Genomic DNA, 72,089 nt, shown 5'->3' on the forward strand with positions numbered 1-72,089 from the left:
AATTTTAACTCCTAACGAATGAAAATAATTTAATAAGAGAAAGAAGACACTGTTCATAGTGGGAAAGAGTAACAAATAAGACTGTATAAAGTAATCTTGTCCACTAGATACCTTTTATCTAATAAGGATGTTTTAGTTACATTTTGGAAATTAGTTCTAATCTTTTAGAAATGGAAGCTGATACTTTTTTACAAGTAAAAAATATATATAAATATATATCTTGGAATTTCTACTACAAAATGATCTAATTGTGTGTGAAAGTGGATGAGGTAGAGATGAAACTAGATTGTCCATGGAGCAATAATTCTTGGGATAATGATAGACATAGGTTCATTATGCTCTTTTTGCAAGTTTTCACCTAAGTGCTTAAAAATTTTCACAAGGCAATACTTAAATCAACAAAGTAGGAAAAATCATTTGCTACACATGTAGTTGTCGATGAACTCATACCCTAACTTGGTAAAGAATCCCTATAAGCTAGTGTTGTGGGAGGAGGTAACAGAATAATTAGCTAAGAGACTTGAACAGATACCAGACAAAAAAAAAAAAAAAAAAAGACATTCAGATATCCAATAATTATAGGGAAGGGAATCTATATCAGTCATCATTGAAGTAGGACAGTTCAAAGGAAGTATAAATTTAAATTGCAGTGATATACCACTGCACACCCACCAGAATGCTAAAATTAAAACAAATCAAAAAAAAAAGGACTGATCATACAAAGTGCTGGCAAGGATATGGCACAAACAGAACTCTTCGATATTAAAGGTTAAAGTATAAATTATTACCAATATGTCTTTGAGGTCTCAGTCAAGATTACCAAGCCCACAAACAAGAAAGATGCCATAGACTGGATCACAGATCTTATTAGACAGAAAGCCAGAATGCCAAACACATTTGCTGTGTAATTCCCCTCTCCCCTGTCGAGGAACTCTCCTTGCATCATCAAGAAATAGGGCTCATAATGGCCATTTAAAAATTACCTACCTTCAAAATAATACCATTGGGAAAATTTTAAATGTTAGCAAATTCAAGAAACATAATTATTTCAATTTAGCTTCTAACAGCCCTGAAAAAAATGGAAAATGTGGAAGGATCTGAAGGTTTGACAAAATTTAACTTGACTGTAAATATCCCCGGAGAGCTGAACAAGAGGAAAGCCCACAGCACAGCCTCTTCTGAAGGAGCTCTTTGGCATGGGTAACCTGAGAGCTGACTTTGAATGAAACAGGGAGTTGGTGGTGCCAGTTCTTCAACAGTTAAAATGTGGGCTGATAAAGAAAGTGAGTTCAGAAGGGATTCAAGAATTGCAGAATTAGTCAGTAATGAGGCAGAAAAAACATATTGTCTCAAATGTGCCAAAGACAGAAACATGTGGCTCAGAGGAAACTTCAAAAATAGCATAAAATCAGACAAGAAAAGTTACCTAGGCTTTGCCAGACATTGGTACACAGATATCACTGCTATTCTATCATCTTTAGAGAACAAAGACCACCAGATGCTAAAAATACAAGAAACAGAACTCAATCATCAGAAGTCAGATGAAAGCAAAGAAGACCTAGCGATCTGGTATAACCTCTCTAAGTTTACTCCTGAATCTACACTGAAAACTTTTAGACAGATGGAAAAAATAATGGAAAGACCAAGAAAATTAAGTGCTGCAAAGAAGAAAGGAAACTACCCAAACTTTGAACAGAGAAGATGGAAAAGCCCTGAGAATAAATGAACCCAAACTTGACTTCTTTGTGAAAGATGATGAAAGACGTAACCGGATGATCCTGGATCTTGCTGTCTATAGGGATAGGTAATTGATATCAACGTGCAGTCAATTTATAGGGGAATAATAGCCAAAGGAAAGTCATTTCAGCTTGTACTTCCTATAGAAGTCAAACCTTAAAGTAGCTGGGCTAGAAAATCTTAGACAAGAGGGTGTTTAGTGATTTACATGCCCAAAATAGAAGTAATTTCAGGTGGCAGAAAAGCATCCAGGTCTGTGAAAAATACTTTGGACATCAGCAGAGAACAAGCAAAAGAAGCAAACAAACAGAAACTAGAAGTAGATTCCAATACACAGTCACTGTGTAGCTAATGTAATTCAAAAGTAAAAATATGCACCTGGAAGTGTTGCATCTGAACAAAAAGTATACCAATTGAAAAAGATCCACAGCTGGCAGATAAACCTAGAATACCTCCATTGATTTGAAACATCAGACCGTGACCCTGAGAGTTGTACTCAATGAGTACTCAACCCATTGAGTTGTACTCAATGCAAAGTGTGTATACATAACGTTTATGGAGTAAACACAGTTATTTATGAATATTATTACGCTAATGTTTTCACTTTGCTACTTTAGGTCATACTACTTAGACTAGTTTAAAGTTAAAAGGAGTACCTAAATATTCTATAGCTGATTATTTGCCTACGTATGGGCTAGTGAAATTACTCAAAAAATTACTACCAATACTTTGTAGGACATTTTGAAATCATCTACTATATTCGAACCTAGCATATCCCCCAAAATAGACTTTTTGTGTGTGCTTGAGAGAAAAGGATAACAGAAAAGTTAATTGTGGAAGAATTGTACACCAATATAGTGTTTCTGTAGGATAAATAAGGAAAAATGTGAACATAAATATAAATGACATACATAAATAAATACACATAATGTAAAATCTATCATCTATCTATCTAAGAATCCTTCTATAAATCCTTCTCTATGTAATCCTTCACTTAAAACTGGTAAGTTAATCTACAGTGTTAACATTTAGGACATTCAGTACCTATAGGAAGAAGGAGAAGTAGTGAATGATGTAAGGCCAGGACATCAGGTGCATCTGGGATGCTAGCTGTGTTTTATTTATTACCCTCTTTTAAGGTTTTACAAGTGTCCGTGTTTTGATAATTTATGAGTGTTTACAGTTAACTTTTGTGTTCTTTTTATGGGTAGCATACTTTCATATATGCTTGGGAAAAGGAAGTTAGCTTAAAAAGAACTATTTGGCAATGAATTGGGTTAAGTTCAGTGTGTATGAAATGTTAAGAAGAACAAATAAGTGGTGATAGATATTTAAATTGTCACTATTGGAGAATGACAGCAGAAATCTTTAAATGCCAATTTGCCTGGATTCTAATGGACTCTTGGAGTTCTTTTAGTTTGGGGCTTTAATAATTCTTTCATAAGTTTAGAGCCAAAGCTTTTCTTAATATCTAAGAGGTTATTCTACTTAAAACATAAAGCAGCTCTGTAATGTGTTTCCTTAGCAATTTATGCTAAGACAATGCAAACATACTCTTTAGATAGGAATTATTCTCATGTTTATCTCTTGTATATCTCAAAAAATTCTTTGACCTTATTAATGTCTTTTCTGAAGATCCAAAATCCCTAATCTAAACCAATTGATTATTTTACTTTAATGAATATCCATCATTTATTTTTATTTGTAGCACTTACCACTTGATACTCTTTTTAAAAATCTAATCATTGACTCCAATATTTGAGCTCCCACTTGTTATTAGGTAAGCCTGATTTGTCTGTGTCAACATAGTACCCCATATTCATAAGAAAAAAACAAAAAACCTTATTTTTTAAAAGATTCAATGTTGAATGGTGTCTGGATTGGAATCAGGTTGATAATATCTTATATCTCTGAAGTTATTGTCTTTGATAATAAAGATTTTAAAATCCCTACCACTAACTTAAAAACCAAAGCAAAAAATGCCTCCATTTTACTGTGACTGACAATTCTGCTTTAATATTTTTATAGCAACAAGGATGCTATTTTTCTTTTTTTAATATACTTCTTTTTTTTAAGATTTTATTTTATTTATTTATTTATTTATTTATTCATTTTTAATTTTTTATTTTTTATAAACATATATTTTTATCCCCAGGGGTACAGATTTTATTTATTTATTTGACAGAGATCACAAGTAGGCAGAGAGGCAGGCAGAGAGAGGGGGGAAGCAGGCTCCCTGCCGAGCAGAGAGCCCGATGAGGGGCTAGATCCCAGGACCCTGGGATCATGACCTGAGCCAAAGGCAGAGGCTTTAACCCACTGAGCCACCCAGCATCCCCTTTAATACACTTCTTTTTTAAAATTTTATTTCAGTGTTCCAGAATTCATTGTTTATGCACCACACCCAGTGCTCCATGCAATAGGTGCCCTCCTTAACACCTACCACTGGGTTCACCCAACCCCCACCCCCATTCCCTCCAAAACCCTCAGTTTGTTTCTCAGAGTCCAGATTCTCTCACAGTTTGTCTCCCCTTCTGATTTCCCCCAACTCAACTTCTCCTGAACAAAGTTGGAGACACTACTTGTGAATCACATGTACTGGAGTCACTGGTGCAGCCCTTTACTTCTAGAAAGGAATGGAGTTACCATCATCATCATCATCATCATTTCTTTTCATTAAAAAAACTACATCCCTGAAGTGCCATTTTTAAAGAAGGAGGAAAGCTAGCTTAGAATCTATCAGCTCAATATTTAATGCTTATTTAGAAAAAAAAAGTACAAAACAATTAATTATACTACTACTAAACACTTTAAAAGTGCTTTGAAACTGAAAACCATAAAGGATTTTAATAAAGGCTGTCACATGGATTATACATATATATAGTACATATGTGTATATACACACACGCATGTGCGCACGCACGCACACACACACACACACATTATGTATCATCAGGAATTCCATATACATTATGGCAAGTACTCCTCATTTCAGCACAGCAAAGTGCTGTGTTTCTGGAGATAAAAATATATGACCCAGATGGGTAGTGTGTGTCCAAGATTCTCCGAGGAGATGCCAGTGCAGGTGGGTACCTAGTCTGTGCCTGAAACTGTACTGTGGGGTTTCATAAACTACTTTATCTAATTGTGTATTTTTAGACTCCCACACATACATACACAGATACACACCTACAAGTCCATTATTATTTCAGTTTTTTCTGATGAGAAACAAAGACTTTCAAAAGTTACATTGCTTAAAAACTTAGAGTGAATTTTTAAGGCTATAGATTTATAAGGCAGATCTGAGTTTGCATTCCTTTTTCCATCACCAGGTACTTAAACTCATTTAAGTCTATTACTTTACAATATGGCAATATATTTAATCAGTAGCACTTTTGTGATTATTAAATAAAATAATATATTTTTTAAAAGGCAAACTTCAAAGAGAACAAACAGGGTTACTGGATGGATGGGTGGTGGGATGGGTTAAATAGGTAATGGGGGTTAAGGAGGGCACTTGTGATGAGCACTGGTTGTTGTATACAAGTGATGAATGACTAAATTCTACACCTGAAACTAATATTACATTGTACATTAGCGAACTGGAATTTAAATAAAAACTTGGGGGGAAAAGGACACATTAAACATAAAACCCCCCACATGTAGCTTTAAAAACGTTATAAGTTGTAAATGATGTCCTTCTAAAGGAGAACAAATGAGAATATTGCATAATCAGAACTGCAGGTCATCAAAAACTTTAACAACTCTTACAAGGGCCAAAATTTTCTTTAGGAAAAAAATAAATACCCTTTAAAATAAATAAGCACTTACTGTATCTCTGCACGGATATGTGCATAGTGTGCTTTTTTAGTATTTTTCTGGTAAAATCATTTTTTTTCAAATTGTGACAGTCATTGTTGACAACATGAATGAATAAAAATAGGTTAGCCCTTATTGCTTTCCTTTTAATGGAATTTAAATAGAGTTTAATAAGGCTTAAAGTATCACTCAATTATAGCATATGTTCCCTTGTCTTCTGAATAAAAAATTTAAAATGTAACTCCATAGCTATTTGTGTACTTTGGCTAGAGCAATAAGTAAAAAAGAACATTTTTTTTTATAGGAACTAAGTAAAATAATAGCAAGTACTTAAAATATTCATATCTCAAAGGCTCCTCCGTACTTGTGTTTTATTCTGATTGGAAGCACAAGGATTATTATTCTTTAAAGAATGGCATTATTAAACACTCTGTCATGTGTTCTTTTTTCTTCCTCCATGTTCATCTGACTTGTTTCTTAAATTCCACATATGAGTAAAATCATATGGTATTTGTCTTTCTTTGACTGACTTCTCTCACCCTAATACTCTCTAGCTCCATCCACTTCATTGCAAATGGCAACATTTCACTCTTATTGTTGGCTGATTAATATTCCACAAATTACTCAAATATACACACAACACATCTTCTTTATCCATTCATCTGTTGATGGGCATTTGGGCTCTTTCCGTAATTTGGCTATTGTTGATAAAGCTGCTATAAACATTAGGGTGTATGTATCCCTTCAAATCACTATTTTTGTATCCTTTGGGTAAATACCTAATAGTACAGTTGCTGGATCATAGGGTAGTTCTATTTTTAACTCTTTGAGGAACCTCCATACTGTTTTCCAGAGTGGATGCATCAGTTTACATTTCCACCAACAGTGTAAGAGGCTTCCCCTTTCTCTGCCTCTTTGCCAACACCTGTTGTTTCCTGTGTTGTTAATTTTAGCCATTCTGACTGGTGTGAGCAGATATCTCATCGTAGTTTCAATTTGCATTTCCTTGCTGGTGAGAGATGTTGAACATCTTTTTATGTGTCTGTTGGCCATTTGTATATCTTCTTTGGAAAAATGTCCACTCATAAAGCTACTTGCTTTTTGACATAGACTGTTTAAGTACTGTATCTCTATCCACTCTTCCCCAGTCCCCTCATCTGGTCCACCTAATAAAACAAATGTTTCTCACCATAATGGATAACTGGCCACCAGAGTTTGGGTCAATATGGAAGAGGATTATTGTACCATGAATAGTTCTTGCCTATGTATTCTTGAGATCACTAAATAGTTCCATGAAATTAAGAGCTTTTGGTCACTAATAGACTTCCAAATAAGAGAGAATTTTCTTGCCCGAACTGCCTTGAACTGGGACATTTGTCTTTTCCTGCCTTTGGACTCAAATTAAAACATAAGTTTTTATTGGATCTTTAGCCTGACTGCTTTTGGATTTGAACTTAATATCATTAGATCTCCTGGTTCTCAGGCTTTTGAACTCAGACTGGGTTTACATCATTGGTTTTCCTGGATGTCTACCTGGCTCACTATGGATCTTGGGACTTCTCACTGTCCATAATCATTTGAGATGAAATGTATACACACAACACACATTATATAAAGATATATAATAATGTGTGTGTATATATATATATAATGTGTATAAATATACATATGTATGTATATATACATATATGTATAGTATATGTATATTATATACATATGTATATGTATATTATATATACATATATAATGTGTATATGTATACATATATAATGTGTATATATAATGTTTGTTGTGTGTATACATTTCATCTCAAATGATTATGATATTATATATATGTATACATACATATTACAAGAATATCACAATATACATATATCATAATAATATAATATACATATATATGTATATATAATATATATGTATACATACATATATACACAAACATACATACATATATACACACACACATCATATTTATACACACATACATACATACATACATATACACATATATGCATAGTCTTTTATTGGTGCTGTTTCTCTCAGGAACCTTAACCAATACTGTGGCCATGTCAAAATTTATTTCATTCCTCCAGTTCTGTGAATCTTCAAAATGCATTGGCTTAGTTATAAAACTCTTATGGCACTTTGTTAAATATATTCTCTCCATATATATTCTTTCTATATATTTTTAACATAGATGTACATATTCTCTAGATAAATTGTATGATATGCTGATGTGTATATATGGGTAGGTATAAATACATATATTTATAAATTGGCAAAACAGCCTGGTATAAAGTAGGTAGGCAATAAATATTTTTGAATATTGTTAAGTAAATTGTACACATAAACATTTCTCTGATACTAAAATTGTCCTTGATTACATCTTCTATATAAAAAAAAATTAGTAAAGAAAGGAAATTTGGCTTCCTTTGAAAGTGATCTCAGCCAATTCCCAGAGAATAGCTAGAAGGGTTCTACTTCATTTTAGAGATAAGGAAAAAGATGATGCTTGGGTAACTTGCCCAAGGTCACAAGCCTATTGTGGAGTAGAGTTGAGATCAGTATCCAGATGGTCTAAGGTAGCTCCATGCTCCCTTTGATTACACCATGCTGCCTCTCAATTCTACAAGTTCAGGATCTCAGAGGGTTTCTATTTGCTCATTTGTTTTGTTTCTTTTTTCAGTCACTATCATAGGATTTGGGGCCATGGCAACAGCTGCTACACTGACGCTCCTTGCTTGCCAGTTCTCTGGGATGGCTGGCCATGTAAATGATGGTTGATTATCCTTTTGGCACAATTTTGTGCTTCTAACATCTCTGCCATATGGTCGTGTTTTCCCATTGGAAAATCTGACTAGTTTGTAAACTTTTTTCCTCAAGAGCAGAGACCATGACTCCTACTTCTTTGAAGATTTATTTTGGGCTGGGTATAGTACACACAAGAGCAAGAGCTTGATAAACAAAATGGGGATTTGGCCCTTCCCCTTCTCTTTCTATCTAGCTAGGACATAGGATTCTTCTATTAGTTTCCTGTTGCTGCTGTACCACAAACTTAATAACTTAAAGCAGTGCAAACATATTATCTGACCGCTCTGTAGGTCTGTAGGTCAGAAGTCTGAAATGGATCATCCCAGGCTTAACCGAAGGGACCAGCATGACTACATTCCTCTCTGGAGGCTCTAGAGGAGAATCCTATTCTTTCTTTACCAGCTTCTAGAGGCTGCCCGTCATCTTTTGTTCTTCCATCTTCAAGCCAGCAATGGCATATTGAATCCTTATATATCACATCATTCTGATGCTCTGTTTCCATCAGCTGTCTTCCATTCTCACTCAAACTCTTCTGCCTCTCTTACTTACAAAGAACCCTTGTAATTACATTGGTTGACCTATATAACTCAGGATACCCTCCTTATTTTAACCTCAGCTGGATAACAACCTTAACTCCACATGTAACCTTAACTCACCTTATCCATGTAGCAAACCATATTCACAAGTGCTGGGGATTAGTGTGTGGACATCTCTGAAGGTCTGTTCCACCTACCACAGCTCCTTTTTATCACTTGGCCATTATTTCCTTACATGTGTCTTCATTATCCAATTTGTGAACTTTTTGAACATAATGTTCTAGCCTACCCATATTTATATACATCAGTCCTAAAATGGTTCCTACAGTGCAGAAGAGGTCAAATACATATTTGATGAAAATGTGGAAGCATGAAGAAATATGCTACTTAAAAATGTCCTACCTAGAAACAGAAATATACAACTACGTGAGTACACCTGAACATTGCTTTATTCGTTCAACAAACATTTTGGGTTGTTGCCATATTCTGAGAGCTATTCTAGGCACTCTGAGTAGAAGCAACAAAAATTCTTGAATTTAGATTCTAGCAGTTGGTGAAAGTCAACAGATAATTGACTTATATAATAAATAAATAGAAGATAAATAAATATATATATATAAAATATAAATAAATAAATATAAATAAAGAAAGAAATAGAAGATGATAGTACATTTATGCCATGTAAAAAGGTGATGGATGATGTTGGAGTATGAGAAAAATGAATGTATATGTCCACACAAAAACTTATATATTAATGTTCATTACGTCATTGTTTGTGATAGCTAACAAGTAGAAACAACCCAAATTCCATCAATTGGTGAATGAATTAAAAAAAATGTATAGGGACTCCTGGGTGGCTCAGTTGGCTATGCATCTGACTCTTGATTTGGACTGAGGTCATGATCTCAGGGTGGTGAGATCCAGCCCCATGTCAGGCTCTGCACTGAGTGTGGAGCCTACTTGAGATTCTCTTTCTCCCTCTCCCACTGCCCCTCCCCCCACTCTCTCTCACCCACATGCAAAAGGATACAAAATTTAAACAATTTTTTTTAATATAGTGTATAGGGCTGGACTTGGGAATAGGAGATGACTGGAAGTGGACCCAAGACTTCTTTTTGGGTTATGATAATGTTTTAAAATTAAATTGTGGTTATGCACACATCTGTAAATATAGTAAAAATTCTGAATTATAAACTGTAGTGGAAAGATTTTATGGTTTTTCATTACATCTCCATAAACCTGTTAATTAAAACAATAAAAAAGAAGTGGAAAGGTAATGGTGATCTGGAGGGTCACCTGGGTGCAGCTATAATTTTCATTAAGGTGTTCAGCATGATTGGGTCTCGCTAAGAAGGAGATATTTGGTCAAAGACTATATGGAAGTGATCAAAGTGCAGACGTGTGGGGGACATGGGTTCAAGCCTGAAACAAAACCTTGTAAACCAGTGAAATATCTCTGATGCAGGAGGATAGATGGTATGTTACATAGATAGCAATGGAGCACTTGTGAGAGAAGGTGAATGAGTTGAGCTGGTGAAAAGAAGTTAGAGAGATAAAGGGTAGCACACAGAATGGACAAGGCTTTCGAGGCCACTGTACAGAATCTGATTTCACCTTGAGTGAAATGAGAGAAAATGGAAGATTTTGAGCATAAGAGTGAGATATTCACTTATAGTTTTAAATGATCCTCATGGCTATTTTGTAGGTAATTAGTACAGGAGGACAAGAGTAGACACAGTTGAAGCAGATTGCTCAGGAAGGAGGCTCCTATAGTGATCTTATTAAGAGAAACTATGGGCCATTTGTATGTCTTGATTGGAGTAGTGTCTGTTCATATCTTCTGCCCATTTTTTGATATGTTTGCCTGTTTCGTGTGTGTCATTTGCAAATATCTTCTCCCATTCCGTGGGTTGCCTCTTTGTTTTCTTGACTGTTTCCTTTGCTGAGCAGAAGCTTTTGATTTTGATGAAGTCCCAGAAGTTTATTTTCGCTTTTGTTTCCTTTGCCTTTGGAGACATATCTTGAAAGAAGTTGCTGTGGCTGATATCGAAGAGATTACTGCCTATGTTCTCCTCTAGGATTCTGATGGATTCCTGTCTCACGTTGAGGTCTTTTATCCATTTTGAGTTTATCTTTGTGTACGATGTAAGAGAATGGTCGAGTTTCATTCTTCGACTTATAGCTGTCCAGTTTTCCCAGCACCATTTATTGAAGAGACTGTCTTTTTTTCCACTGTAAATTTTTTCCTGTTTTGTCGAAGATTAATTGACCATAGAGTTGAGGGTCCATATCTGGGCTCTCTACTCTGTTCCACTGGTCTATGTGTCTGTTTTTATGCCAGTACCATGCTGTCTTGGTGATCACAGCTTTGTAATAAAGTTTGAAATCAGGTATCAGACACATGACAAAATGTTCATCATCACTAGCCATCAGGGAGATTCAAATTAAAACCACATTGAGATATCACCTTACACCAGTTAGAATGGCAAAAATTAACAAAACAGGAAACAACATGTGTTGGAGAGGATGTGGAGAAAGGGGAACCCTCTTACACTGTTGGTGGGAATGCAAGTTGGTGCAGCCTCTTTGGAGAACAGTGTGGAGATTCCTCAAGAAATTAAAAATAGAACTTCCCTATGACCCTGCCATTGCACTCCTGGGTATTTACCCCAAAGATACAGATGTGGTGAAAAGAAGGGCCATCTGTACCCCAATGTTTATAGCAGCAATGGCCACGGTCGCCAAACTATGGAAAGAACCAAGATGCCCTTCAACGGATGAATGGATAAGGAAGATGTGGTCCATATACACTATGGAGTATTATGCCTTCATCAGAAAGGACGAATACCCCACTTTTGTAGCAACATGGACAGGACTGGAAGAGATTATGTTGAGTGAAATAAGTCAAGCAGAGAGAGTCAATCATTATATGGTTTCACTTCTTTGTGGAGCATAACAAGTAGCATGGAGGACAAGGGGTGTTAGAGAGGAGAATGCAGTTGGGAGAAATTGGAAGGGGAGGTGAACAATGAGAGACTATGGACTCCGAAAAACAAAACAATCTGAGGGGTTTGAAGTGGCGGGGGCGTGGGAGGTTGGGGTACTGGGTGGTGGGTATTATGGAGGGCACGGATTGCATGGAGCACTGGGTGTGGTGAAAAAATAATGAATACTGTTATTCTGAAAATAAATAAATTAATTTATAAAAAAAAAAGAGAGAGAGAAACTATGGGCAAGAACCAGAGAATTAGGAGTACATGTGGTCACATGTGTTCTGAATTTGTGTGCGTGTGTGTGTGTGTGTGTGTGTGTATTGTCATGATAAGGAAGAGTTTCCCCTTAGTTTTATAAAAATAACACAATACAATTTTTTAGTCTAAAAAGCTGGAAAAAATTTTTCCAGTCTGCTGTAGACTTTCAGACACCCTAGTTATCTGTCACCGGGCAATTTCCTTACCTTGACTTGTTCTGCTTCTATAAAGCAGTAGAGGTGTGCCCTTACAGAATCTTTATGCTGATAAAGAAATAAAATGGATCTGAAGACATAAAATTTTACCAACCTCCATAAAATGTAATTTAGTTTAGCTAGTAGATCAAACAATGAATTAGGTTATTAGGACTATATTAAGAAAAAAAAATAAATCAAAGACTTCTAAATCTAAAATAGTAATTATCTAAACTCTAGTGGGAGAAAATAAACTAATGTTTGGCTTCCTCTTTTAATTTTAAATGTTTTACTTATTTATTTGATAGAGAGCACAAACAGGGAGAGCAGCAGGCAGAAGGAGAGGGAGAAGGAGGCTCCCACTGAACAGAGCCTGTTGTAAGGCTCAATCCCGGGACCCTGGGATCATGACCTAAGCCAAAGGCAGATGCTAACCAACTGAGCCACCCAGGTGCCCTGTTGGTTTCCAATTAAAATAATTGTTCAAATTTATATCTTAAAATTATTTACAATTTCCAAAATGTCATTTATTTCATTAATTTATATGGAGAAAATTTAGAGAAAGATTAGTAGATATCTAATATCTGAGATATCTAAGATATCTCAGAAAAATTCTAAATTACTTGTTGGAATTTTTTGAAAAATTTATTTTCAAGCATTATACATAAATATTATTTTTAACAAAAAGTACATTATAGGGAGCATATGGAAAAAATTCTTTGAATCAGCCTGCTAATGTTCTGAAAAAATGACTTTTTACATTACTTGTGAGTTTTATATGTATGTATACACATGAGAATACATCAAAATGGAAGTATTTGATCTTTTAAATTATTGTATATGAGTTGCTAGCACATACATCGTCTTCCATTTCAGACCTAACAGTAGAGAATAACAACAACAACAACAACAAAAATCAGAGAAAAAAATGGGAATATATCAGTAATCTAGCATATTAGTATTATGTTTGATCCCAATTATTAACTTTCCTCAGCCATATAATATTTTCTATGATCTATGAGTAGCACATACTGAAAGAAAATTTGTCCAAATTGGGGCTCCTGGGTGGCTCAGAGGGTTATGCCTCTGCCTTTGGCTTAGGTCATGGTCTCGGGGTCCTGGGATTGAGCCCTGCATCAGGCTCTCTGCTCAGTGGGAAGCCTGCTTCTCCCTCTCTCTCTGTTTGCTGCTCTGCCTACTTATGATCTCTCTCTCTCTCTGTCAAATAAACAAAGAAATCTTTAATAAAAAAGAAGAAAGAAAATTTGGGGCGCCTGGGTGGCTCAGAGGGTTAAAGCCTCTGCCTTTGGCTCAGGTCATGATCCCAGGGTCCTGGGATCGAGGCCCACATCAGGCTCTCTGCTCAGCAGGGAGCCTGCTTCCTCCTCTCTCTCTGCCTGCCTCTCTGCCTACTTGTGATCTCTGTCTGTCAAATAAATAAATAAAATATTAAAAAAAAAAGAAGAAAGAAAATTTGTCCAAATAAAATATTGAAAATATCATAGCCTTTCAAAAAAATTTTAAAAGGCTCTTGTTTACCTTGATCACATTTGTAAATTTATTTTCAGATCCTACAGTGTTGTTTTAATTCAAGGATAGAGGTTTTGTGATGATGTTTTAAATTTAGAGTCAAATTTAATCCAACAGACTAGAATGAAACTTGCTATTTGGTAGTTTGTAAATATTTAAGTATGAACAATAGCTCAGGATCATTTTCAGTTACACTGGAGTTTTGTAACATTATATTTGGATTTAATAACGATATAGTAACCCTACATGGAAGTGACTTTTTTTTTTTTATTTCCAGCATAACAATATTCATTATTTTTGCACCTTTTGAGTTGAATTTATTTATAAAGCCTACTAGGCTATATTAAATTACATTATAAAAAGGGTTAATGAATTCATTCATCATTAAGAAGGAGTATTTTTTCCTTATTTCTCTTTCCTCCTATAATGTGACTGGACATGCAGTATTGATGGTCTAATCAACTAGGTGAACAATATAATAGAACATAATTCACTGTGTGAATATAAAGTTGGAAAACTATTTAGAAAGAAAAATCCATTATTCTGTCCCACATTGTGGAAGAAACTTAGTTTATGGTAGTGTATCATTTTAGTTTTCTGTTAAGTTGCCGCTATACAGTTAGGCAAAGAAATGGAAAAGTCTGATGGCAATATTCCTCAAATAAGTCATCAAACAGATGTAATCAAGAACAGATGCCAGCTTAACTGTCTGATGTCATAACAAACAAACAAACAAAAACCAGGAATCTGGATCATTGTCATAGAAAGCCAATTCATATAGAAGTGTTCTACTGTGCACCCAGAACAAAGTAAAATATATTGCCTAACTTCAAATCATTTTTATTGACCAGGTGTGTAGGGAGCTGCAATAAATGTGCCCAAAATTCAATGTTTTAACACAGAACAATCAAACAATATGGTGATGTGGTATGCCCATTCCACTGGATCTCCTGGGTGGTTCCATTAGTGATTCAAGAGCCCTGCATCTTCCTAGCTCCTGGCTCCATCATCTCCTTTGTTTTTGGAGTCCTCTGCTGGATTTTCTGCATTCAGACAGCCAGTGGGAACAAGGCAGCATAAAGGAGCTGAGGAACTTTTAGATGCATGATCTAGAAGTGAAATATATATCACTTCGGCTCACATTCCACTGATGACAGCTCAGTCACCAGGACGCTTGTAACTGGAAGAAAGGGTAGGAAATTAGGTCTAGCTCTGTATCCAGTGTCAAAGATGTGGTGAGCTTATTGGTGCCTCTGCCACAAGGTTTAATTCTCTATGGTGAAAAGAAGAGGCAATAAACAAGGTATGAATTCAGGAATACAGATCTGGATTTACAGTGGGGTTACCTCCCCAATAATCTCATCATAAATTGAAAGTATTATAAGTCAGAATATCTTAAGTAAATATTATAAGTCAAAAATGAATTCAATATACCTAACCTACCAAACATTATAGCTTGGGCTTGCCCTCCATAAATGTGTACGGAACACATACTTTAGCCCCCAGTTGGGCAAAACCACCTAACACAGTCTATTTTATAATCAACTGTCAAGTATCTCATGTGATTTATTGAACACTGCTAAAAATAAAAAGCAGAATAGTTGTAACTGTATTGTTGTTTACCCTGGTGATCTCATAGCTGGTTACAAGCTGAGGCCTGCTGCCACTCCCAGCATCAGGAGAGAGGATCATACGTTGTATCACTAGCCTGGGAAAATATCAAAAATTCAAAGTTAGAAGTATGATTTCTAGTGAATGCATGTCCCTTTTGCACCATCTTAAAGTCAAAAATCTTAATTTGAACTGTCATGAGTCAGGGAACTTCTGTAAAAAAGATTACAATGTTGGGTGCCTCAGTGACTCAGTGAGTTAAGCCTCTGCCCTCACTCAGGTCATGATCCCAGGGTCCTGGGATTGAGCCGTGCATTGCATCGCATCGGGCTCTCTGCTCAGCTTCCCCCTCTCTCTCTACCTGCGTCTCTCCCTACTTGTGATCTCTCTCTGTGTGTTAAATAAATAAATTAAATCTTTTTAAAAAATCTTTATTAAAAAAAAGATTACAATGTTTATGAAAACTACTACCTTAATAAATCATGCCCAAGTCCACAGTGTTGTCAATATGTATAAATATATATATTTTTCTACAGGATAATTAGAATCCATGTTTTAACAAAGGTCCACATTGATTCATAGGCAAATTAAACTTTGAGAGGCACTGCTCTATAAAATATGTCTCACTTGAAAAATTTACAATATACCATAGTATTAAAAAAAAACAAGTTTGAGAATTTGCGCTGCAAAGAAACTTGCTAACTTTTATTATTATTGTTAATAATCTGAATATTCCAATTGAACTTGGTTGTGATCACTTCTTAACAAAACACTCATTAATATCCCATAGGAAGCTAGTTTTCTATGAAACTCAGGTAGGGACATGGATTTAGATGCACAAAATGGGGGTGCCTGGTTGGATCAGTGGATTTACCCTCTCTCTTCTGCTCAGGTCATGATCTCCAGGTCCTCATGTCAAGCCCCACATCAGGCTCCCCTGCCTGACTCTCTGCCTACTTCTGATCTCTCTCTGTGAAATAAATAAATAATGTCTTAAAAAAAAAAATGTCCAAAATGGGGAAGTACTAAACTCAGAAGTTTAGGTGTTAATTTTTACCTGGTGTCTCTACCATAAGCCCCCTCTGATTTGGAAGATTCATTCCTATATTCCCAGTTAGGTAGCCTGATTCTGACGTGAAGAATTTTAGTTTTTCATTCATTCATTTATTCATTCATTCATTCTGCATACTATTTTTCAGACATTTACCAAGGTCTGTGAAACCAAGAATGATCCAAGATTTCAGCAGAGGAGGAGGACAAATAAAGTAGAATGTAGACATAAAAAAATTTACAAGGGGTAGATACATCCATTTGAATAGACTATAAGTGAATTTGCCTTAAAATGAACCCTAGTGTGTTGCAAACTCTGCAAACTCTATCAAAACATTGTAATGTTAGTATTAGCCTATTGAACACTGAGGTCCTCACTGATACACTACAGTAGGTCTGAGTTCTATTTTATTTAAAACATATCACTTTCTCCTTTGTTACAGAAGGCTGATAAAAAAAGAGAGATTAGGGGCCCCTGGATGGCTCAGTGGGTAAAGTGTCTGCCTTTGGCTCAGGTCATGATCCCAGTGTCCTGGGATGGACACTTGCATTTGGCTCCCTGCTCAATGGGGAGTCTGCTTCTCCATCTCCCTCTGCCCACCCCCATGCTCTTTCTCTGTCAAATAAATAAATACAAAATAATAAGATTTTTTACAAAGAGAGAGAATTAGCCTGCACTGATAGTTTTCCTTATATTTCTTCCACTAAAATTTTTTATCATTATTTCTCTCCTCTCCTACCCTTTGCCTATACAGTAGCTTCCCATTCCTTTTTAAATTTCTATTTATTTTTTAATTAACATATGTATTATTTGTTTCAGGGGTATATGTCTGTGATACATCAGTCTTACACAATTCATAACACTCACCATAACACATCCCCAATGTCCATTATCCAGCCACCTCATCCCTCCTACCCCCTTCCCTCCAGCAATCCTCAGTTTGTTTCCTGAGATGAAGAGTCTCTTATGGTTTGTCTCCCTCTGTGGTTTCATCTTGTTTCATTTTTCCCCCTCCCTTCGCCAATGATTCTCTATCTTGTTTCTCAAATTCCTCATATTAGTGAGATCATATGATAATTGTCTTTCTCTGATTGACTTATTTCGCTTAGCATAATATCCTCATTTCATCCATATTGTTGCAAATGGCAAGGTTTTGTGTTTTTTTGAAGGCTGCATAATATTCCATTGTGTATACGTATATATTTATATATCTATCTATAAATAGATACATAAATAGATGATAGGTATACCACATTTTTATCCATTCATCTGTTGATGGACATCTAGGCTCTTTCCACGTATTTTCTTAAACTTACCTGTATTTTATTATGTTGGTAGTATTGCAAGTAATATTTGATACTTTTGTAAAGGACATCAACTTTTCTTTTTCTATTTCAGCTTCATCATGACAATTGCTCACCACAGATAAATAATATTGATTTTTTAAATGTTGACTTTGCATCCTGAAGGGGTAAGTACACATTTTAGTTCTTAGAAGATTTTTGTAGTTTCATTGTTAGTTCTGCATAAACAATGTTACCAACTATAAATTTAAAAAGGTTGTATTTTTCCCCCAATTTGTATACATTTTATCTATTATTACAATGCTAGGACCTCCTGTAAATTGTAAAGAGAAAAAGTTTGCCACTTTAAGCCAAAGTTCATTCATTTATTTATACTATATGCTCTACTTCTTTTTTCTTCTTTTGTGCTTAATTAGCGCTTTTTTTTGGCCATTAATTAATACTTATTTTCTCTTACTTCTGGGATTCCAATTACATTTATTTTAGTCCCATTGATATTGGCTCACAGGTCCTTGATATTCAGTTTAATTTTTTGTGGTGTGTATTTCACTTTAAATAATTTTTCCTGCTATATATTCAAGTTCACTAATCTTTTCTTGTGCTATTTCTAGTCAGTTGTTTAATCTCACTTGGCTTATTTTTTATCTTAAATATGTATTGTACATCTCTAGATATTCTGTTTGCGTCTGTTTTAATAATTCCACCTAACTCCTCACTGTGTTCACATTTTATTAATCATTTAGAATATGCTTGTGTAGTATAATTTTAATATCCATATTTCATAGTTGTATAATTGCTACAGGGGGTTTAATGATTCCCAGATGTGTATAAGTACTGAAATTTATTCAACTTGTAGCTCTTCTGCAACTGTTATTCCTTGACATTTTTTTCTTATCCAACTTGTGTCTGTTCTGACACACATATATATTGATTTTCAATCAAGGATTCCTCTCTAAAATAGTCTATTTGTCTTGTTCTCCCTGACCTATCTATGTAACCTTATCTTAATGAATCTTCTGGTCTCTGCTTGGCTTCCTCCTGTTTTGCTGAAGCTGGAAAATGCTTCCAGGCAGTAAACTAGAGAAATCATATGGTTTACCTTATTTGTTGATTTCCCTTTGAGATTGTTGTTTTGCATTGGCTGTTGTCCAGTATCCCAAAACACCTGTTTCATATACTTTGTTCAATTTTCTGTTTGTTAGAACAAGAGGGTACTTATCATTACAGATGATCTTTCATGAATAGAAATGGAAATTCCCCTCACTCTATTTTAAATGCAAAATATTGGTAAGATGAAATTGGTGTATACTTTACCAATGTATTTCTAATTCATATGACACATATTAAATGCATCTAATAAAACCAAATAATATACCATAATGTGCTTAAAATATTGAAATAGAAATAAAATGAAGCAAAACACTCTTGAGTTACCAGAAATAATTGTAAATGTTCTTGATACTAACCCTACTAACCCTATTTCTACTGCTAACCATTGGCTAGATTTTATTTTTGAATACCAAATACTCTGATTCTTTTTTGATGTGAACCTAAGGGAAGATTATAATGTTTAACCCTGAATAACTCAACATCATCTGTGAGATGGAGATGACTAGGGAAATGTGGGCAGAGAGGCCATGTGCTGCTTCTGGATAAGGGCTTTGTTATATTCCATTCCTTCTCTTCAGCATATTCCATGTAGGAGTTGCTCTGTTAGATGGGATCCCAACTAAAGATGATATGGAGTAGATTACAGCTAACCCAAGAGGAGTGTGTTACTCAAAGAGGAAATAAGCTTTAGTTGTTTTGCACCACTCACATTTTGTGACCCTTAGTTACTTCAACATAAGTTAGCTGATTTTAACTGATGAATCATGCAGTTTGGTCAACCTAATAAGATCTTAATCTCAAATTCATCAATTATAAATTTTAAATAATACCTACAGTATATTGCATAAAGTATTATTGTGAAAATTTAGTTCATGTGTAGATTCAAGAACAATTGCTAATTAAGGACAGTGCATAAATATAAAGAACTCATCCTAAGCCATATTTAGTTCTTAAATATACCATTTTAATCTATGCTGTTATCTTTATGAGAATATAAGTTTAATTTTAAAAGTTCTTGCTCTTTAATGGACTCTAATTTCTGCCTAGTAAGTTCCTTAAATTTTTACGAGACCAGTGCTCTAACCCCTGAGCTACGGAGCCCCGCTAGTTCCTTAAATTTTTAAAGCAATCTTTTCTTTCAAAATTTTAGCTCCAAATACCTATCATCTGTCAACCAACCATAAAATACACTGAATGATTAAGTATTCATTATATACTTTTTATTTGTCTACTTTATTTACTAAAATTTTCTGTGCCACTTCAAAAACTGTCAACCCTATTTAAAAAAAAAAAAAGATTGTTCTGTTCTTTGATGTTTTATTCTCTGGCAATCTTATACTGCAAAATAAATTCAAATTTAATTATTCCCTGAAAAGAAATAAAATTTAATTCACTTTAACCCTCCAGTACATTTTGTAACCCACACAAGCCTTTTGCTTCCCTTTTTTAAAAATATTTTTTTCTTGTGCTTTTGATCCCAATCTCCTTTAGAGAGACAGTGATGATCCTTCTAGGTAAATTACTATATTCCAAAGTCACATTTTCTAGCTATAATACAAAGATTCCCTTAAGTAATAGAAACCACTAACATGACTTTTTTGACAAGAGAGATAAATACGAAGTGTTGGTAAGACATTTATTTCATCGTCCCAGTTCCTTATTTTTGATCTCCAGTATCTTTTATCATACCATCATACACATGTCAGTTCTTTACACATTCTTGGAGCTTTAAAGAAAAGGAAGACATTTTTCACTTTATGTTCAAATCTATTCAACTTTTATTTAGGCATTTTCTTGTGTTCTATCTAATCATACTTTCTGAAATAAAAGGGGCTTATGCTGAAACAGTGTTATGGACTGAACATAAGAAAACACTTTTAGGGGCACCTGGGTGGCTCAGTCACTCAGTTGGCTAAGCATCTGCCTTCAGCTCAGGTCAAGATCCCAGGGTCCGGGGATCGAGTCCCGCATAGGTCTCCCTGCTTAGTGAGGGGTCTGCTTCTCCCTCTGCCTGCAGCTCCCCTGCTTGTGCTCCCTCTGTCTCTCTCTCTGACAAACAAATGAAATCTTAAAAAAAAAAAAAAGCCAATACTTTTAGAACTATGTTCTTTGGATTAATATCTTATATAGGCTCTTAAGTAGAAACATTTACTGTAAGACGTTTTAGAAGATTCAGCATACCACCAGGCTTCCTGATTCCCCAGATAGGGGGTATAGTATGTAGTCGTTTCTGAAATCGTTTGACTATGGTAGAAATCTTGCAGAATGTCACTCTCTGGATCTTCTTTCACAAACAAAGGAATAGAGCAATGAAATTGTGTTTCTTAAAGAAGATAGCTCTTGTTTACCATCCAGCAAACTAGGTTCTTTCTCACCTGGGAGTACCATCCTCTTTAACAGAGATTGTTACCTCAGGAGTGAAGTGTGATTAGACCTGACATTTGAAGATCCAGTAAGATTTATAAAATATTCACTGTCTCAACTCTAACAAACCATTCAAAAGTGATATCCCTGCAGCTTGCTCTGAATTAAGCTGTTTCATCCGCACTTGTCACACAATGAAAAAGAAATCACCCCTTTTGCTTCAAAAAGTATTTACCTGCGATAGTGGTGTTTATTTCATTTTTCAGAAAGAGTCATGTTTTCTTAAATCTTCATTTGAAAATCTACCATCAGGCCAAAGTCTGTCTTTTCAATGGTTAAGTGCAGTTTTCTTTCTGTATGCAAACCTGGCATCTAGGATTTTCTTCTTATTATTCACATCAGATAAACAAAAATCCCATCAGTATATAACTTCTGCCTAAAATATCTCTGGCTTATCGAGCAATTGAGATAAATGAGTTTCATTCTCTGTCTTCTGAGTCAGGTGGGTGGACATTTATAATATTGTTCTTCCTTTCAGACACAATTTATTAAGGAGGCACACCCAAATCAGAACAAAAAACATAATAGTAAAGTTTTTCTGACTATTTCTTTTATCTTTTCCTTGGTTTATGTTATAAGCCAATGTAATAATACTGGTTTTAACTTTGGGAATTGAAGGTGTCTGATATAAAATATTTATTTGTTATCTTTTTGCCTTGACAAAGCCAACATTTAATAGCTTTCTTGAAAGTGAGTGCAACATCAAAGCCCATGTGTTTTTCTCAAATTCATCTTTATTCTGGCATTGTTAGGCATTTCCTAGCCTTTCCGCAACCACAAATGTTAGATTTTTTTTTCTTTTTTGTAGTCACATCACTGTCTTCTCCATCCTCCCAGTCTTGTGTGGTTTGCACTCTTTGTCAAAATATTAGCAAAGAAAAATTGCTAAACTTCCACAGGAAGTGGAAGTCTAAGTTCTGGCTCATATTAGATTACATTATTTTGACCTCTTGCCACCAACAGCAGTTTCTTTTGTAATTTGCTTGACATAAAAAAACACAAATAAATAAAAAATTAAAAAAAAAAAAAGGAAAGGAAAGGAAAATGTAGGGGAGACTGATTCCTGGTCCAAACTAGGCATTTGATACTAACTAGTGAAGAACTTGTAAAAAGAATAGGGAGCACTTATCCCTCCTTTACTCCATGCTTTACTGGGTATATTGTTGTCTATTCCAGAATGAGTCAAAAGTAATCCAAGATAAGCACTCCATTTTTAAAGTTCATTTTCCTTCCTTTATTTTATTTATTGCTAATTTCTCCTTTGCATAAAACACAGCAATTCTCCAAAAGTTGTTTTTCTGTTATATGCCAAGCAATGCACCAGTCACCCTGCCCCATCATTGATATTCTGAGCATCCAATTTTACAGAATGGCAAATTCGGACCCAGAGAAGTCACAGGACTTCTTTAACCTCAGTGAATGGATCAGTATCCGGTTTTTTACACTGGAAAATATATTATTTCCACTTAATCATTCTATCTCTTCATAAAAGAGAAAGTAATGTCTTTGGCACTTGTTCTTCATGACTTATCTGCTAAGAAACGCTATGTTTGCAATGGAAGATCTTCTTATCAGTCTAAAATTACTGAGTCAAATAACCCATTTGGCTGTGCTGGGATTACTAATCATTTGGTTCTTTGTGTGTGAAAACATAAACTGGTCCAACCCAAGCTGAATGAAGACTGACTGAGACATCTGCGAAACACGTACTGTCAGGGAACAGTCCAATGCCATGGATTTGTGTTTTATTTGAGGCAAGTTATGCTCAGGAACTGAGGTGATCTTTGCCAACCATTTATTTAACACAGGCTCACTGCAGGAATTATAATTTATAAAAATAATATTTCACACACCAATCACATACAGGATCATATCTCTTAATAAGCTAATAAAGAAGTAGCATATGCCAAAACAATGTTTCCCCAAACAAAGGGGAAATGAAAAAAATAAAGTCCAAATTTAGCTGAGGTGTACATTTCTAGGAGCTCATATTCAGAAACATTGGCTTGGCCAATCAAGAGCTGATGTCCACAGTGTTCAACCCAAAGCAAAAGTCCCTTATTCTTAGAGCACAGTGCTAGGGGAACGGAGGTGCTGTTATTAGCAGGCAAGATGATCTAAGAACCCTACCTTTACATGGAGGGTCACACTGTGGTTTTCATTACTCTTGGCACAGTTGGCTTGCACAGCAGGAGTTAATGCCCAAGGTCATCAGAGAGTATTTAGATCAGCAAAGGGTAGCCTTGTACAGACCAAACACTCTTGGTTAGTCCTCACAAATTCTTGATATTTAAGTTTAAATATCTAAGGGCACCCGGGTTGCTCTATAGGTTGACCTTCTGACTTCAGCTCAGGTCATGATTTCAGGATCTGGGATAGAGCCCAGCGTTGGGCTCCAAGCTCAACAGGAGTCTACTACTCCCTCTCCCTATGCCCCCAACCTCTCAAATAAATAAATAAAATCTTTAAAAAATTAAAAAATAAGTTTAAATTTCCATTACTTAATAGCCATTCTTCCCTATGTTTATTGATAAATTCCCAGTGATGACTGTCATCAGTTGAACTCAGTGCTTATTGACAAAAACAAATGTCAGTGACAACATCCTGACACAGCTTCCTGAGTAAAATAATTCACTCCTAGATCAAAATAACTGTACGTGAAATACAAGTAAATCAAAACAACCTCATGTAGATCAAAATAACCTTACTTCAATCATAAACAAGTGTATTTGAAATCATAACACAAGCAATATAGAAACCATGGGGTAATATCCCATATTTTTGTTTTGCTATTTTTGGGCTTTGACTATTGTCTTACTAAATCTTACACAGATAAAGTGATAGAATTAAAAAAAAGAGAGAGAGAGAGGAAATTATCAGTAGGTGTCAAAGCCTAGAGCAGGCCATGCATATCTAACATTTCTTTTTTTATACACAAGAAAACTATTTATGTGGTTGGGAACGAATCATCTCTCAGTGGCCCCACCTCAGAGTACCATCACATTAAGGATTAGGGTCTCAACATCTGAATTTCTGGGCACAATTCAGACCACAGTAACATCAGAGACAGCCAGACAGAAAGAGATAGATAGATAGATAGATGGATACAGGGAAGAAGGAGAGGGCAGAGAGGTTGAAAGAAGGAAAGGGAGAGATTTATTTTAAGGAATTGATTTAAGTGTTGTGGAGAGATTGCTGAATCCAACATCTGCAGGTAGCAGCGGGCTGGAGACCCAGGAGAAAACTGTTTTGGAGGCCTGAGTCCTAAGGTACATGGGAGTCTGAATTCCCTCTTGAAAATAGCATCTTTTTCTTTTATTTCTTTTTCTTTTTTTCTTTGAAAGCCTTTCACTGACTGTATAAGCCCATTGCATTATGGAGAGTGATTTTCTTTACTCATAGTCTACCTATTAAAATACTAATCTCATCCAAAAAACTCTTTACAACATCTAGAATAGTATTTGACCAAACATCTGGACACTGAGGCCTAGCTAATCTGACTGATAAAATTAACCACCACCAAGTTCCACAGAGCCAGGAACAAGGCAAGGATTCCATTGTATCCACTATAATTTAACACCATATTGTTTATTAATCAATGTGATCATCTAAGAGAAAAAATAGAGATGCACATTAACAATTTAAAAATAAATAAGACTATCTCTATTTACCTATCATAAATATGTATATCTGGAAAAGTCAAAAATATAAATGATAAAAGTAAGGTAAATAATATAGGCATTCTGTAAGGCAGAAGGACATAAAATTAATACACAATATACTTGTTTATACAAACAAGTATATATTGAATTGGATGAAATTTGAAGTACAAATGTGTAAAAATATTTGGTAATAGACTCAATATGAGATGTACAAAAACATAGGATGAAACATTAAAATGCAGCATAACTTAGCCTAGCATTTCTTAAATAAGACCCAGAATAGTAAGCAACAAGAATTAACCTTGTAGTAGTATTTATCATCTCTAAAAAAGAAAAATATTATATGAGTCAAAAAAGAAAGAAAGAAAAACTCTGGGATGCATGGATGTCTCATATTCTTGAGTGTCTGACTCTTGATTTCAGCTCAGGTCATGATATCAGGGTTCTGGGATTGAGCCCCACATTGAGCTCTGTGTTCAGAGTGAATCTACTCGAGAATTCTCCCTCTCTCTCTCCCTTGGCCTCTCCCACCATTAGTATGTGCAGTCTCTCTCTCAAATAAATAAATCTTTTTAAAAAAATCCTTTTGACAAAATAAATAAATTACCTATGAATAGCATAGTCATATTATTTTATTATCTAATTGGGAAAATATTAACAGTAAAATTTCATGCCACTAATAATTATGGTATTAAGCAGGCATAAAACAGAATGTGTCACGGCTTGACTTTTTAAAATAATTCAAGTTAGTATCACCCTCCCTGCACCAGACTGAAACAGAAAGATGAACAAAAAGACTATGTGAGTCAGGGATTTTATATCAAAGAAAATTAACCTTCAAGTAAAAAGGCTACTGACAAATCAATTTTAAAATAGAAGAGCTTGGGGAATATCATTCTCATGAGTCATTGTTAATGAAACTACCAGAGGACAAATTTCAAGTTAACAAAATATGACAGAGAAAACCTTTTTTAAAAAGTACTAGGGATAAACAATGGATCTATTTGAAGGTAAATCTAAGACACCAAATAATGTCTGTGAGGTGACAAGATAGAACATGAATGTTATGTGGTCTAAAATGGAGGAATAATATAACTTACAAATACAAGAAGATGAGAGAGAGATGGTGGGAAGTAGAATAGTTCACAAATCATCTCCTCTAATAACTGAAAATTAAGGATATTTTAAGCTGAAAGTTAAAAGCTCTAGGAAAATCTGAATATTAGTAGAAAGGTGAAACCTAAGATAAATAATGATATTTTAAATAAATGGGTAGGGGAGGAATTAGAAAAGGAGAAAAAAAAAACATAAAAGTAATTATATTTGGATACATGGTAGGGAAAACATAAATTGTAAGTTATCTGAGGAAAAGGTGAGGAGAATGTTTTGCTATATTAAGTGCAAAACTAAATAATTGGTAAAGTAGAAAGGATTAGAGAAAATACAGTGCTATATGTTACTTTAAGAATTGTGAGCTTTAAGAGATTGATACTAAGCAGAAATCATAGAGAGAGGATGTGGCAGAGTGCCCTCAAGAACTTGAAGATGCTTAGTTAGGGATGTTGGTAGGGGAACAGCACTTCACTGACACAAAGTCATTTATGAGGACCAGTGAATCCTCCCCTTAAGATATCAGATATTTTTGGAGAAAGGTCTGTTGTTGTGAAGTAAGGCAGAGGGTTTCCAAGACATCCAAAATTAAATTATGATTCCAAATTTGATCCCATGTGTATTCTATGAGCCAACAGATTTGTATATTTAGAAGTATTTCAGTTATGTATCTAATGTTAAATATATATTACACATAAACATATATTCATAATATATATACCCATATATGTGTATAGTTATATAATTATACATGCATAGGACATATTCAAGGTCATCATATATTAATTGAAGAGCAGGTTCAGTCTATTTCTAGAAAGTTGTATTTCTGTACTTTATGTATTTATTTATCATATAATAAAGTTGCTATTAGGTTTAATTTAAAAGCTACTGATTTGAGATTGAATCCTGAAATTCCACTGTGTGACATTAGTAAATGACTATGGATCTTAGGGCCTCAGTTTCTTTGCTACACTTAGGTACTAATAATATGGATAATGTTGATAGTTACTTCAGCATGAAAATTAACTGAAATCATATATAGAAAACTAAGAAGCAAAAATGCTTGACACATTGTTGGTGTTCACTATCTGGATGTTTAATTAATGTACGTACAATTAAATGTTAACATACTGAAGATAAAAAGTATTGCTTTAAATGTATTTTGGCTTCTTTCACCTAGAACACTTATTTCCTTGGCCTGGATCCTATAATTTAAGGCATTCTGCAACCCACTGGCAACTTACCAAACCTTATTCATGAAATAAATAATTGTCCTCTGTAGATTCAACCTTTTTTGATTTTAAAAAAAAAAAAAAAAAAAGTCTTATTGTGTTCTCTTTTTTTGCACATCTCCTGTCAAAAACATGATTTTGTTTTACTCTGTTTAGTCAGGTGTGGAAATATGAGTAACAGTTTTAGCAACTTTGGCCTTACTTTCTCACTCTTTCACTGTTTCGGTTTCAATCATGTTACCTAGTGACAGCTGTTGGGTTATAGTTGCTGGATGGTTTCCCATCATGAAATGCCTTCTTAGAAGCCCAAGCTGAAATGCTCTCAGCTGGGTTGATTATGAAAATTGTACAATTTTGACAAGATTATAAGCAGCATACTTTTGTCTAAAGCAAATGTGTGCGTGAAATATCTGGTTTGGCCAGTCAGTTCTACCTTAGAAAACCTACTAGCTAAATGATAATCAGTAAAAGAGGAAAGGCAAGAAGTCAACCTCATCTTATTAATAATAAAATAGATGAAATTTAATATGAAGCCAATTTTATTAACAACTATAATTTAACTATAATATTTGGAAAGAGTAATGCAATTATGATATTTAATGTAATGAGGACATAGTAAACAGTCATTAGATTGCTGTTGGAGAATGCAAATTCATGAACTCTTTATGGAAAACAAAATAGCAATGTGTAACAATATGTATCAATACACTTTTACATAATTATATCTTTAATCCAGAATTTCCCCTTTTATGACTGTGTTCTATGAAAAACATTGCACATAAATAGACAAGTACCTTCCTATAAGATTTTTTTTTATTTTATATTTATCAAATGTAAGAAATTAAAATACAAAAATTGGGGAAAATTTAAATATATATATGTCTGCACTTCTAGCTTTCAACAAGTACTTTATATTAGATTCACCCTGCTCCCTGTAAAAAATATGAACTTTGGGGAAAAAAATCAAACAAACAAATTGTTTGAAGGCACTGGAAAACACACAAAAGCAGACAAACACGACAAGTAAAACAGCTCTTAAAATGAGGTAAACACAGGAGGTGAGATCAACATTCATCTTACTTTTCCCTGAAGAACTCTGCCGTCTACAAGTCTAAAGAGAAATAGAGCTCAAGAAAAAAGTGGCAAACTTAATGGACTGAGGACTGAGAGGTCATACTTTCCACATGGAAGAAAATGTTAGGAGATTAATGGAAACTCTAAAATAATGTATAAAATAAAAATTCCAAACCTGGGGGCACCTGACTGGCTCAGTCAGTAGAACATATGAATCTTGATCTTGGGGTCATGTATTTTGAGCCCCAAGTTGGGGATAGAGTTTACTTTAAAAAAAAAAATAAACTTGGGGCACCTGAGCAACTCATTCAGTTAAGTGCCTGGTTCTTGAGTTGGGCTCAGGCCATGATCTCAGAGTCATAAGATCGAGCCCCAAGTCAGGCTCGGTGCTAAGCCTGGAACCTGCTTAAGATTCTCTCTCCCTCACCCTCCAACCCTCTCGTCCCTCCCACCCCCCCCCCACTCAGGCTCTCTTTCTCTTAAAAAAAAATTTAAAAAATAAAAAGATTAAAAGAATTCAACTTCTTTCAAAGGAATTCTAAACCTAAAAGTACAATAGTCAAAAATTTCAATGGATGGACTAATAGATGATTGGACAATGCAGAATAAAAGGTCTGTGAACTCAGGAACAGGGCAATAGAAATTAAACTGATTTACAAATTTTAGATTTGAAATACTGAGAACTCCAACAACCTGGTCATGGCATTAAGCCATTTAACATATGTCTGAATGAAATACTGGATGATATTAAAAAAAAATAGGACAGTCAACATTAAAGAAACAATGCCTGATAATTTTGTATATTCCACAGAATATTAAATATAAATATTAAATATTAAATCCAAAGATTGAAGAGGCTCAGTGAACATTATTAATTAGGATTCATACAGAGAAATCCATAGCTAGACACATGATAGTCAAAATGTTGAAATACAAAGATAGTGTACCAGAGTAAAATGGTATTCTTCACATAGGGAAACAATGATAAAATACTGGCATGGGAGTGAAAAATATTTGTCAAAATTCTTGACTTAAGGAGTTTTGAAGATAGACCATGTACTTAATATATGTGTAAACCTTAGTAAGATGATTTCCAGGTAGAATGTTGAAAGTGTCAAGGACAGGACATTCTGGTTAAAAAAGAAAATGAGTTCTCGTTTCATTCTTCCTATCTAATCTTCTTCCTGCTCTTGGAAATTTGGGGGCCTGGTAGCATTTTTTAAATTTGAAAGGCTTCAGTCCCCTCTCATCCATGCGAATGCTTTGCTACTATGACACTCTTAAAAATATGGAGTTTCTACTTATCAAATAATAGTTTACCCCTTTTAACAAAAACTGTCCCTGCAGTTCTCTTGAGACAAGCTTATATCTCTATGTTAGCAAAATAGGCTTCTGTGAGACTTCCTTTAAGATTTTTAGAAGAAAGAGAGAGAGAGAGAGAGAGCGCACGTGCATGCGCATGTGTGTGTATGAGTGCATGCCTACAACACATTGCGTTAAGTCCTTAGGGTTCTTAACAAAGACTCATCTCCTGTGCTTCATTTGATCTTTGGCATTAAGCCTCTTTTCATTTTGAAACATTATGTGAACTATTAGTGTTGATTTGTAACACTTGGTAGTTTAGAACCCTTTATCACTTGGACCCTTTGTTCCTTTGAGAAAGAAATGTATTTAGGAACCAATATCTAGGTGTTGGCTTTGCTCCTCGCTGCTGAGAGGTTGGTGTTTTGAGATGTTCTCAGCAGATAGAGCTGAGATGAGCTGGCCAAAGAAGGGAGAGGATGAATCATGAATGCAATAATGATGTTAACAATGGTATTTGGATTAAATGTAATGGGGAGTCAGTAAAGAATTTTCAATAGAGTAGTAGACTGGTCTAATTTGTAGTTTAGGAAAATTACCCGGCAATACTGTCATGGGCATGTAGAATGCACACAAGGTTATCAATTATTTAAATATCACTATAATGAAAACAGGTTTTCTTGTGCTAAGTTCCACATGTTTGCCATGTGTACCTATTCAAGAGTCATAGTTTATATAAATTTAAGTTTCCTAATATGACTAAATCTTTAAATATATTATTCTTTAGGAGCAAACAGAAAATAATGATATGGTGTACGTTTCTAATCTCTTTAGAAACAGAGGCTTGGGGTAAGTCACATACAAACACACATAGACACGCACGTACACGCACATTAATTTTGTATTTGAGGAGTTGTGATTTGCCCTCCATGCAAAATCGCAAACTGGATGGCTATATTCAAGAAACTGGTATCCACTCAAGGAATGCTGAAGGAATAGTCTTCAGGGACTTGGTGGCCCATTGACTGAGTTGCTTGTTCATATTTGCCTACAGAATCAGTTGCTGAATGTTGAAAAGCTAATGTAGTAAATCACAGCTACTTTTCTACGTTTTTATGATTGTTCGTCTTCCCTAAATTATATTAGAGGCAATAAAAATTGATTCTAAGTAAAGTCATTATCCTTTTAAATGAGAGTTACATAGCTCAGGCATTAAGATATTCACAAGACAAAGCAATTTTTTAAAATGGTTCGTTTTTTTCTAAATAAAGCTGAAAGAGAAATTGCATTTAGCCTCAAAACTGGAATAAGCTAACATCTTCCTAGAAGTGAGTAAATACATGGGATAAATGGAATTTATCTTTTTATAATAATATTTGCTAATTATTGAATACTTGTAAAAATAAATATTTGATGCTTCTAAAAATAGCAAGAAAAAAAAACTAATTTGTACTTACCAATTCAAGAAATGGAATGATGCAATTTACCTACAGAAAAAAAATGACTGTTCTGATTTATATGTATTGTCCATAGATAATAAATCTTATATCAATACTCATTCAAGAAACAAAGGATTCCAGTGTTGCACACATGATTCTAAAGTGGGCTTCTTTCCTAATCCTGAACATAGAATCTACAATCTTTTATAATTGGCTGCAGCCAAACCTGCCCATCTGTCCAAATTTTGCCAAGAATGGAGAATATATATATCTTCCAAATAGAGACACTATTTTTATCTTCCAAGGCTATTTGCTATGCAAACATCCTTGAAAAGATCAGCCAAAACAAAAGGCTGTCAGTGCCTGTGATCACAGGACATACAGAAATGTGAGTGACACGTGCTATATTGTCTCTCAGTATATAAGAAGTACCCATGAAGTGGTAATTAATGGTTTCTCTCTAATATCAAGCATGAAGTTCATTTATGGAAATCCACTGAGATAACAAGTATGCTGAAACATTATAGGTTGTTTTGTTATTGTCATTTAAGGTTGAGATCATTAACCCTATTTAAAACATAGCCAAACACTGTATAAAATTAATTTTAAATTAAACAACAAAGCTTAGGGGTGCCTGGGTAGTGCAGTCAGTTAAATATTGGTTTCAGCTCAGGTCTTGATCTTGTGGGTCATGAGATCGAGCCCTATATGGGACTCTGCACTCTGGGGAATCTGCTTGAAGATTCCCCTCTCTGTCTGCCCCTCCCACTTCCATGCTCTCTCTCTCTCTCTCTCTCTGTCTCCTTCTCTCAAATAAATAAGTCTTTCAAAAATTAATAAACATTTTTCTCTTTTTCTGAATGTGTTTTCTTTAAAAAAACAAAACCAAACCAGGTACTTTTGTTGACAGATAGTTAAACCCAAGATCTATCTTAACTCTGAAGATCTTTGAGCATAACCTGGAAATGACAGAATTAAGGCGTACACCATTAAGGTGTACCCATTGTGTATGGGTAAGAAAATACAAAAATTAAAGCAAAGTTGCAAAGATTTCTGAAATAACCTTTCTTTATTCAGGTAAAATTACTAAATGGTTAGCCCAAAGAACTCTACTTATATTATTTTTTTTTATTTTTTTTTTTTAAGATTTTATTTATTTACTTGACAGAGAGCGATCACAAGTAGACAGAGAGGCAGGCAGAGAGAGAGAGGAAGGGAAGCAGGCTCCCCGCCGAGCAGAGAGCCCGATGTGGGACTCGATCCCAGGACCCTGAGATCATGACCTGAGCCGAAGGCAGCGGCTTAACCCACTGAGCCACCCAGGCACCCATCTACTTATATTATTTTAACTGCATTGTCAGAAGGCAGGAGACATAAACCTATCTCTATCAAACTCAAACTTGTTAAAATAATCTCAGTTACTCAATCTAAATGCTCAGAATTTGGGGTTTCAATAAAACAAGAATGAGACAATTCCTTTCTCAACATATATTCATTATTATATTTAAGCCCCCTTTTTTTCTCTGATTAAATCACCCTGCCCTATCAATGGATTTATTCAAGTCAGTTATCTGGCTACTCAGTCCTGGGGGCTGTCCTTTCACAGACCCATTCTTTATGCCCATACAATCAGTTATGAAGCAAAAATTTCAGCTTATGAACCATAGTTTGCTAGATATTTTGAGAGGGTTTTGAGTGCTGTCTCTGAGTGGATCACCCTAAAGATGATACAGTATCTATTAATGACATAAAAGCAAAAGAAGTGGTAGAAATGGTTGATGTTATCATATCCTTTTTTGTGATATCTCCACAAGGAAAAGTAAGGAGATTGGAAATGCAGAAAGTCTTGGTTTTGGTTCGAACTTCTGCTGGTGGCTTTAGTTGGATAGGTCTCCTAAGTTCTTAAGAAGAAGAGTTTGTAATAAGTTATGTGTTTTAGTCACCTTTAACTGCTATATCAAAATACCATAAACTGGCTGACTTATACACAACACTTTTTTTCTCACATTTGTGGAGGCTGGGAAGTACATGATCAAGGCGCTGGTCGGCTTAGTTTCTGGTGGATCCTGTTTCCTGGTTCCTGGACAGCTGTTTTATCATGGAGTCCTCACTAGGCAGAAAGTGATATGGAGCGCTTTAGAGTCTCTATTATAAAGGCGCTAATTTCATTTGAGTGTTCCATCTTCAGATATAATCACCTCCCAAAGGCTCCACCTCCAGAGAGCATTACACTGGGGATTAGAGTTCACCATAGGAATTGGTAGGGAACACAAACATTCAGTCCACAGTGTTAACATTTACTGACATATTCTTACTTGTTAGAATACATGGTTTATCCTCTGCATTCTGTAACTATTTCAGGATTTGAGCTGAATAGAACTGATGCAAAGTCAAAGAACTTTACTATAGGTACCCATAGTCCCTGATCTCCTGTTGGGTAAATGATTATGATTATCTAACATGACATGCCTTAAAAATAACTTAAGTTATGATTTTGGGGTATATGTTATGTATGTGTATGTGTGAGTAAAGCCTAGATTTATTGGTTAACATACATGATACCTTAATCAGGAATCTATAGAGGTAATTAAGAGAAAAATCAAATATTATAAATAAAAATATATATAAAAATTGCATGTCATTATTCACTAAGCAATGAATTTAAAAAATTTTAATGAATTAGAAATAAGATGAGATACCACTGTATGCCAATTATAATGGCTAAAATTAAAAGATTGGTCATACAGAATATTGGTAACATGTGGGGCAAATGGATCTTGTCTTGATTATGTATGGGAATGAAAAATGGAACAACCACTTTGTTAAACTGCCAGTTTCATAAAAATTTATGATATACTTTCCATAAGCAAATCATTTCAATCCTAGGTATTTGCTCAAGAAATAGAAACATTTGTCCAAACACAGAACTTATATGAATGTCAATATCAATTGTATTTGTGATAGCAAAAACTGGAAACTATACTGATGTCCATCAACAAGTAAATGTTTTACACAAAATATGATATATCCATATAATCAAATACTTTTGGACAATAAGCAAAAAAAAAAAGTTGCTAATATATGCACCATGATATTTGATTATCAAAATCGTTAAGTTGATGGAAGAAATAAGATAGTCCCAAACACACATATGCACACAATTAGAGAATAAACGTATAATTTTATTTATAACAAATTTAAACTGTCATGGTTTAAAGTAGGTTCATAGTTGCTTAAAGACCAAGGGTGGAGTGAAAGCTGGATTATAAAGAGACACAGAAATATTAGAATTGACAGACATTTTGTATTGGCAGTAGTGATTTCCTAGGTGTATATAACTGTCAAAATATATAGAATTGTATAATTTAAAAAGATGCAAATTACTTTGCGTAAACTTCTGTATATTTTAAAAAGCACATCCATATAAACCATAGGGTTTGCTAATTAGCTTGCTTAGGATAATTAGAAGTATTTTTCATTGCTAGAATGGTTATTGAGGATATATAAGACAAACATTCCCTGTACCCAAAGAATTTTCAACAATTAAGAGTTTTGGGGGTGCCTGGATGCCTCAGTTGGTTGTGTACAACTTTTGATTTCAGCTCAGGTCATGATCTCAGGGTCATGAGATTGAGTCCCGTGCCAGGCTCTGAGCTCAGCAGGGAGTCTGCTGGAGATTCTCACTCTTCCTCTGCAATCTCCTTCATTCTCTCTCTAAAAATAAATAAATAAATCTTTAGGAAACAGCAACAACAACAACAAGAATTCTGAATGTGCACAGAAAGGGCAGGGAAAGTCCAAGTAGGAATCTTGGGGAAGTGAAGACTGGAGAGAAACCTAATTCTGAGGTGTGTATTTGAAAGAAACTCAATAAGTGTATGGAAATGTTATGGGAGGGTTTGAGAGTGATATTCTAGGCTGAATAAAGGTAAAGAAGTATAAGGAGATGAGAAAGGAGTATAGAGTTTTGGGGGATTGTATTGTATTGTAAGTTTCATTACAAGGAGTAAAGCAATACCAGAAAGACTCTTGGGGGTATGTGTTATTACAGTGGACATTTTGCATTTTGGAAAGTGCCATTGGGGAATTTTGGCTTTCAGAAATTTCCTGTCATGTCCCAACATCCTGTAACAATAGGAAAAAAATACATACATTATAGTTAGTATTACTTTACATGAAACAAAAAAGAAACAAAAAGGAAAACTCTATATAAACTAAAAACTAGAACAAGTCCTTAATGTAGCCTCACTTTGGGGCAGAAAGATCTTCCTTGTAAATAATGCCAACTCTAAAGCCTTAAATAAAAGGAATTAAAATTGGCTACATTAGAATAAATATTTTTATGGCAGAAGATACCAGGCAAGTAGATGGCATAGAATTTTTGCTTCCTGTTATGATGGTGATGAGAATTATATAGATATCCTTCTACTGTAAGCACCTATAAAACGGTAAGGCAATTGTTTTCAGGGTGGAACCACAGTTAACAATGAAATGCGATGCTTGAGCAAAATGAAATTCATACTTACATTGGACTTTCGCCTAGTGGTACTTTCTAAGTAACAACATAAGGAAGTAGAGTCTAAAAGGAAAGAGTGTTCTTGCTGAACCAAAGTGGGGCATATGGAAGTTTGGGCCGCTATGGTGGATAGTGTTTGTGAGGTAATATACAAGGGAAGAATGAGCTATAGGGTAAAAGTACCAGAGATCTGAGTGTAGGTCACCTACAAAACTTATCTAAGTGTGTAGTTGCATATACCAGAGGAAGACTCTGAAAGGCTAAGTAAAGAGCGGGTGTCCTCAAGAGAAATATAGATTACCAAGTCTTGGGAACTTTGGTAATCTACCTTAAAAGGAGTATAAAGATCCCATTGTGATCCCTGGGTTTGTAATTGGTTATCCAGAGATGACATAACCTTGGAGTATAGGTTACATCCTAGAATAAGAACATTATGAGAATAAATTTTACATAACACACTGTGAAGCCAAATTTGACAAGATCAAGAAAACTTGTAGGCAGTAATTTAGATGCCTGCCAGAATAAAACACAATACTCCTTAAAGGAAGATGATGTGTTTTGGGCTCCTTGTAACTATCTTCCACAATATCCAGCACTTTATAACCACACACAACAAAACATTAGACTTGTACTTAAAATCAAAGGAAAGGGAGGCATTCAATGGAAACTGAGTGTAATATGTTACAGATATTTCAGGTGTGGGCAAGACTTAGGTATTAAAAATGTAATTGTATCTTGGAGATATTGTGGGTTTGGTTCCAGACCACCACAATAATACAAATAAGCCAGTCAAATGAATTTTTTGGTTTTCCTTTGCCAGTACAAGATCTCACCTTGGTGTTGATGGCTGTTTACTGATCGGGATGTGGTTACTGAAGGCTGGAGTGGTTATGGCAATTTTTTTTTAAATTTTTTTTTTATAAACATATATTTTTATCCCCAGGGGTACAGGTCTGTGAATCACCAGGTTTACATACTTCACAGCACTCACCAAAGCACATACCCTCCCCAATGTCCATAATCCCACCCCCTTCTCCCAAACCCCCTCCCCCCAGCAACCCTCAGTTTGTTTTGTGAGATTAAGAGTCACTTATGGTTTGTCTCCCTCCCATTCCCATCTTGTTTCATTTATTCTTCTCCTACCCACTTAAGCCCCCATGTTGCATCACCACTAATGTAACACTGAAGAATGTTGCATTGATTGACTCATCCTTTCTGAATGATTTCTCTGTAGCATTCAGTGCTGTTTGATAGCATTCTACACAGTAGAACTTCTTCACAATCCGAGTCAGTACTCAAATTCTATTGATCTTTTATCAACCGAGTTTATGTAGTATTCTAAATTCTTTGTTGTCATTTCAACAATCTTCGCAATGTCTTTATCTGGAATAAATTTCACCTCCAGAAACCACATTCTTGCTCATTTATAAGAAGTGAATCTTCATCTGTTGAACTTTTATCACAAGTGTATCACATATTCAGGTACTACTTTAAATTCTAGTTCTCTTGCCATTTCTACCCCATCTGCAATTACTTCCTCCACTGAGTCTTGAACCAACCCCTCATAATTATCCTTGATGGTTGCAATCAACTTCTTCCAATCTCCTGTTCATGTGGCACTTCTGACCACTCTTCATGAATCACAAGTCGTTTTACTGACATATAGAATGGTGAACTCTTCCCAGATTTACACTTTACTTTGCTCAGATCCTTTAAAAGAATCAGTATCTACAGAAGCTATAACCTTTCTAAATGTATTTCTTATATAATAATATGTCAATGTTGAAAATGCTCTTTAATCTGTGGGCTGAAGAATGGATGTTGTATTTGTAGACATGTAAACAACATTAATTTCATTGGACATATCCATCAGAGCTCTTGACTGACCAGGTGCATTGTCAATGAGCAGTGATATTTTGCAAAAAAAATTTTTTTCTTTGCTGTTTTTTGTTTGTTTGCTTGTTTGCTTGTTTTCTCAGCAGTAGGTCTCAGCAGTGGGCTTAAAATATTTCATAAACCTTGTTTACTACAAACCATGACAGCAATGTGCTTCCATACAGGCTTTGTTGTTCCATTTATAGAGCATGGGCAGAGTAGATGTAATATAATTCTTGAGAGTCCCAGAGTTTCTAGAATGGTCAGTGAGCACTGGACTCAACTGAAGTCACCAGCTACATATCCCCTAACAGGAGAATTAGCCCCTTCTTTCAAGTTTTGAAATCAAGTACTGATTTCTCCTCTCTAGCTATGAAAGTCCTGGATGGCATCTTCTTCTAACAGAAAGCTATTTCATCTATGTTGAAAATCTGTTGTTTGGTATAGCCATCTTCATTAATTATCTTAATTTTACAAAAAGATAACAATGTTTTATGTAATAATAGAAACAAGGTATTGGGTGATTATAGCACATGGATGAGGGGAATGAATGACAGCTTTGCCAAAGGAGATGGGAAGAAAAATTTTAGAATACTATCATAAGGTTTCTGTACTACATTTGAAGCAATACATAGGAAAGTGTTGCCAAATTAGTTAAAATATGTAATGTATATTGTAGGCTTACCACTAAAATTATTTTTAAAGAAATGTAATTTAAACTTCTGCCTATCTCCCCACACTTACTCCCTCTGGACCAGGAGTACCATGCTCTAATCCCAATCTACTCAACTAGGTTGAAACCCAGCTGGTGCCAAAATGCCAGCTTACCACTCTTCTCTCATGATCCCTGACACCAGACTCATTGGAAATATGGCACTTTTGCCTAACACAGGTCCATTCAAAGGACCTGGCCCTAGAGAAAAAAAAGATACAGATATTGAAGGTGAGGCCATCTATTACTTCAAGGCCAATGTCTTCTTCAAAAATTATGAGATTAAGAATGAAGCTGATAGAGCCTTGATATATAAAACTCTACATTTCTGAGTGCCTAAAGAAACTCCAAAAGTACAATTTCAGAAGGCAAAGTGAGAAATATGTGTATATGTGGGGAATCACTAATTGTCCCATTCCTGGAGAGCCTGGTTTTCCACTAAACCTGCAAACAAGATAAGGTGATGAGGGCCTACTTAACAGCAGGTGAGACAAGAGACTGGATTGACTTTCTGAGAAATTTTTTCACCCTGAGAGTGATAAACCTAGCAAAATGCTGGGCTTTCTTTACGAAAAGACAGTTCATGAGCAAGAGGGCCTTAGGACCTGGACAGTAAAAGGAGCCTGTGCAGACAATGTTTCCACAGCCATAGACAACATTTTACAGCAGGATGAATGCAATTATTTGTCTTTATTTGATAAAGTTTTGTACAGAAGAGAGCATGTCTTCACTTAAAGAATTCTTGATCAAGATTTGGGTTGGGGGTGCACCTGGGTGGCTCAGTGGGTTAAAGCCACTGCCTTCAGCTCAGGTCATGATCCCAGGGTCCTGGGATCGAGACCCACATTGGGCTCTCTGCTCAGCGGGAAGCCTGCTTCCCTTCCTCTCTTTGTGCCTGCCCCTCTGCCTACTTGTGATCTCTGTCTGTCAAATAAAAATAAATAAATAAATAATAAAAAATAAATAAATAAAAATCTTTAAAAAAAAAGGAATTTGGGTTGGGGAGGGAAGAATGGGTTGTCAAAGTGTGATTTTAAATTTTCCACAGTTTGAAGCTAGTGCTTAATAATTACATAATAATAAAGAAATTTCTAACATTGAACAAAAAGAAATATAACTTGTACTTTAAGGGGGAGATAAAATGATCAAAATATTCAACTAAAAACAGATAAAGACAGGAGAAAAGGAATAACAAAATTATAAAAAACACAAAATCAATGAGTATAAAACATTATAAACGTCCAAATATATCAATACTCAATTTAAATGTGACTTGACTAAAAACACCAATTAAAAGACAGGAATCATCAGAGTAGGTTAGAAAATAGTTTCCAACTCTATTTAGTCTATAAGAAACACCTTTTAAATATATAGACTGACCTCGATTAAAAGTAAGGAGATAGAAGAAGACATATCATGCCACAGGTAGTAATAGTAAAGAATAATAATAACATCTGGAATAGCCTTTTTAATTTCAGACAATACAGATTTGAGATCAGGAAAGGTTGTCAGGGATAAAGAAGGGCATTGTGTAATGATAAAGGAGTCAGTTCTCCAAGATAACACAGAAATCTTCCATGTATCTACCTAACAAGAAAGCACCAAACCACAGGAGGCAAAAACTGATAGACCTGAAAGGAAATATAGACAAATCTACTATTATAGAGACACAAAATCCACTCTGTTATTAATTAATATATCATGTAGTCAGAAAATTGATAAAGATATAAATTACCTGAACAGAGCTATCAATTAAATTGATCTAATTGTCATTTATACAATACTCCTTCCAACTGTAGCAAAATACACATGCTTCTTATATTCATATGGAACGTCCATCAAAATAGACTATATAATGAGTCACTCAACACTTCAATGCATTCAAAAGAATAATGTTAAGGGTTGAAAAGATATGATGAAGCTCTAACCTCTGGAACCTCTGAATTTGACCGTAGCAGATATAATCAAGTCAAGATGAAGACACTAGGATGAACCCTAATATAATGTAATTGGTGTTTTTGTAGGAAGGGAACAAGATAGAGACATACGAGACTAAACAGCCATATGAGGATGAAGGCAGAGATGGGAGTTATGTTACCACAAGCGCAAGGGACACCACAAGGTACTGGAGGCTGGGAGATGTAAGGAAGGTTCTTGAGTCTTCAGAGGGAACGTGGCTGACTTTGAACTTCTAGCTCCCCAGAATATGAATGAATTTTTGGTTGTTTAAAGCCATTCTGTTTGTGGTACTTTGTTATAGCAGCCCTAGAAAGCAAATATAAATAGATAAAATACAGGTGTGTTCTCTGACCACAGAGAAATTAAATGAGAAAATAAGAGAAAGACTGCCAGAATATACACAAATATCTGGAAATTCAATGATACATTTCTAAATAACCCAAGGATCAAAGAAGAAGTCTCAATAGAAATTTTAAAAGTATATTTTGAACTGAATGAAAATGAATACATAACTTATCAGAATCTGTGGAATGAAGTAAAAGCATTATTTAGAAAGAAGTCTGTTCCTTTAAATGTATACTTAAGAAAATAAAGATGAAATACATAAATCAATAACCTAAGTTTTCATCACAGGAAAGTAGATAAAGATGGGCAATTTAAACTGAAAGTAAGTAGGAAGAACAAGATCCTAAAATTAGAGGAGAAATCAATTAAATTTAAAGCAAGACAACCATAGAGAAAATCAACAACATCTCGAAGTAGTTCTTGGATAAGATCAATAACAATGATGTATCTTTACTCAAGTTAACCAATTGGGAAAAAGAAAAGAGAAAGAAAGTTAGAGAGAGAGAGAGAAGAAAAAAACAAGACAAAGCACAGATTATTACAAATGGAAAGAGGTCATCATTAATGACCTCACAGACATTAAGACAATAATAAAGGAATGTTTTCTACAAATATATATACACATGTTTGTAATTTAGATGAAATGGAATAATTCTTGAAGGACTCAAACTACCAAAATTCAAATAAGGGAAAATAGACAACCAGATATATCCTACATCTGTTATAATAATTGAATAAAAAAATTAATAACCTTCCAATAAAGAAAGTACAAAGCACAAATGGTTTCACTGGCAAATTCCACTAAATATTTAATTAAGAAATCATCCTAATTGTCCAAACTTTGTTCCAGAATATAGAAACAGCAAGAATATGTCTTACTTTGTTCTTATGAGTCCAGCATTACCTTCATCCAAAATCAGATTTAAAAAAAATTCAAAAGAGAAAATCTAAAGACCAATATCTCTAATAAACATAGTTGTATAAATTGTCAATAAATATTACCATATCAAATCCAATAATATAGAGAAATAATTATATACCAGAACTAAGTTGGTAATTCCAGGTTTGGAAGGCAGATTTCATATTCAAAAATCTGCATAACAAAGGAAATAGTCAACAAAACAAAGAGGCAACCCACAGAATGGGAGAAGAGATTCACAAATGATATTACAGACAAAGGGCTGATACCCAAGATCTATAAAGAACTCCTCAAACTCAATACACACAAAACAGATAATCATATCAAAAAATGGGCAGAAGACATGAACAGACACTTCTCCAAAGAAGACATATAAATGGCTAACAGACACATGAAAAAATGTTCATCGTCATTGACCATCAGGGAGATTCAAATCAAAATCACATTGAGATACCACCTTACACCAGTCAGAATGGCCAAAATCAACAAGACAGTAACAACAAGTATTGGAGAGGATGTGGAGAAAGGGGAACCCTCTTACACTGTTGGTGGGAAAGCACATTAATGCAGCCATTTTGGAAAACAATGTGGAGATTCTTTAAGAAATTAAAAATAGAGCTACCCTGTGACCCTGGAATTCCACTGCTGGGTATTTAGCTTAAACATGCAGATGTCGTGAAAAGAAGGGCCACCTGTACCCCATTGTTCATAGCAGCAATGCCCACAGTTGCCAAACTGTGGAAAGAACCAAGATGTTCTTCGATGGATGAATGGATAAAGAAGATATGGTCCATATATACAATGGAGTATTATGCCTCCATCAGAAAGGATGAATACCCAAATTTTATACTAACATGGACAGGACTGGAGGAGATTATGCTGAACGAAACAAGTCAAGCAGAGAGAGTCCATTATCATATGGTTTCACTTACTTGTGGGACATAAGGAATAACACGGAGGATATTGAGAGATGGAGAGAAGTGAGTTGGGGGAAATCGGAGGGAGATACAAACCATGAGAGACTGTGGACTCTGAGAAATAAACTGATGGTTTTGGAGGGGTGGGGTGGAGGATTGGGTGAGTCTGGTGGTGGGTATTATGGAGGGCACATATTAGGATGGAGCACTGGGTATGGTGCATAAACAATGAATTTTGGAACACACACACGCAAATTAAATTAAATTTTTAAAAAATCAATTCATGTAATCTACCACATTAGAAAGTTAAAAAAACCCTTAATTTTATTTTAAATTCCAATTCTAGTATAGTTAACATACAGTGTTACGTTATTTTCGGGTATACAATGTAGTGATTCAGTACTTCTATACGTTACTCAGCACTCATCATGATAAGTGTACTCTTCAGCTCTACATGTTTTTGAGTTTTACATAAAGTTGATGATTGTGTCTTGAATTTCTCTCATTCAGCATTATGTTCATGAGACTCATCATGATTTTTCTTAAGGCTGTACTTGGTTTTCATTCTACTTCTGATGGATATTAAGTTTGCAGCTTTCACAGAGCTGCTATGGAAATTATGCATCTGGTTTCTTTGAGGAGTAAATTACTAACCCTTCCTCTTTATTGGGTAATGTCAAATTATTTTCCAAAGTGCATGCCAATTTATACTCCCACCCATAGTGTATAAATGTTTTTGTTGGTCTGCTTCAACACTTCTAAATTTTGTTTTCTTGTTTGTTTTTTACTAATTGTGAGTTGTTAGAGGTTATCTCTGGTTTTAATTATTCCCATGATCTTTAATAGAGTATATTTTTATAGTTTGAAAGAAGACAAAAAAGAAAAAAAATCATGATTATATAAGTTCACAAGCACTTGAAAAAAATCCATCATCTGTTTTTGATAAAAACTCTTAGAAAACTAGGAAGACGGAAGATGTTCCTCAACTTGATAAGGAACTTGCACAGCAAAACAAAGCAAAGAAGAACCTAACAGCATCATAATTAATTGTGAGAAACTGGATGCTTTCCTTCTAAAAGTAGGAACAAGGACAGGATATCCGTTCTCCCTACTCCTATTCAACCTCATACTGGAGGTCCTGGCCAATATAATAAGAACAGCAAATGAAAGGTGCAAATATTAGGATGGAAGAAATAAAACCATTTTTATTTGAATCTAGCACGTGTCCTGTACTAGAATAAAGGAACTGAGATAAGAATTAAAGAAATATGAATAATGTAAGGACTTCCGTTAATAATAATGTATCACTGTTGGTTCACGTAGTAGGACAAATGCATTACACACAATACTATAAGATGTTAATAAAGGAAACTGGGTTACAGATCTATGGAATCCTTCTCTACATATCTTCACAACTTTTCTGTAAACCTAAAACTCTTCTAAAATAAAAACTTTGTTTAAAACAGCAGTTTAGGAAAAATACATAATAAGCTGTGCTTTGTTTAAAAAGACCATGCAAAGTCAATACTTAATATTTTTATTAGACATACCTGCACATGTACTTGTGTGTATGTGTGTTTAAATGTGGAAGAAAATATTCTGAAAGGGTAGACAAAAAAAAAAAGTGTAAATGTAGTTAGTTGTAGAGAACATTTGGGATTGAGGACATGATTTAAATCCCATCTTAATATTTTCTGTAATATTTCAAAAATGTATAAGGGAAATTATGTGTTGGATTACTTAAGGCATTATTTCTTTGAAAAAATAAAGGACCCATATACTTAGAACCGAACTATGTGGGCATAAACTGCCACATCATTTTCTATTAGTGGTGTGGTTTGGAACAATTCTTGAATAACAGTTCCGTCCTCTGAAAAGATGTAAACAATTATATTTACCTTAATATTGCAGTGGTTCCTTTGTAATCTTTATCTCCTCCCGAGATATCTACACACATAAAATTCTTTCTCAGATCTCAATGCTCTCTCAAATTACTTTCGGATTAGGTGATCTACAGGAGAGCAATGAGTTCACCATGTTAGAGATATCTGGATGGCTGGTGGGTGGAGAAGTTGAGGTGTGAATTTAGTTGGAAAGCTTAAAGATCAATTTTAGACCCCATGTAATGTTTCTCAAAATTCATACAATTGCTTAGTGAATAGTTTGACTGCTTAATCTCTAAGGCAAAATCTCATTGCTTTGTAAGAATAAATAAAATCTCAGCCATTATGTAAGTATGTTGTATACTTGCATACAACTATCCAGGTATATTGTAATTGAACATTGTATACGAAGTCTCTGTTTTTCATATTTTTCTTATATACACTATTCCTCTATAAATATCTGTCTAGTCACATATATCTGGGTGTATCCCATATATAATGTGTTAATGTTCATTAAACAGACGAAAATGCAAATCTCAGGAAGTGTTGCATGTAGTTTTGTCAAGTTACCATAAGTTTCCCTCTAAGCTCCCTGAAAAATCCCAAAGGAGGACAGCTTCCAACAGAGGGGCTATAGAAATCCAATACCATTACAGAGGATTTTGAAAAATGGTTCAAGGGTTTTGAATACTTGTGTTAGATTCATTTACTATCTAAATCATGAGAGGACTGGAACAGAGCAGTTCTAAAACCTAATCTTACGCATTCCCTGTGAAAGGAGATTCCAAAATTAAAGTAGCCATCTCTAAGAATGTCCTTCAGACAGAGTCAAAGGATATTGAGGAAGCAGGGCCTATGCGCATCTCCTGTTTCAATTCTCAAAACACCATGAGCTCTGGATTTTTGTCAGTTGTAACTTGTCAATTACACCTTTTGCACCTCCTGAATATATCCTTCTACTTTGGACCAAAATCAAGATACTGAACATCTGTTAGCTGAATAGCCAATCCTGTATCAGAGCATTTAACTCTGTCAGCATCATTCGTGATTGTTTCAAAACAAGTTATGTAACCTTGTGGGGTTTTTTTTTGCCTTTGAATTTCAGTCAACTATGTACTTTCCAGGTTGCATGCCTCACACCCTCAAATAAATGCTTTTGGTTGCTTTAAGGCCTCCTCTTAGTCAATCTCTGATTGCAAGAGATACAGAGTGCTGTGTTAAGTTAATTAAACAAGGAATCCATTAGACAGAGGTGGTCCTCTATATAAGCAGACCAAAATGTAAGCCTCTGAATGCCTCAAGGTTGTAAAATCAAAACACTAAGGATAACCAATCATAAGTAACCAACTAGGCTTTAAGCAATAGTCAATCAAATACTTTCTTTCTCTGATTTTTTTTTTTTTTTTAATTAAGTCTTTCCCCAGGGTCCTTGTAGGTGGAGCGCTCCTAACCACTTCCAGTTTGGCACTGCCCAATTTCAATAATTTTTTGCTCAAATAAGTTCTTAAACTTTCTAATATGCCTCAGTGCATCTGTTTAATCTTATCTTTTTTTTTCTGCCTTATTGTATCTGTTAACAGTTTCCAGCACAAAAAAGAAAAAAGGGAGCTTCCAAAATAGCAATACTATCATTCCTCAAATCACATAACTCAGTTTCAAAATGAGGCTGAAAACCCAAATTTCTTTACTCCAAGTTGAGAGTTTTACCAAGCATGTTGCAGGTTGGACTGTTATGACTTGAATAATCAAAGGTCCTCAGAGATCTTGGATAACCGTGAAAGCAAAATCCTGTGAAGATTTATATAGATCACGGGACACTCTCTTTTCTCCAAGCAGGGAAGAATAGAAACATTTGCTGTCCATGCTTTTCTGGCAGGCAGTGTTCTTTGTGTCACATTTAGCAAGCAGAACTTGATGTTCTGATTATCTCAAGATTTCTGAAGCTCAAACTAACAACTTAATTTTGAGAGTACTAAGTTGCTTAATACAATAATACCAGCAGGAAATTTAGACCAGTAGTGACATCATAAAATTACCAAGAATGAGAAAAATATGTGATATGTAGAAGCTAAAAGAATGACTTAATCTAATTCAGAGGAAACATGGAAATTCTATAGGCAGATACAGGTAGGGAGAAAAGGATACTCCATAGTTAATTCTTAGACCACTAGTAATAAATGTGGTGTGTTAGCGTATTCTAAAGTGTTTGTGCTTACTGAAGTATTTGAGCCTCTATGTTCAGTATTTATCAACATACCTTACAGCTAGGAACTAATAGAGTCATATAATATTCCTGATTTTAGGACAATAGAAGGAACAAGCTTTGCTGAGAATCGTTGTGGAAGATACACAGATGGATCCAACATGACTTTGCATGCATCCAAGGCCAGCAATCAAAAATCTTTATTTTCCCCTTTATGAGATCTCTGGATATCAGTAGTTTCCCAAAACATATCTCAAGGTGTGAGTGTTCTTTAAAACTACTTCAAATTACTTCAGTCTTTTCTCCTGAGTTCTCCTAAGGCAGAGGGAAAACCAGAGTCTAATTTATAACTCCGAAGACTAGGACCTAATTTATAACTCTGAAGTTCGCTGGAGATTTTAAGAGACAGCAGTCTCAGCTCACTGGCTACTGAACGAAAGGTCCTTTTTTATTTTTTAGAAACAAACATTATATTACAGTCGTGTTTAGCCCAGCTGGGGAAGCCTAATGTAGCTTGAAATAAGTTTTGTTATGAAGTAGTGATTCTGAGTTAGAATGCCTAGTCTTGCTGGCCAGGGGTGTTTACAGAACCTAGCACCATCTTGGGAGAAAAAATTTGAAATAAAGGCATGCATTGTAAGGGATTATAAATAACGGCTTCAGCTGCGACCACAGGGTTTGGTTTAATTTGTTTGCAGCTCTTTCTGTGCAGTACTTTCCCGTCCTCTGTACTGCCAACTGGAGCTTCTTTGGTTTCCATAGTGATGCCCCCAGGGCATTTCTCTTTTACTTGGTGTTTGGCTTCCGATTGTTGATTTCTGGTCTTGCTCTGTGTCATAAACCCATTTTATGCTGAATATCACTGAAAGGTATTAGAGAATCTATTTGAAGAATCAGTTTGTCAGCCTTCTCTTTTTCCCCAAACTGGATAAGGCTTGAGCTTCTAAAATGTAGCAGTTCTCCTGAAGGAATCAGAATCAATCCTTAAGAGCAAACAGTCACAGATACTTTCCAAATAAATGCTAAAAAAAATTACACTAAACATGACATTTTAAAATTACCTCAAAAGCAATGAAAAAACAGGTTTATCTATAATGATTAGCTAAGTTTTTAAATTAGTGATTACTGATGAGCTTACTGTATGATGTATGATTTAAAATACTATTTAAAAAAAAATAGTGTTGGGGCACCTGGTGGCTCAGCTGGTTAAGCGCCAGACTCTTGCTCTGGGCTCAGGTCATGATCTCAGGGTTATAGGATCGAGCCCTATAATGGGCTCTGTACTCAGCACAGAGTTGCTTCAGATTCTCTCTCCCTCTCTCTCATGCTCACTCTCTCCATCTCAATAAATAAGTAAAACCCTTAAAAAGAATAGTGTTAATAAGTTTTAGAGACAAAAATCAGCATCTAGACTACTGTGTGAGGCACTCTGGGTACTGTATGGAATAGAATAGAATGGACTGGAAGTTAACACTTTGGCATCTAGTCCTGGATTTAATCAGACACTGTGTGACCTTGGACAAATCAGTTCATCTTTCTGGGTAAATACTTTTTTTTTTTTTTAAGATTTTATTTATTTGACAGAGAGAGAGAGAGATCACAAGTAGGCAGAGAGACAGGCAGAGAGAGAGGGAAGCAGACTCCCCGCTGAACAGAGAGCCCGATGTAGGGCTCGATCCCAGGACCCTGAGATCATGACCTGAGATGAAGGCAGAGGCTTTAACCCACTGAGCTGCCCAGGCGCCCCCTGGGTAAATACCTTCTTAACAGCATTTTAATGAGTACTCTAGCATATTACATGTGTTTGATGGGTACTAGCATTGTCCCTAATTTTAAATGAGAAAACTGAAGCAGGGAGGGTCTAAGCAACATAAATAGGCTCACAAAATTAGTAGAATTAATCCTATTATCCATTAATCCTATTATTGGTTAATTAATCCTATTATTCAACTTTTAAACAAGCCCCAAATCAGCACTTGCTCTCTTAACTAAGATGGGATATAGCATTTGAACCAAATAATCTTACATGAATAGAAAAATAAACTGAGGTTAAGTAACTCACTGAAGGACACTTGGGTTGTGTCAGTAGCATTTTTAAGTCCTATATCTTGTGTTCTTTTCTCAAATACAACAAAACTATAAAAATGTCTATATTTTTATGACTCAACTATGTTTTGTTCTTTTAGAAAGAGAAGTTAATAAAAAACAAATGCTATATCTAAATCCTCACAAAAATAAATAACATTGTACTGTACAGTTCAGATTTTCTCAAACAACTTGAAAATATTAATGAGGAAATTTAATCTTATTCTCAGTGTTTATTACCATCAGTGTTGATTATTCATTTAGGATAAAGAGCATATAAAAAAATCAACCCTTTGCTTTTAGAATTAAGGTGAGTTATTAAACTGTGAATTATGTATTTATGGATACATCACACACCTCTTGCTCCCTCTCCCTCTCCCCCCATGCATCCCCACAAGATTCTACAGTATTTGTCTTTTACCTTGGCCATTTTTATTGTAACCAGCTTCATTCAGCTGTGAACCCATCTTGCCTCAGCTGAACCTCCTTTTCTGGTCCCAGCTTGTTTCTGAAGCTTCAGCCCAAGGCAGGCATCTTTTGGGAACTGCTGACCTCCTATAATCTATATAGAATCTATATAGAATCCATATAGAATGTATAACGTGGGGAGGCAGTGCTTGTCCAGTGGAGGAGGGACGCTCTTCTGTGCTGAAGTCATTCCACCAGATAAACTTCAGGCATGTGATTCTTTGACTTCATTTCCTCTTTCTGTGGAAACCCAAGCATAGACATGAGGTTAAAAGGTCTCGATGCTATATTTTTATGAATTTGCCCTCAATTCTACCTCTATCAGGAGGGAACATGTCATAGTTTCAAAGTCTGTATGATCACTTTTATTCTTGAATGAGTTTAATTCAGAAGTTCTCTACAAATAATCACTTGAAGGTACTGTTTGTCAAGCTCTTCATAATTTTTTGCTGCTGTGCATTGGATTAAGTATCAAGACAAAATATAAGTAAAATATATATCAAAACATACTCAGTTTTACAACATATATGTCTGTGTACATATCATGCATACACAAAGTATATAATAACACATATTTTATACATGGGAAATAATGTTTTAGAGTTTGTTAAGCCTACTCTTTTGAGACTATATTACATCAAAAATTAAAGGATGCTATCATGCTTATTGTTCAAAGCCAAGATGGTAATGTTCAGAGTCAGGGTTGCTGAAAAGCAAAGATCTATCCTTCTTTATTCCTTTTCTCAGAAAAGAACGTGAGAGTCCATGATAACCTACAAACATAATTTTAAATTTCCCAATTTTGGACATTGAAAGACTGGTTTCTTCCTATTATTAAATATTGAATTATTTAAATATTCAAATGATTAAAATATGAATAAGAGTATGAATAATTTCTAAAGAAATGTGCCTCAAGCACAAGATATTTAGAGATCTCATGTTCTATGTTTTTGAAGAAAAGCAGACTTTTTTGGTAGTTGTATACTGGTTATGGTATAACTTTAGTAATATTAATATTAATGATGATAATTAGCATAAAACTCTATGAACCTTTAAAAACATTTATGGAACACAACACTGTGTACTAAGCTTTCATATAAACCTTTAACATATACTTTCTAATTAATACTCACACATCCTACTTGTTAGATTTTCATCCCTGCTTTGAACACTGTAGGGGGTATTTGACATCCTTACAAAACTTTAATATTGAATTTCTAGTGATTGCATACACTCTATCAGTTAGGCATATTATTACCACTGTTCTCAAAATGAGAAAAACGAAGCATAGATAGATTAAATTATATGCCTAAAGTCATAGAGTGAGTAAGTGATGGAAGCATAATGGAAGCCAGGAGGTCTGACTGCAGACCTGCAGTATTATGCACTGAATTACAGGGATCAGGACTATTTCTGTCATTTATTTATTTATTTATTTATTTATTTATTTATTTATTTGACAGACAGAGATCACAAGTAGGCAGAGAGAGAGGAAGGGAAGCAGGCTCCTTGTTGAGCAGGGAGCCCTATGCGGGGCTCGATTCCAGGACCCTGAGATCATGACCTGAGTGGAAGGCAGAGGCTTTAACCCACTGAGCTACCCAGGCGCCCCTATTTCTGTCATTTCATAAGAAGTTTATACTGTTACATTTTGGGTAGTGGTATCTTGGGCTTAAGACAGAATTGTTTTCCCAAGGCCCTCCCCCAAAATTTGCACACCAATTGTAGATAAGTGATTGAAATTCACTGTTGTTTTTATTTTGTGTTCTTTGCTCTGTGCATTTCCAGATTCTCTATAGTGAACATGGTTACCTTTGCAATAAAACCAATCATTAGAATATTTAATTGTCAGGTGCCTGAGGGGCCCTGTTGGGTGGACGTCTAACTCGTAATTTCTGCTCAGGTCATGATGTGAGGGTGGTGGGATCAAGCCCCACATGGGGCTCCCGGCCCAGCGGACGGTCTGCTTTTCTCCTTCTCCCTCTGCCCGTGCTCCTGCTTGAGCACTCTCTCTCTCTCTGAAATGAATAAATAAATCTTTTAAAAATATAAGTATCGGGGCACCTGGGTGGCTCACTGGGTTAAGCCGCTGCCTTTGGCTCAGGTCATGATCTCAAGGTCCTCGGATGGAGTCCCGCATCTGGCTCTCTGCTCAGCAGGGAGCCTGCTTCCTCCTCTTTCTCTGCCTGCCTCTCTGTCTACTTGTGATCTGTCTCTGTCAAATAAATAAATAAAATCTTTAAAAAATATATATATGTAAGTATCATAGAGCTATGGCGAAAATCTAACAAATAACATAAATCTGTAAAATATACCACAGTTAAAGTCTGCATCCTTATGATCATATTTTAATTATAATTTTTATAACATGTAGATTGCTGTGTTATACATACCAACCAACCATGTATGTCTTGATGGACTATTAAAATACTAAACTTCTGAATTTAATGTTTGCCATGCTGTTTAATTTTATTATAAAAATTATTTGATCTATAACCTTTTGCTGTTATTTTTCTGTCACAATTGACAACTCATATTGTAAAAGCTATCAGCAAAATGGTATATTTAAATTTTATAACACAATTATATCTGCAATAGTTATTTAAGTGCCTCTAAAACAAAATATTTTACTATATACAATAATTTTATATACTTACAATCTTTTTTGACAAAGTTATGTTTCATATAAATGAATGTGCTATACTTACATCTTAAGAATATATTTTGATCTTAATAATGATTTAAAAAACGAGAAAAATAACTTTCTTCCACCATGAAATTCTAGTGGTATCTTTTTCTTATTAATCAATGATGCATATATTAACTATTCTATCTCCCCCCAATTATTTATCTGTGGGTTGGAGAAACCTCAAAGAACATATTCCATCATCTCAGTTCAGTTAGTATGGTGGTTTTTATTTTAGCTAACTGAAGTACTTTTTATATAAAGTTTCCATTTCAATATGTGGCAACATTTCCATATTAATTAAATTAGCATTCTCTCTACCATCTTTGGGTTCTATTTATTCTTCTTTGTGTAGGGTTGTGGCAGAAATATGTCTCTGATGGTCTATGTCTCTCCTTCCTGGTACCTAGTCTTTGTCCCTATATCCCTCTGTGTTTTGGTCAGTAAATGTTACTGCTTCATCCCTCTCTGTCTTACCTCTGTGTCTGTCCAGGCCAGTTTATTTTTCCAAGTGGCTTATATGTTTCACTTTGGCTACTAGAAACTCAGTGAGGCTATTTATGGGGCTTCACAACTTAACACATAAGAAACGATTATACTACTTTGTAATCATTGTTGGGAAAAGCAGGACTGCTATGGGCCCCATTTTCAAACTTATCTGCCTGAAGATATTGCTTAGCCATTTTTAATTAGGCTCATGATATGCTGCACTGAAAAATGAGAGACCCTTTTACAGACCTGGGACACACACATGCAGAGATTTCTGATCTCCTCCACTTTTAGCTCCTTAAATTCAATCTGAAGATTCTACTTGTCCTACTAACACTGAGCTAGTAGGAATGATTGTCACCATGAATTATTGTGGGAATAATGGAGCATATATATTAAATGCATTAATTATTTAACTAGCACATAAACTTATAACACTTTCTTTATATTCTTTCCTAATTAATAAAACCTTGTAGTCTTCTATCCTTAAATGTTTTGTTGTACAACATCATCAAAAGCATAGCAGGGATAAGACAAGCTTCTTTGAGATGACATTGAGAAGGTGAAATCATATGAAAATGTGTTTTCAGGATCAATAATGCATACCTTTATAATTTTTTGAAACAATGTATTCATCAATTTAATATACCAATCTTAAAACTTCAGTGATTTAAACATGTAACATTTTCTTCTCATTATATCACAAATTAGTGACTATGTTCCTAATGAGATGTCTGAGTTCTTCTGTATGAAACAGTGAAATTTCAAGATGTTTGAGGCTAAAAGGGCAGAACAGTTCATTATGTGATAAAGTAGACAGAAGAATGGCAGCTAGAATTCAGTGTATGAAATAAAAGCCATTATACTTATTGAAGGATTTAAGTTATATTCACAAAATAATGCCCTCTGAACTTAGTTATAACCCATGACAGGGAACTTAGGATCATGTGTGCTACTATGGATAAAAAGAATCGTCCAGTGCTGGAGAGTGGGTGATTTGTAAAAACAGTGTATGTATCCAGACTTCTGTATGATGCTCTGTTTCTCAGTTTCAAGACTGTATTTTCTCTAATGCCTAAGTAGGAGAAAAATGCAGTGAGCAGCTAAAGAAATAATCAAAAGTCCTTTTACATGATTAAACCGAAGAAGAGAATCCATTATTTATAAGTCTTTATAGATGAAAGCTAAAAGGGAATATGATCACCAAAGGAATGGAGTGGATGAATATCAAATGCTCCAATCCCTAGCCATTAATATGGGAGAGAATCCTTTGAGGCAGTGTAAAAATGAAGACAGATGAAAATAAAATAAAATGACTGTCTGAAAACACAAAAGATTGAGTGAGGGTGAATGAAAAATGGATTCAATTTAATTTAAGCTCTATGAGAAGTGGGCATTTAAGAAATGACCCTTTTTATACTGTGATTTTAAAAAAAAGTAGTGATGTTTATCTATCTGAAATGTGTATCTATCTATCTACCTATCATCTATCTATCTACACACGCATATTCCATTCACACACTACCTGTAATTTAATAACTGTGATTACTATTAAGTTTGGTCAATATGCACCGTATTTTTATTTGTTTTATGTAGACCTATCAGTTTTATGTTTCTTTGCTTTTGCTTTCTTGCCTTCTCTTATATTATCAAACATTTCCATGATTTCCCTCCTTTTTTGTTGTTGTGGTACATTCTTTTACTATCCTTTAATGGTTACCCTACAGATTAGCATATATATTCTTGACTTACTATTGTCCAATACAAATAATTTAGTTTACCATCTCTAGTCTGCTCAAATACTAGAACCTTTAAGATTCATAAACTACCATCTTTGAATCATTTTGTCATGCATTTTAATTTTATGTACATAATTTAAATTTTAAAAGACATGACACTTGTGTTGTATAGACAAGTTATATGTATACATTGATGTACTATTTATATTTTCTTTAAGTATATTACTATTTGAAATCAATTTCTATCTTTTACTACAGAGCTACTGGTGGCACATTGCCTCTGTATTTATTATCTGAAAACATCTTTATTTCACCTTCCTTTTTGAAAGATATATTCTCTAGGTATATAATTCTAGGTTGGCAGTTAACGTTCTTTCAGCAATTTAAAAATGTCATTACATTTCCTTTCATCTTCCCTCATTTCTATTGAAATGTCATCTGGCAGTCTTATTCTTTGCTTATTGAAAACATTGTGTCTTGTTTTCTCTAGTGGCTTTTTAATTTTTTTCCCTGTTTTTGGTTTTCCAGCATTTATTCTATAATGTGGTTAAAAGAGGTTATGTTTGGATTTATTCTGTTTGTGCTTTGCTATGTTCATTGGATCTGTGGATTGGTATTTTCTCTTTACTTCTATAAACACATGCCCCATATCTCTTAAACTCTGGTATACACTTTTCTTTTCATTGCCTTTCTATCCCTTTCTCTTTTTCTCTCCATGTACCCATGTTTCATCTTGTGTATTTTCTATTAATCAATACTTAACTTTATTAATTTAGTTCACCTGTGTCCAATATATTTAAACACTTATAGTATTAATTTCAGATACTGCATTTTTTTAATTCTAGAAAGTTCTTTTTTTTTTTTAAATTTTAAAAAAGATTTATTTATTTTTTATTATGTTATGTCACCGTATAGTACATCATTAGTTTTTTTTTTTAATTATTTATTTGACAGACAGAGATCATAGATAGGCAGAGAGACAGGCATAGAGAGAAGGGGGAAGCAGGCTCCCTGCTGAGCAGAGAGCCTGATGTGGGGCTTGATCCCAGGACCCTGAGGTCATGACCTGAGTGAAGGCAGAGGCTTAACCCACTGAGCCACCCAGGGACCCTACATCATTAGGTTTTTTTTTGTTTTGTTTTGTTTTTTGTTTTTTGTTTTTTGGGGTTTTTTTTTAATTTTTTTTAATTTTTTTTTTATTTCCAGCATAACAGTATTCATTATTTTTGCACCACACCCCGTGCTCCATGCAATCCGTGCCCTCTATAATACCCACCACCTGGTACCCCAACCTCCCACCCCCCGTCCCTTCAAAACCCTCAGATTGTTTTTCAGAGTCCATAGTCTCTCATGGTTCACCTCCCCTTCCAATTTCCCCCAACTCCCTTCTCCACTCTAAGTCCCCATGTCCTCCATGCTATTTGTTATGCTCCACAAATAAGTGAAACCATATGATAATTGACTCTCTCTGCTTGACTTATTTCACTCAGCATAATCTCTTCCAGTCCCGTCCATGTTGCTACAAAAGTTGGGTATTCATCCTTTCTGATGGAGGCATAATACTCTATCCCCAGGGGTACAGGTCTGTGAATCACCAGGTTTACACACTTCACAGCACTCACCAAAGCACATACCCTCCCCAATGTCCATAATCCCACCCCCTTCTCCCAAACCCTAGAAAGTTCATTTTATTTTTTAAAATTAAAATCTCTAGTGAATATCTGTATTTTTACATTGATATTCTCCTTTGTACTTGTGTTATATTTATCGTGTTTCTCACAGTTAAAGTCTTTTTCTCCAGTATCTGAATCATACATTCTTTGCCTTTTCTATCAATTGCAAACCATGCATGTCTGCTTCTTTATGTGTCTATTGTTTTTTACTGAATATTAAACTTTGTGTAAAAAAATATATATATGTATATACATATATATACATATATATGTATAAATATATAAGTTCAATATTTACTGAATATTGAACTTTGTGTAAAAATATATATGTATATATAAATACATATATATTATATATGTATATACATATATACATATATTATATATGTATATGTATAATATACATACATATATGTATATATGTATAAAAATATATAATATATATGTATATATGTGTATAAAAATATATATATACATATATATATATATATATATATATATATATATATATATATATATAGTGGCACCAACTAAACTTATCTTTTCCTTTAGGCAAATCAGGAGACTTTAATAATGCCATTCTGATCAGAAACTAATGTGAAACTCCTTTAAATTGCTGGCTTAGTACAATTCAATTTATGTAGAAGTCTTCTCTGCTCTGGGTGATACCCCTTTCAGGAAATTTTTAAGTTTGGTGGGTCACCTGAAAACCTGTGAGGAACCCAACCAAGAGCTTTCACCCCATACTCTCACTGCAAACAGATTCAAGAACAGGGAAGAAAAAAAACAAGTGGATATCCACGGTGGGGTTGATGGAGACTCACTTCCCAGCAGTATCTTTTTTCTTGTGCATTAGGAATCTATGAGAGATTTAGCTCTACTCTAGAAGATTTTAAATCCTATCCCATGTCTCCTGAAAACCCCTGAACTCACCACAACTTTTAGAATTGTTTGAGGCCTCTCTAGTTTCTAACTTCCACTCCAACCCCAAATGTTTGCTGGGTTTTTCATTAGTTTGTTTTTGTTTTTGTTTTCCTTCTAGGAGAGTCTTTCTAATATAGAAGACTAAATTCTTACCCCACAGTGATTTGGAAAATGTCCTCAGGAAAAAACAAAACCAGCAGTTCATTAGCCAGACTTGAAATGATTTCCATTCTCTGAATTTCATTTCAGCTAATCCTCATCCAACCCTCAGCTATTTGATATCTGTAATCATAAAACTTTTGTAATTTGTCCTAGTCTTCCAATTAGTTGCTGCAGGATTCTTGGCTTGCTGAGAATTGGTACTAAGATCATTCACTCTTTTTTGCTTGAAAAAAATACTGTCTCTACTGTTGGTATGGTGCTTTGTAAACACAGATTAGATTTTGCTAAGGAGAAGATATATTAAATTTTACTTTCTTTCACATTGAAATGTGTAAATATTTTAGCACAAATATTTTCATTAGCTCATAAACTACAAGCCCTCACCTGCCAAGCCTTGGACTAGAAGTTATACTGTTGGCTCCTCTGGTTCTCAGGTCTTTAAACTCAGACTACATTATGCCATCAACTTTCCTGGTTTTCCAGTTTGTAGACAGCAGATTGTGGGATCTCTTAGACTCCATAACACTGTGAACCAAACAAAGCCTATAATAAATCTCCCATCCCATTGGTTCTGTTTCTCTGGTACTCAAAACCCGGAGTAATACACCTTATAACTATGTATATTTTAAATTTTCCAAATAGAAAATATAATCATTTGAATTTTCTGTAATTTATTTTTTCACCTCCTGCATTGACTTTGTGAGGATAAATTTTAATGACATACTATTTGAATTCCCTTTAATTAAATCTTCAAAGCTAAAGTTTTTTATACTCCCATTCCTTTAACACTTAAGCTTAAGATCTCTAATGGATTTTGATTTAGAATTACAAAGAAAATTCCTTACAAGGAAGATTTCTTGCAAAACTATTGCTGTAGTGATGAGAGGCCAGATGTGAGTGTGAACTCAACTCCACTGAAACAAAATGAGTTTTTAAGATCTGGGATGGGGAGTCGGGTAATCACTGACTGCCATGTTTGCTATTCAGCCTTACCCCAAGGAGAAGTAAAGTTTCCTATATCCTATCTTCATGAAAGGAAATAGTTGTACAGCACGGATCAGGGTACACTCTGAAGTCAGGTTCTTACCCTCCCACAGAGATGGGGAAATAGGGGGACTAACTTCTTTGATGATTACATTTCAAAGGGATGGCTCTCTGGCCCTAGAGAAAAACAGTCCTCCTTGTAAAACTGGTGAAAGGATTTTTTTTTTTTTAATTTGCATCTCAAAGTAGAAGAGAAAGAATTTGCAATTACAAGTTTCTTAAAGTAAATGCTCTGAAGAAATGGAGATCAGGGGCCTAGAGGCAGGAAGATGCCTACCTAAAATTTGGTTAAACTGAGGGAAACGTTTTTTTTTTAATTTATTTTTTATTTTCAGCATAACAGCATTCATTGTTTTTGCACCACACCCAGTGCTCCATGCAATCCGTGCCCTCTATAATACCCACCACCTGGTACCCCGACCTCCCACACCCACCCCTTCAAAACCCTCAGATTGTGGAGCATAACAAATAGCATGGAGGACATGGGGAGTTAGAGAGAAGGGGGAAATTGGAAGGGGAGGTGAACCATGAGAGACTATAGACTCTGAAAAACAATCTGAGGGAAACTTTAAAGCCATCTTGGTACCTCTCCTAGTCAAACTGAGATCTTAGATGCTCCTAGCCACAAGTAATTTTCTATGTTCTTTTCTAGTATTTATAATTAATTTTCATTGCTATTAAATATTTTTCTATCATGTATTGGTAGCAGCATTTTTTTTTTGAACAATTGCTTACTGTTGGACCATTTGCTTGATTTTTGTCCTTTGTTAAAAACAAACAAAATAAAAACCCACCCTGGATGTGCATTGAACTCACATCTATTTCTTAGAGAATTCGCCTTTGTAAGTAGTCCTGCTTAGTGTATATCTCCATATATTGGAGCCAGTACAAATGATCCCATATCTGGTTTATAGGTGATTGGATAGAATGAATCTGACTGAAAAGAATTTCATTCATAGGCTGTAAGAAAACTGTGATTTCTTATTCTAGAGTGAGTGATGGACTGCTCCAAATGGATTCTTCTCCTGAATTAGAATTGCAACGAGGAAAAAGTGTTGGCACTTAATTGTAAAGATCTATCACAGACTCAAAAGTTAGGGAAGCCATTTTGAGCCATAAAGAAATCCTGGAAGATTTATATTATAGAAAAAGTATATGGGAGTAAATTATATACTGGAAAAGACAGGAAAAACAAGAAAGGGAAATTTGGTTTATTTTGAATTCCTCCTGAAGCCCTGTGTTGTTTTTGCATTTTTTTGGTTTTATATTATTTTATTTTTTAATTTAATTTAACTTTACAAATTATTTTATTCCATTTTCTTGCTAGTGCAAGTTTATCTATTCAATAAAACAACTTTTTGCCCAAACACCTACTGTGTGATAATTGAAGTAGAATTCTGCCCTTTGCAAACTAAGAGTCAAAAATGGGATATCAATTTAAAATAGCTTCCCCCCCAATCTTATATTATTTGATCATGAGAAAAGTTCTTTAAACTGTGTTTTAAACAAAACTAGATATATTTTCCCACAAAATGAATCCTAATTTCTTTTTCTAGAGAGATAACAATGAGGTTATTGGTGAACTATATGTCCAACTAACAATAATTCTTAGTTTACCTTGATTATTTTAATAACAAATAATTTTATAAAATTTCTAAAATAAATATTCCAGGATTTATAATTTATGTCTCATGAGAGACTTGCTTAAAATTAAAGGCACTTTCCAAGTTTACTATTTTAAAAAATAATAACACAATTTATCTTCATAGTTAATTCCAATAGCTGCCTGCACTCAATAATTATGCCTTTATCTGGAGCAGAACACTATATTCAATTTAACGCATCTTTAGAGTGCATCAAATGATAGCGACTACCTCAAGTATATCTAATTCTATTTGAGTTGTGCAAATTTTATTTACAGAGGAAATTGAAAGCAAATTTTAAACCTGTTAGAAAAATGGAAACGCGTTTTGCCGACTGGGTCAGCAAGAATGAATGTAAAATATACTCTCCCAAGGACAGAATCCCGCATGTAGTTCTCAAAGTTTTTATTGCAGTTAAAAAAAAATAAAATAAAATCTTATCCATAAAGCTAAATGATCTTCTACAACGCTTATCCTTGAGGATGAAGCTTCTCATGGTTTTAATTTGGAAATGAGAAGAAACCCCTCAAAGAACATTGTCAAATTCCCTGTGATGGGCTCCGGCAGCCTGTCATCTCTCGTTGTACCTCAGTACTCTACTTCCACTAATTTAACAATGTGTTTGAAGTGAAGCACACTTTCAAATTGGCAGGATGTCAGGCAAGTTTGAAAATAACTCTTATTAGCACAGACAGCCTAAGCTGGCCAGCAGGTGTTGTTACTAGTGCCATACTATTTTGCCATGTTTATTAGATTATTACTGAAAGATGGGGCCAAACAAAATTTAACATTGCAAATTTCAGCATCTCCTTTTAAAACTCTTAATTGAGAAGGTCTAAAGGGTCATAGAAACAAATGCGCTCTTGCTAATAATCTCCTTACAATATACTCATTAGTGTTCTAGGAATACAAATACTGCCTGATACACGTTTGTTCTCCCACCAAATGGTGGAAATGACAGTCAGCCGCTGATTAGAAAATCATATTTGGAGTACAAAAAGAAAACGGCCTGAAATCTCCACAGTTTTACAGTCTTTGCAATGGAAAATATGTTCCATAGTCAGGGTCATGACTGAAGTCAAGTACTTGAGGTGTTAGTTATTGATTCTAAAGAGGTTTTTGGTTTTTCTACTGACTTTTTTACAGCTTGACAACTCATACAAAAGCACCCAATGAACCAATTTGGCCTTTTTCCAGGTACCTCCAGTTATTGCTCTGCATAACAAGCCTTCCTAATGGAACAACCTTAGATTACTGAGTTGTTAGGAATAAGAACAAATCAATTTATTTATTTTTTGCATATGTGTATGCTAGAAGTCATAGCTATGTCTGGAAAAGGCTGATTTTCTAAATCATTTTGTTTATTGCCCTTCTATATAGTAATATGAAGAACATTGTTGCTGGCATTTTTCCAAGCAAAGTGAAATGTCATTAGTAAATAATTGGAGCCTCTTCCAAGCATTTGAGTTGAGGGGGAGTTTTATTAAATTCACAGCTATAAATGATCATAATTGATATGATTAATTGAGACTTTGTTACATGGGGGGAAATGAACAAAAATTATATATGTAATTGAACTATATTTTCACAATTTTTTATCCTAATGATTAAGATTAATTATCAACATTACAGAGAGGTAACTATTATTTGAAAAGGTTAAATCATTTCCCAATGTCACACAATTGATAAAATATGTAATGTTGATTCTATTCTTTATCTGACTTGAAAACTTTTGAACTTAACCACTATGCTATGTGCTATGTGTGTCCAGATATATTGGGAAAATGAAAGGAGGGTGTGGGTTAATGGACAGTGCTGGGATAGATTTCAACAAAACTAGAACGAGTAGATACTAGCATATTCTCTCATTTTCCATTCTATCTTAAATATCAGATATGGCATCAAGGGCTAGGAACTTGGATATTAGAATTTTAAAATGGAGTTATTCATAGGAATCAACCAAAATAAATGCCTTTTCACAAATAAAGTAACGGGCAGGTAAGGTCATACCCAGATGACCAACACTGAGTTTTCAATTATGCTACATAATTTATAATGAGATGTATAGAAAGAGTTTTCTGAGAATGAAGAGGTGAGAAATTTGATTTCTTCGATAGATGGCCTAATTTCGTTAAGGGGGTGTGATCATATCTTAACTGGAAATATAAATGTAGTCCTGTATGGAGGAATACTGTCCAAAGGAAAAATTATTCCACAAAAAAAAAAAAATCTTCTCTTGGACTAGCTCTCCAACATTAACTAACTTCAAATTTGGACAAAACATAAAAAATAAATATTTTCAGGTGTTGGACAACAGAATGTACAGGATTGTCATCTCGGAGGAAAAGGAAAGTAAGGTCATCCTCCCACCATGGTTGCTCTGAAATACTACCTGGTAGCACTTTCTAGATCATAGTTTGGAAGATGAGGAAACTTAAGTAGATGATATTGGTATCACTGACTGAGAAGAAAAGTTGGTACTTTCGAATTTATGAGACAGAATACCAAAAAACAAACAGCAAGCAAACAAACCAGAGCTGTGCAGAAAAGTTCCTGAAATCCAACCAGAGAGTCCCCTAAGTCTTTAGTTAAACACCTATATACCCATGCATGGGGCAAGACTATAGGGTTAGGCAAAGTACAATTACCAACATGATAAATTGAGATTCCACATACTGTACAAGGTTGAGATTGGATTTCTGAAAACAAGTGCAGAGATATCTCATTGAATGAACTATGGACATTCAGGAGGGGACAGATTAGCTAAATCTTATTTTTGGATATATCTGTGAGGGTGTTTCAGGATAATCTTAGCATTTGAATTGGTGGACTCCATAGAGGAGATTGTTCTTCCCATGTGTTGGGGGTTGTCTAATCCACTGAGATCCTGAATAGAACAAAAGGCAGTGGAAAGAGGAATTTGCCCCATTCCTCCTGCCTCCATGATACACCCATATACATCTTACCTCATCTTCTGCCTTTGGACTGGAATTTAATCATTAGATTAAATGATTCTTGTTTCTTAGGCCTTTGGACTTGAATTGAATTGTTCTACTACCTTTCCGGGGACTCCAACTTGTAGTTAGCAGATTGTGGCATTTCTTAGCCTATATAATCAGGTGAACAAATTTCTCATAATATTTCTCACTTCAATATGTAGATTAAATAGATGAAGATGATTGATAGATAGATAGATAATCTCCAACTGGTTCTGTTTACCTGAAGAACCCCAATTAACCAATACAACAGCTTTATTCATCATTACTCAAACTTGGAAGCAACCAAGATGTCATTCAGTAGGAGAAGAGACAAATGAACTATGGTACATTCAAACAATGGAACATTTTTCAGCACTGAAAAGAACTGAGTTATCAAACTATGAAAAGATGTGAATGAAATTTAAATGCATATTACTAAGTGAAAGAAGCCAATCTTAAAGTCTAGATACTGTTTTATTCCATCTATATGACATTGTGGAAAGGGCAACTCTATGGAGGCAAAAGATTCATGGTTACCAGGGATTAGGGTGGAGGGAGGAATGAATACGTGGGACATAGAAGATTTTTAGAGCAGTAAAACTGTTTTGTAGATTCTGTAGAATATGTAAAACCAAGAGTGAAATCTAACGCAAACTACAGACTTTGATTGACAATTATGAGTACATGAAGGTTTACTAGCTGTAACAAATGTCTCACTCTGATGGAGAATGTTGCTAAATGAGGAGGCTATGCATATGAGGGGGCAGAGGATGTATGAGAAAATATCTGTACCTTCTCAATTTTGTTGTGAACCTAAAACTACTCTAAAAGATAAAGTGAAATAAATAAATAAATAGATTCATAGATAAATTTATATTCATAGATTAAATATATATTTGAATCCCCAATTCTCTGTAGGTACCTTGGGGTCAGGAGATACATTACTCTCAAGTCTGAGAATGTTGTTGCCCAACTTAGTTTGGCGCATAGCTAGCTAGCATCGAGCAATTTTTTTGTGAACTGATTTAATGACATATTCTGTGGTCCTGAAAATACAGGATAGGAGAAGGCTAAATTAAAGACAGCAGTGTGGAATGGATTTCGGAAAAATCTGCAAATAGGGGCTAAGTCTTGAAATAGTCCATGAGTGCAATTAGATGAATATATCCCCAAATCTTATTTTACCCCAGAATTTCACAAGGTAAAAATTCTCTCTTCCATTGGATTCACTGAAACCACACACCCCTGGTTGTTCTACCATAATTATGAACACTTCTTCTTAGGCATTTTAACTTTCATGCTCTTCTCTCTCTCTAGCCTTTAAATATGTAGATTTTCAATACTTACCGCAAGGCCCTCTCCTCCTGTTCTTCACACTCAAGTTCTCTCAGCCATAGTTGAGGTTTGATTCTTAATGAGCCCCTCTGTCTCCTCTCTAGTTACTAAAGTACGCTCTGCACTTCAGTCAGAGCAAACTTTTCAAATCTCAACTTTGATTATTCTTACCCCCATTTTAAAATATTTAATAACTTCCATCTGCCCTTTCCATCAAGATAAAGATAGTGACACTTGTCAGAATAGTCTAGCACAATCTCTCTTGAGCTTCATTGAATTCCGCACCTTGACCCAGCTCTGTGCCAACACTTCCTGTACTACTGCCATAGATCTCCTTTTATCATGTACGTCTCTATAAATTTCCTTAACAGAATGTATCACAGGTTGGTATTAAAAAATATGTGGGAATTTGGTTTAAAAAAGCAAATAAACCTTCTTTAACTAGGACTTTATTGTTGTAAATGTGATAATATGCATGCAATTTGGATCTTTAAGAAAGAGTAAATTACATAGTGTTTCCCATGGAAACATTTTGGAATATTATAAAATATATTAAAATGACTAACATCATTCTAGGGTGCAGTGCCTGTAATTGAAAGTCTTACTTTATAACTTTATAAAAACTCTAATAGTTTTTATTTTCTTCCCAATCTGCTCAACACCATTCCATGATATGAGCTAAATATTAAAATACAAGAGATGAAACAGAGTTTCTTCTCTACTCCTTCAAGCAATGACCCTTCCTCCCTGCCCAGTGAATGTCAATTTTAATAGTTAGAAACCCACTGCTTTTTTCTCATTAAATTATTCCTCAACCAGAAATATTTTTAAGGTACATAGGAGGTCTCTATGGGAGCCAACAGGAGTGCTTTTAATTGGCTTTCAGGAATTGCAATAAACAACTTTTAAGATATTTCAGATACTAAGGGGAAATGCTAAAGACATTTAGCAAAAGCTTTGAATTTAAAGTCAGACCTGAATTTCTTAGCTAGATGAAAACATTGATATGTGTTGCATTGCCAAGAAAGTACTCACGGAATCTATAAACAAGGCATTTCCTTTCCTTTCAAGAGGTAAGTAGGCAATTCTCAAGTAATGCTATGAAAGCAAAACCTAGTAAAAAGTAGGTGTTCAACTCCTGTTTGAATAAATACAATATGGACCTTCTATTTCCATTTCTCTTACACTCTTCCCATTCATGGATAAACCTGTGCTTTGATTTCAACATATCAAACATATTGAATGTTGCAATAGGTACAGTATTGCCTCTCCCCACACTCCCAGGGACAAATATCTTTACATATGGTAAACACACACACATACATAGACACACACACACATACATTAAAGTGTGTGTGTGTGTGTATACACATTAAAAATGACATTACATTACTATTTTCTACATGGTATTTGTACAAAATGAATATTTGAGCAGGTTCCTCTTACCCTGATTCCCTATGGCATCCCGCAGGCTCACCGTATAGGACTCCAAGCCAATGCCTCTGCTACTTACTAAGTATAAGCATAAGCTATAGGCCCCATGTTTAGAGAACTCACAGACCACTACTGTCCCGCCTTGGTGGTTTTCACCCATCCTTCTCCCTATTCTCATCTATACATGGCCTTCCTTCCCAGACATTCTCATACCTTCTTAAAATCAATTATAGGAAAAAAAAAAAACAACAAAAAAACAAAAAACCTTACTCTCCTCTGGCTGCCTCTTGCAATCCCTGACTAGGAACCTGAAAACAATTTGACAGGTGAGAGGAAGAATGTACAGATGTTTTGTCTTATTTTGTTTTGTCTTTTCTCTTCTTTTCCCTTCTTTCCTTTCCTTTTCTCTCTTCTCTTTTTTGTTTTTTTTAAGACTTTATTTATCTATTAGAGAGTGAGAGAGAGAAAGAGAGAGCATGAGAGGGGGGGAGGGCAGAGAGAGCGGGAGAAGCAGATTCCCCACTGAGCTAGGAGCCAGATGTGGGGACTGGAACTCTGGATCTCCAGGATCGTGACCTGAGCGTAAGGCAGTCGCTCATCTGATTGAGCCACCCAGGCGCCCAGGGATGGTTGTTCCTTAGACCATGGGTTGGCAATCTAAGGCTAATCCATCAGATCTAACCTATTTCCTGTTTTTGGATAGCCTATGAAGTTAGGATATTGTTTTTACCTGTTTAAATGGTTTTTAAAAATTCAAAGAATGACATTTTGTGAAATGTGAAATTATATGAAATTCACATTTTAATCTTTTCAGTTCCCTTTTGTAAGGAGGAAGAAGCCAATCTGTAAGGGAAGCCTGTCCAGGTGAAATTTTGTTCAACCCCTTATCTCCTGCTTTGTGAAGGGAATCACAGTCAGCCACAGAATATTGCTGGGAGGAGGGTAAAACCACCTTCTATAGAGTAGCAGCCCAGCTCTTGAAGCACTGAGATGTAAACTCAACAGTACACAGTTCTGAGCATTAGGAAAGGGTTTCCAAACGTGTTTACTTTCTGATGAGATAGGGAATATTTCCCTGTGCCGGAGTATGACTTCTTACAGATTATTAATAAAGCTATATACATTTCATTGTTAATATATTTATATTTATATCTATGATCTACTTAGATCTATGATCTATTTTAAGTTTTTTTTTGGTGAAATATGTAAGATCTATGTCTAGGCACTTTAGTTCTTGTTGCATGTCAATATCAAATTGTCCTGGAACCGTTTGCTAGAAAGACCATTCTTTGTTGAATTGCCTTGATGCCTCTGTCAATAATCAGCTGATTATCTTTGTGCAAGTCTACATCTGAACTCTCTATATTGTTCCAGTGATACATGCTTCTTTTGCTAGGACAGTATTGCCTTGATCATTGCAGCTTTAAAATTAGTTTAAAAATTAATAGTGCAAGTCCAACACTAATCTTCAGTATTTTGCTGGAAATTTAAGGTTCTTTGCATTTCCATTTAAACTTTGGAATCAGCTTATCAATACCAATAATACACCTTGCTAGTATTTTGATTTGAATTGTATTGAATCCATAGATCAAGTTGGGAAGCAGTGACATTTTCACAATTCTGAGCCTTCCAATCTATGAACAAAAACTATCTTTCCCATTATTTAGATCTTCTTTGATTTGCATCCATTTTTCACTTCCTACATACAGATCTTATACATATTTTGTTATATTTATACCCAAGAACATAATTTTTTGTTTTTCTAGGAAATGGTATTTCTGGACCATTAGGTAAATCTTTACATGGACAGTCATGTCATCTGTGACGAAAGAAATTTATTATTTCATTCTTTTTATATTCCCCTCTGCATACATTTTATTTTCTTGTATGATTGAACTAAATAGGGCTTCCCTGGGCAGTGCTGAATAGAAGTGGTGAAATAAGATGGCTTGGGGTGTGGGAAGGGAGAACCCAGTCTCTCACCATTATGTATTATGTTAGCTGTTGGTCTCTTATAGATGTTTTTATGAAGTTGAGAAATTTCCTATTTTTTTTAGTTTATTTTATCATGAATTGCAGCTGTATTTTGTCAAATGAGTTTTCCACACTAATTAATGTGATTATATGATTTTTCTATTTAGCCTGTTGGTATGCTGGGTTACATTAATTGATTTTTCAAACATTAAACCAACTTACATACCTGGAATAAATTATTTTTTAAAAATTTTGAAACTAACTGCACATTCACATGTTTATATCTATTAAAATTAATCATATAGGAAGCCTAAATCCCTAAAATGTTTTAGTTCTTTATACATTCTTTAAAGATTTTATTTATTTGTGAGAGAGAGAGTGTGTGTGCAAGCATGTAGCGAGAGGGCGGTGGCAGAGGAGAGATGCGCAGGGGGGAAGGGAAAAAGAGGACTCCCCACTAAGCTTGGAGCCTAAGTGGGTCTCCATCTCAGGACCCTGAGATTTTGACCTGAGCTGAAACCAAAAGTCAGACATGTAACCAACTAAGCCACTCGGGTACCCCTAGTTCTTTATACATTTTTTACTATCAAATGCATATCATGTCTCATAGAGCTTTATTAAATGTCCTTTATATATTGCTAAGTTATGTTAAGTTGGAAAGATGCTAGGGAAAACTTGGATCTCATGTCCAGAAATTCTTCTTCAGGATGATATCAATAAGCAAGATTCTTTTTTGTTTGTTTTTTCTTTGGGGTGGTACATTTTTTGTTAATTGTGGCCATAAATAAGAATTTTACTCCCTCTAAACTCCAATACATATAAAATGTATTTGGTTCATACTAAGGGTTATATTAATAGTAACTAAAGATACTAATATTTATAAATCAGTTAATAATTTTTAATAGTTCTTAGACATAACCCCACACGCACATACTTTGTTTAGTTTATTTCCAGTGATACCTGACTAGAACTTCACAATTCTTTGATGTCATCATGTACTCTCCAGGCAATTTCTTTAATCTCTCAACCAAAGAAATGAGATTAATTTTGAAAGATGTATTCTTTAGAATGCTTGCAAATCCTTATGAACCTTGTATCTCTGATATGGTATTTAATGTTTTCTGAACTGTGTCTTTGGTAATTCATACATAGGACTGAAGTTAAAATCACCAGTCTAATGAAGTCATTGTGCCCTTGCATGGAAAGGAGTTTTATATCCCAAGACTTCTGAGTTTCTGAACATTGGCTCCTAACGTTTTGCTGAATCTACCCTAATGAATCAACAAGAGAACTCTGTAGAGATTTTTGTTATGAATGACATAGACAGTATGGGAGAGGGGCCATCTCAGATGTCAGGGGAAGAAGTTAGTAGAACAATTTCTCTTTTGAATGTTTTAATTAATTCTTTTTGTTTTGTTTTACCCAAACACCCATGTTGCTTTATTTCTTGAAGGTCATTTGACCCTCCAAAAGTCTCCCAATAATAGAACGGGTAAATGATTAGTCATACAGTTGATATAAAGAACAATGAGAAAAATGGATTACAACTACATGGCCAGGTGAAAGAAGCCAGGTACAATATAGTATTTAACTAGTCTACTGTTGCTTATCTGTGAGTGTTTTAATTATTCTTACAGAGAGATCATTGTTATCACCAATATAACATTCAAAGGATCATTAAAATTACTAGAAAGAGGTAGATAAGGATTCCCACTTTTGACCTTTATTAACCTTTTTTTCCTTTTCTATCTCTTGAGAAATCACATAGTTTAATGAGTGCTATTTTACTATTGATTATTATCACAGCAATAAAATTATCTTTTCTTTCAGATCATGCTCAAAAAATTAACTCGGTTTTTCTTTTTTCTTACTCTGAATTTTCAAGTCTCATATGGGATGCTTTCTTTTGCCTCTGACCCCATTGGGCAGTCACCAATGAACCAGGCACAACTTAACCACTGTCTTCTACTTCATATTGCACTAAGGACAATGCAAAATAGTTTGATTTTTTTTAATCCCAAATAGTCATATTGATAATATGGCACTGCTTTGCTAACTAATAATTTATTCTGTATCTCAAACCATGTGGCCAAAAGACAAGAAAGGTCCAAGAGCAATGAGTAGAAAGGGGTTTACATTTGGAGCAGCTAGATTTGTATGTCATTCTGCTTGTATGGATTCCAGTTGGTTGTAGTTTCTATTTGACTGTGTGTTTAAAAAAAAAAAAAAAGGAGAAATCAAGAAATTTGAAATATATATAATTGCATCTAATCATTTACTTTCAGAAAATTATTAAGATAACTATGGAGTGGAATATGCAAATATCCCCATGTTACTATTTAAATTATTTTGTAAAAAAAATACATTATGTATGAAGAAAGATTTACTACCTTCTTATCCATTCCATGCAGCAATAATATCCTTATTCTTTCACATTTTTAAGGGGAAACACTCTAAGAATAGTGGGGTAGGGGGAGAAAAGAAAGATTCCTCTCTTCAGTATGATCTCCTTGTGACTAGGGTTTTCCAGGGATGTAATATATGAAATATTTAAGGTTTGAAGGAGATATTTTTTGTTTAATCTAACACTGTTTTAAGCAAAAGCAAAGGATTTAAACCATTTGAATGAAATTGTCTGTGTCTAATACACTACATCTTTCCTATAAAAGTCTCATTTTGTTCACTTAATATGCCCAGTGTGTAACCAGGCTGCACTTGGTATCTGTGAAATGTCTTTTCTTGTCAATTTTGGCTTCTTTGCTAGAGGAGAAATTACTATTTTCTTATCCTAGGGCTGGATGCCATTTTGACATATTTTTAATGTAAATGTCATTTATCTACTCCCATATATTTGAAAATAAGAAATTATAAAAGAAAGCCTCTCCAAACATCCCACTCCATCATACTCCTATTCCTAAGCCAACCTTGCACTTTCTACTCTGCCAAAAGTTATTCTTTGAAACTGAATTCCAGTTTCAACCAATTCATTCATGTAGCATTCTCTCATTGTATGTTTGGCTCATTTATTTTTGTCAGTTGGTAAAACCTGAAACTGTACCATAATTGCTCTAAATTTCTTCAATCTATTCCTCTAAAAATTTCTCTCTCTCTCTCTCTTTTTTTTTTTTTTGCTTATATTGTCTTTCCTTTTTTTGCTTATCTCAGGCATACTTTGATAACACTTCTGCTCTGATATGTAGGTAACTGTAGCAGACTTTTTAAAAAAGACAATGTCTTATTTTTATTATAGATGCTAGTTATCTACTATCTTTATAGTAACAAGTACCCATGATTTGTAATACCATTTTTATAATGGTCATCTGAAAGTTAACCTGTTTCTAGATTGATAATATAGATAATGGTAAATCACCTTATTTTTTTTTTTTTTTCCAGGCAGTGATATAAGCATTCTAGGTAAAGAAGAAACCTTAGGATGCCATAGCCTCTTTTCTTCTATTCATTTTCCCTTGCCCATCCTTATTTCTCAAAATCACCTCTGAAGGGGCGCCTGGGTGGCTCAGTGGGTTAAGCCGCTGCCTTCGGCTCAGGTCATGATCTCAGGTTCCTGGGATCGAGTTCCGCATCGGGCTCTCTGCTCAGCGGGGAGCCTGCTTCCTCCTCTCTCTCTGTGCCTGCCTCTCTGCCTACTTGTAATCTCTCTGTCAAATAAATAAATAAAATCTTTAAAAAAAAAATCACCTCTGAAAACAACATTCCTCATTGATTTTCTCTCTTCGGATAGTTTTTGCATTTTTGGATCTCAAAAAGATTGCCATCTTTCTATAAGGACATTAGCTTTGTGACTGCACCTTCAGGTTAAAATCCATTATATATTTTTTAGGCATGTATTATTCCTTAGTTTTCCTACCTAGTCTCTAAAGGTTTGATGGATTTAGTCATCCTGTATAATTCTGATATCTTACAATTATGCTTGGATACTAAATGAGTCTTCAGTCATTCCGTTGAATGGTGTGTTATAGACAAATTAAAACCAGTACTTTAGCTGTTACAAATTCTACCAGAAATCTGCTGAACCAGCTTCTAATAGCATTTACTTTTTTCTTTTTTAAATAAAATTTTCTTCTTTCTATTACCTGACCATCTCCTACAGCCTACATGGATCTTATGCCTCATACTCTCAGCATTCAAGACACTAAGTATGGACATCCTCTACCCTTCCATTTTTAATGTCAAATGTAAAAGATTATGTGAATTCATCTCTGTTAACCCCCAATAAATCCTAAAATAAATTAACTTTTTTGCCAGATTTTCTCTAAATTTCTTTCTTCCAAGGGACCACAATCAATTTAAGCAGGAATTTCATCCTCTTTGTTTTATTGCCAAGGGGAAAAAATAATGCTTATTTCTCAGAAATGTAGCAGAGGAAATTTTATTATATTTTTGTTTGTCTGTTTGTTTTGGAGCAAACAAACAAATATTTACCAAAATTTATTTCAGAAAATATAGATTGTGAAGCTTTGGAATGTATAAGAATTTGCTATCATGAAATTTTTTTTTTTTTACGATTTTATTTATTTATTTGTTAGAAAGAGAACGTGGGAGGACAGGCAGACAGAGTGGCAGGCAGAGGCAGAGGGAGAAGCAGGCTCCCTGCTGAGCAAGGAGCCTGATGTGGGACTCAATCCCAGGGCCCCGGGATCATGACCTGAGCCGAAGGCAGCTGTTTAACCAACTGAGCCACCCAGGCGTCCCTGTCACTATCTTGATCTTGACTCCAAGGTTCTCCACTTTACAACATTGTAAAAATGGACAGTCCCTTAACTACTTTTACCCTGCTTTGAGTCCCACTATTAACATAGAAAAAATGAAAATAAAATTGGTTATTATAAGCTATTTAGCGAACAAAATGAAAATAGATGCAAATAATTAAATTTCATAGACTGTAGGAGAGGGAAATGTAAGTTT

At 34.8% G+C, this 72,089-nt stretch overlaps 1 long non-coding RNA gene and 2 pseudogenes across 1 annotated transcript; 2 read left to right on the top strand and 1 right to left on the bottom strand.

Moving 5' to 3' along the window:
- Positions 1-1,264: 1,264 nt before the first annotated feature.
- Positions 1,265-2,089, top strand: LOC116599854 (annotated as a pseudogene).
- A 13,416-nt stretch (positions 2,090-15,505) lies between these two features.
- On the bottom strand, positions 15,506-35,790 carry LOC116598077. Its single transcript, XR_004288945.1, has 4 exons — positions 35,727-35,790; positions 33,207-33,310; positions 31,219-31,248; positions 15,506-15,589 (listed from the first exon to the last, which is right to left on the bottom strand). It is a non-coding gene; the product is annotated as an uncharacterized LOC116598077 (long non-coding RNA).
- Positions 35,791-38,407: 2,617 nt separating this feature from the next.
- On the top strand, positions 38,408-38,919 carry LOC116600372 (annotated as a pseudogene).
- Positions 38,920-72,089: the final 33,170 nt, after the last annotated feature.

The sequence above is a fragment of the Mustela erminea genome, chromosome 9 (assembly GCF_009829155.1).
Source record: "Mustela erminea isolate mMusErm1 chromosome 9, mMusErm1.Pri, whole genome shotgun sequence".
NCBI lineage: Eukaryota > Metazoa > Chordata > Mammalia > Carnivora > Mustelidae > Mustela > Mustela erminea.